This window comes from Spea bombifrons, chromosome 2, assembly GCF_027358695.1.
Source record: "Spea bombifrons isolate aSpeBom1 chromosome 2, aSpeBom1.2.pri, whole genome shotgun sequence".
Lineage (NCBI taxonomy): Eukaryota > Metazoa > Chordata > Amphibia > Anura > Pelobatidae > Spea > Spea bombifrons.
Genome location: NC_071088.1, coordinates 119,594,806 through 119,666,894, shown reverse-complemented (window position 1 = coordinate 119,666,894; position 72,089 = coordinate 119,594,806). Strand labels below are relative to the sequence as shown.

Sequence of the window (72,089 nt, the reverse complement as noted above, 5' to 3'; positions counted from 1 at the left end):
TATTACCTGAGGAAAGTTGTAATAACTGACACCATCGTCGCAGTTGTCCAGTATCACATACACAAACACAAGAACACGTTAGAGGAATAAAAACAAATAAAACCAATCATCCTGTACCAATACATTTTTCCAGATACCATAATAGTGATCCAAAATGCCTCACATATATAGGAATCGAAATTGTCAAAAAAGACTGGAGAGGGGGTGATTACGTGAAAAAAACAGGACAGAGAGAGATGAAATGGGTTTTTGACCTTAAAACTTTAAACCCCAAAGGTCTAAATCAAGATTTCGATTTATTTAATTTTTTTAGAATAGAGCATGTGTTAAAATGTAATATTTTTTATTTTTTGCTCTAATATATATATTTTTTTCCTCTTTTATAGGATTTATATTTTTGTAACTATATTTATACATTTTATACATCCATATTTATAAAAATCTTTTATAGATATATATTATGGAGAGGAATAAATGAATTCTTATGTGCTATACAGATGTATTTTTTATATTTAATATTTATTGTTTTATTATATTTATTTGTATATATGTATTTTTGTATTATTTTTTGTATTTTGTATATGTATTTATTATATACTACAGATATTTATATACATGTATTTCATTTTACCTTTATATTTATTGACCTTATATATATTTATATACTTATATATGTATGTATTATGAAATAGAGGTCCAAGGAAATTATGAGATTTCTAATTTGATATGCACTTTATGATTATTAAGTATTTATAAATTTAAATAATTATTTAAATATTTAATATGTTGGCAGATCAGAATTAATTCCATATTATATATTTTGTATAGATATACTCTTAATTGATTGTCTAATTTATTCAATTTCATATGGATTCGCTATGTGTACTACTGCTACCTGATCTAATTTAACCTGATACAATGTAACAAAAGCCAATTAACACGTCATAGAGAGATAGTTAACACTTGATACAATGTAACGAGAGCCAATTAACACGTCACAGAGAGATAATTGATACTGGATACAAAGTAACGAGAGACAATTAACATGCCACACATGAGATCGAGTACTTAGGGAGGGAGGAGAGAACAAACCAAGCCCGATTGGGTGAAACGCGTTTGAGTGTTGGATCGTCATCGCGCTATACCTGCAAGTCGTTCGCCTTGGAAAGGAACGGAGAGACTCAAACGCGCTACAGATTGTTTTTTTAAATGTAAGCATGCTGCATCTTTTTTAAATATTAAATACGCATTTATATCTCACCTCCCTGCCTTTCTATTTTTGTACTGATTCGATTCGTACTCCTGCTGTGTGGACGGCATAAACACTCGAAGAAGGGATTCGGAGAGGGCATCCTAAAACAACTTGTTCGGCGGGAACGGAGCCGTAACTCTTTACTATATAACTCAACAAGTCAGAGCAAACTTATTGCTCATCTCCATGTGAGTGAAACATCATATAGAGCATACACTTGATTCACATATATTTGCGGAATGCACTATGATTTTTTGTTTCTTCTTTGTTTCCATATATTGATACATGATTTTGACACAACGAATGGAGACTGGGAAATCAATATAAGTTGCATCCGTCCAGTCTCAAATACACTCATATCACGGTCGCCTTAGGCCGGTTGTGCCACAAGACACCACCGTCGCCTTAGGCCAGTCAAACATACACCACTACTATGGTCATCTCAGGACAGTTACGCCAACAGACACCACTGTCGCATTTGTCCATTCTCACATACACACATATTACAGTTGCTATAGGCCGGATTTGTCAAAAGACATCACCGTCGCCTTTTGCTAATCTCACATTCACCACTACCATTGTTGCCTCAGGAAAGTTGTAACAACAGACACCATCGTCACATTTGTCCAGTCTCACATACACCCATATCACGGTCGCCTTAGGCCGGATGTGCCAACAGACACCACCATTGCTTTTTGAAAGTATCACTTGCATCCAAACCATGTTTGGCTAAGGCTGGTTGTTCCAAAAGACACCACCGTCACCTTCGGTCAGTCTCGCATGCACCACTACCATGATTGTCTCAGGACAGTTATGCCAACCGACACCACCGTCGCATTCGTCCATTCTCACATATTACAGTTGCTATAGGCCGGATGTGTCAAAAGACACCACCGTCGCCTTCAGCTAGTCTCACATCCACCACTACCATAATCGCCTCAGGCCAGTTGCAACAAAAGACACCATTGTCGCATTTCTCCAGTATCACATACACCCATATGACTGTCGCCTTAAGCCTGATGGTGCCAACAGACACCACCGTCACGTTCGAATAGTCTAACATACATCCAAAACACTTTCTGTTTAGGCCGGTTGTGCCACAAGACACCACCATCGAATTAGGCCAGTCTCACATACACCACTACAATTATTGCCTCAGGAAAGTTGCAGCAACAGACGCCATTGTCGCATTTGTCCAGTATCACATACACCCATATGACTGTTGCCTTAAGCCGGATGTGCCAAAAGACACCACCGTAGCCTTCGGCCAGTCTCACATACACTACAAGAATTATTGCCTCAGGAAAGTTACAACAACAGACACCATCGTCGCATTTGTCCAGTATCACATACACCCATATCACGGTCGCCTTAGGCCGGATGTGCCAACAGACACCACCGTCGCCTTCAGCCAGTCTCACATCCACCACTACCATAATCGCCTCAGGCCGCTTGCAACAACAGACACCAATGTCGCATTTGTCCAGTATCACATACACCCATATCACGGACGCCTTAGGCCGGATGTGTCAATAGACACCACCGTCACCTTCAGCCAGTCTCACATCCATCACTACCATAATTACTTCAGGGCAGTTGATACAACCGACACCACCGTTGCATTCGTCCAGTATCACATATACCCATATCACGGACGCCTTAGGCCGGATGTGCCAACAGACACCACGGTCAGCTTCAGCCAGTCTCACATCCATCACTACCATAATCGCTTCAGGTCAGTTGATACAACAGACACCACCATTGCATTCGTCCAGTCTCATATACACCCATATCACGGTCGCCTTAGGCCGTTTGTGCCACAAGACACCACCGTCGCCTTAGGCCAGTAAAACATACACCACTACTATGATCGTCTCAGGACAGTTACCCCAACAGACACCACCGTCGCATTTGTCCATTCTCACATACACACATATTACAGTTGCTATAGGCCGGATTTGTCAAAAGACATCACCGTCGCCTTTTGCCAGTCTCACATTCACCACTACCATTATTGCCTCAGGAAAGTTGTAACAACAGACACCATCGTCGCATTTGTCCAGTATCACATACAGACATATCACAGTCGCCTTAGGCCGGATGTGCCAACAGACACCACCGTCGCATTTGTCCAGTCTCACGTACACCCATATCACGGTCGCCTTAGGCCGGATGTGCCAACAGAAACCACCACTGCTTTTTGAAAGTATCACTTGCAACCAAACCACGTTTGGCTAAGGCTGGTTGTCCCAAAAGACACCACCGTCGCCTTCGGTCAGTCTCGCATGCACCACTACCATGATTGTCTCAGGACAGTTATGCCAACAGACACCACCGTCGCATTCGTCCATTCTCACATATTACAGTTGCTATAGGCCGGATGTGTCAAAAGACACCACCGTCGCCTTCGGCCAGTCTCAAATACACTACTAGCATTATTGCCTCAGGAAAGTTGGAACAACAGACACCATTGTCGCATTTGTCCAGTATCACATACACCCATATCACGGTCGCCTTAGGCTGGATGTGCCAACAGACACCACTGTCGCCTTCAGCAAGTTTCACATCCACCACTACCATAATCGCCTCAGGCCAGTTGCAACAAAAGACACCATCGTCGCATTTCCCCAGTATCACATACACCCATTTGACTGTCGCCTTAAGCCTGATGTGCCAACAGACACCACCGTCACGTTCGATTAGTCTAACATACATCCAAAACACTTTCTGTTTAGGCCGGCTGTGCCACAAGACACCACCGTCGAATTAGGCCAGTCTCACATACACCACTACAATTAGTGCCTCAGGAAAGTTGTAATAACAGACACCATCGTCGCATTTGTTCAGTATCACATACACCCATATCACGGTCGCCTTAAGCCGGATGTGCCAACAGACACCACCGTTGCCTTCGACAAGTCTAACATACACCCAAAACACCTTCTGTTCAAGCCGGATGTGCCAACAGACACCACCGTTGCCTTCGGCCAGTCTCACATACACCACTACCATGATTGCCTCAGTCCACTTGAGCCAACAGACAACACCGTCACATTCGGCCACTCTCACATACACCACTATAATTATTACCTGAGGAAAGTTGTAATAACTGACACCATCGTCGCATTTGTCCAGTATCACATACACAAACACAAGAACACGTTAGAGGAATAAAAACAAATAAAACCAATCATCCTGTACCAATACATTTTTCCAGATACCATAATAGTGATCCAAAATGCCTCACATATATAGGAATCGAAATTGTCAAAAAAGACTGGAGAGGGGGTGATTACGTGAAAAAAATAGGACAGACAGAGATGAAATGGGTTTTTGACCTTAAAACTTTAAACCCCAAAGGTCTAAATCAAGATTTCGATTTATTTAATTTTTTAGAATAGAGCATGTGTTAAAATGTAATATTTTTTATTTTTTGCTCTAATATATATATTTTTTTCCTCTTTTATAGGATTTATATTTTTGTAACTATATTTATACATTTTATACATCCATATTTATAAAAATCTTTTATAGATATATATTATGGAGAGGAATAAATGAATTCTTATGTGCTATACAGATGTATTTTTTATATTTAATATTTATTGTTTTATTATATTTATTTGTATATATGTATTTTTGTATTATTTTTTGTATTTTGTATATGTATTTATTATATACTACAGATATTTATATACATGTATTTCATTTTACCTTTATATTTATTGACCTTATATATATTTATATACTTATATATGTATGTATTATGAAATAGAGGTCCAAGGAAATTATGAGATTTCTAATTTGATATGCACTTTATGATTATTAAGTATTTATAAATGTAAATAATTATTTAAATATTTAATATGTTGGCAGATCAGAATTAATTCCATATTATATATTTTGTATAGATATACTCTTAATTGATTGTCTAATTTATTCAATTTCATATGGATTCGCTATGTGTACTACTGCTACCTGATCTAATTTAACCTGATACAATGTAACAAAAGCCAATTAACACGTCATAGAGAGATAGTTAACACTTGATACAATGTAACGAGAGCCAATTAACACGTCACAGAGAGATAATTGATACTGGATACAAAGTAACGAGAGACAATTAACATGCCACACATGAGATCGAGTACTTAGGGAGGGAGGAGAGAACAAACCAAGCCCGATTGGGTGAAACGCGTTTGAGTGTTGGATCGTCATCGCGCTATACCTGCAAGTCGTTCGCCTTGGAAAGGAACGGAGAGACTCAGACGCGCTACAGATTGTTTTTTTAAATGTAAGCATGCTGCATCTTTTTTAAATATTAAATACGCATTTATATCTCACCTCCCTGCCTTTCTATTTTTGTACTGATTCGATTCGTGCTCCTGCTGTGTGGACGGCATAAACACTCGAAGAAGGGATTCGGAGAGGGCATCCTAAAACAACTTGTTCGGCGGGAACGGAGCCGTAACTCCTTTACTATATATCTCAACAAGTCAGAGTAAACTTATTGCTCATCTCCATGTGAGTGAAACATCATATAGAGGATTCACTTGATTCACATATATTTGCGGAATGCGCTATGATTTTTTGTTTCTTCTTTGTTTCCATATATTGATACATGATTTTGACACAACGAATGGAGACTGGGAAATCATTTTATACATCCATATTTATAAAAATCTTTTATAGATATATATTATGGAGAGGAATAAATTAATTCTTATGTGCTATACAGATGTATTTTTTTATATTTAATATTTATTGTTTTATTATATTTATTTGTATATATGTATTTTTGTATTATTTTTTGTATTTTGTATATGTATTTATTATATACTACAGATATTTATATACATGTATTTCATCTTACCTTTATATTTATTGACCTTATATATATTTATATACTTATATATGTATGTATTATGAAATAGAGGTCCAAGGAAATTATGAGATTTCTAATTTGATATGCACTTTATGATTATTAAGTATTTATAAATGTAAATAATTATTTAAATATTTAATATGTTGGCAGATCAGAATTAATTCCATATTATATATTTTGTATAGATATACTCTTAATTGATTGTCTAATTTATTCAATTTCATATGGATTCGCTATGTGTACTACTGCTACCTGATCTAATTTAACCTGATACGATGTAACAAAAGCCAATTAACACGTCATAGAGAGATAGTTAACACTTGATACAATGTAACGAGAGCCAATTAACACGTCACAGAGAGATAATTGATACTGGATACAAAGTAACGAGAGACAATTAACATGCCACACATGAGATCGAGTACTTAGGGAGGGAGGAGAGAACAAACCAAGCCCGATTGGGTGAAACGCGTTTGAGTGTTGGATCGTCATTGCGCTATACCTGCAAGTCGTTCGCCTTGGAAAGGAACGGAGAGACTCAGACGCGCTACAGATTGTTTTTTTAAATGTAAGCATGCTGTATCTTTTTTAAATATTAAATACGCATTTATATCTCACCTCCCTGCCTTTCTATTTTTGTACTGATTCGATTCGTGCTCCTGCTGTGTGGACGGCATAAACACTCGAAGAAGGGATTCGGAGAGGGCATCCTAAAACAACTTGTTCCGCGGGAACGGAGCCGTAACTCCTTTACTATATATCTCAACAAGTCAGAGCAAACTTATTGCTCATCTCCATGTGAGTGAAACATCATATAGAGGATACACTTGATTCACATATATTTGCGGAATGCACTATGATTTTTTGTTTCTTCTTTGTTTCCATATATTGATACATGATTTTGACACAACGAATGGAGACTGGGAAATCAATATAAGTTGCATTCGTCCAGTCTCAAATACACTCATATCACGGTCGCCTTAGGCCGGTTGTGCCACAAGACACCACCGTCGCCTTAGGCCAGTCAAACATACACCACTACTATGATCATCTCAGGACAGTTACGCCAACAGACACCACTGTCGCATTTGTCCATTCTCACATACACACAAATTACAGTTGCTATAGGCCGGATTTGTCAAAAGACATCACCGTCGCCTTTTGCTAATCTCACATTCACCACTACCATTGTTGCCTCAGGAAAGTTGTAACAACAGACACCATCGTCACATTTGTCCAGTCTCACATACACCCATATCACGGTCGCCTTAGGCCGGATGTGCCAACAGACACCACCATTGCTTTTTGAAAGTATCACTTGCATCCAAACCGTGTTTGGCTAAGGCTGGTTGTTCCAAAAGACACCACCGTCACCTTCGGTCAGTCTCGCATGCACCACTACCATGATTGTCTCAGGACAGTTATGCCAACCGACACCACCGTCGCATTCGTCCATTCTCACATATTACAGTTGCTATAGGCCGGATGTGTCAAAAGACACCACCGTCGCCTTCTGCCAGTCTCACATACACTACTAGCATTATTGCCTCAGGAAAGTTGCAACAACAGACACCATTGTCGCATTTGTCCAGTATCACATACACCCATATCACGGTCGCCTTAGGCCGGATCTGCAAACAGACACCACCGTCGCCTTCAGCTAGTCTCACATCCACCACTACCATAATCGCCTCAGGCCAGTTGCAACAAAAGACACCATTGTCGCATTTCTCCAGTATCACATACACCCATATGACTGTCGCCTTAAGCCTGATGGTGCCAACAGACACCACCGTCACGTTCGAATAGTCTAACATACATCCAAAACACTTTCTGTTTAGGCCGGTTGTGCCACAAGACACCACCATCGAATTAGGCCAGTCTCACATACACCACTACAATTATTGCCTCAGGAAAGTTGCAGCAACAGACGCCATTGTCGCATTTGTCCAGTATCACATACACCCATATGACTGTTGCCTTAAGCCGGATGTGCCAAAAGACACCACCGTAGCCTTCGGCCAGTCTCACATACACTACAAGAATTATTGCCTCAGGAAAGTTACAACAACAGACACCATCGTCGCATTTGTCCAGTATCACATACACCCATATCACGGTCGCCTTAGGCCGGATGTGCCAACAGACACCACCGTCGCCTTCAGCCAGTCTCACATCCACCACTACCATAATCGCCTCAGGCCGCTTGCAACAACAGACACCAATGTCGCATTTGTCCAGTATCACATACACCCATATCACGGACGCCTTAGGCCGGATGTGTCAAAAGACACCACCGTCGCCTTCTGCCAGTCTCACATACACTACTAGCATTATTGCCTCAAGAAAGTTGCAACAACAGACACCATTGTCGCATTTGTCCAGTATCACATACACCCATATCACGGTCGCCTTAGGCCGGATGTGCAAACAGACACCACCGTCGCCTTCAGCTAGTCTCACATCCACCACTACCATAATCGCCTCAGGCCAGTTGCAACAAAAGACACCATTGTCGCATTTCTCCAGTATCACATACACCCATATGACTGTCGCCTTAAGCCTGATGGTGCCAACAGACACCACCGTCACGTTCGAATAGTCTAACATACATCCAAAACACTTTCTGTTTAGGCCGGTTGTGCCACAAGACACCACCATCGAATTAGGCCAGTCTCACATACACCACTACAATTATTGCCTCAGGAAAGTTGCAGCAACAGACGCCATTGTCGCATTTGTCCAGTATCACATACACCCATATGACTGTTGCCTTAAGCCGGATGTGCCAAAAGACACCACCGTAGCCTTCGGCCAGTCTCACATACACTACAAGAATTATTGCCTCAGGAAAGTTACAACAACAGACACCATCGTCGCATTTGTCCAGTATCACATACACCCATATCACGGTCGCCTTAGGCCGGATGTGCCAACAGACACCACCGTCGCCTTCAGCCAGTCTCACATCCACCACTACCATAATCGCCTCAGGCCGCTTGCAACAACAGACACCAATGTCGCATTTGTCCAGTATCACATACACCCATATCACGGACGCCTTAGGCCGGATGTGTCAATAGACACCACCGTCACCTTCAGCCAGTCTCACATCCATCACTACCATAATTACTTCAGGGCAGTTGATACAACCGACACCACCGTTGCATTCGTCCAGTATCACATATACCCATATCACGGACGCCTTAGGCGGGATGTGCCAACAGACACCACGGCCAGCTTCAGCCAGTCTCACATCCATCACTACCATAATCGCTTCAGGTCAGTTGATACAACAGACACCACCGTTGCATTCGTCCAGTCTCAAATACACCCATATCACGGTCGCCTTAGGCCGTTTGTGCCACAAGACACCACCGTCGCCTTAGGCCAGTAAAACATACACCACTACTATGATCGTCTCAGGACAGTTACCCCAACAGACATCACCGTCGCATTTGTCCATTCTCACATACACACATATTACAGTTGCTATAGGCCGGATTTGTCAAAAGACATCACCGTCGCCTTTTGCCAGTCTCACATTCACCACTACCATTATTGCCTCAGGAAAGTTGTAACAACAGACACCATCGTCGCATTTGTCCAGTATCACATACAGACATATCACAGTCGCCTTAGGCCGGATGTGCCTCAGACACCACCGTCGCATTTGTCCAGTCTCACATACACCCATATCACGGTCGCCTTAGGCCGGATGTGCCAACAGACACCACCACTGCTTTTTGAAAGTATCACTTGCAACCAAACCACGTTTGGCTAAGGCTGGTTGTCCCAAAAGACACCACCGTCGCCTTCGGTCAGTCTCGCATGCACCACTACCATGATTGTCTCAGGACAGTTATGCCAACAGACACCACCGTCGCATTCGTCCATTCTCACATATGACAGTTGCTATAGGCCGGATGTGTCAAAAGACACCACCGTCGCCTTCGGCCAGTCTCAAATACACTACTAGCATTATTGCCTCAGGAAAGTTGGAACAACAGACACCATTGTCGCATTTGTCCAGTATCACATACACCCATATCACGGTCGCCTTAGGCCGGATGTGCCAACAGACACCACTGTCGCCTTCAGCAAGTTTCACATCCACCACTACCATAATCGCCTCAGGCCAGTTGCAACAAAAGAAACCATCGTCGCATTTCTCCAGTATCACATACACCCATATGACTGTCGCCTTAAGCCTGATGTGCCAACAGACACCACCGTCACGTTCGATTAGTCTAACATACATCCAAAACACTTTCTGTTTAGGCCGGCTCTGCCACAAGACACCACCGTCGAATTAGGCCAGTCTCACATACACCACTACAATTAGTGCCTCAGGAAAGTTGTAATAACAGACACCATCGTCGCATTTGTCCAGTATCACATACACCCATATCACGGTCGCCTTAAGCCGGATGTGCCAAAAGACACCACCGTTGCCTTCGACAAGTCTAACATACACCCAAAACACGTTCTGTTCAAGCCGGATGTGCCAACAGACAACACCGTCACATTCGGCCACTCTCACATACACCACTATAATTATTACCTGAGGAAAGTTGTAATAACTGACACCATCGTCGCATTTGTCCAGTATCACATACACAAACACAAGAACACGTTAGAGGAATAAAAACAAATAAAACCAATCATCCTGTACCAATACATTTTTCCAGATACCATAATAGTGATCCAAAATGCCTCACATATATAGGAATCGAAATTGTCAAAAAAGACTGGAGAGGGGGTGATTACGTGAAAAAAATAGGACAGACAGAGATGAAATGGGTTTTTGACCTTAAAACTTCAAACCCCAAAGGTCTAAATCAAGATTTCGATTTATTTAATTTTTTAGAATAGAGCATGTGTTAAAATGTAATATTTTTTATTTTTTGCTCAAATATATATATTTTTTCCCTCTTTTATAGGATTTATATTTTTGTAACTATATTTATACATTTATACATCCATATTTATAAAAATCTTTTATAGATATATATTATGGAGAGGAATAAATGAATTCTTATGTGCTATACAGATGTATTTTTTATATTTAATATTTATTGTTTTATTATATTTATTTGTATATATGTATTTTTGTATTATTTTTTGTATTTTGTATATGTATTTATTATATACTACAGATATTTATATACATGTATTTCATTTTACCTTTATATTTATTGACCTTATATATATTTATATACTTATATATGTATGTATTATGAAATAGAGGTCCAAGGAAATTATGAGATTTCTAATTTGATATGCACTTTATGATTATTAAGTATTTATAAATTTAAATAATTATTTAAATATTTAATATGTTGGCAGATCAGAATTAATTCCATATTATATATTTTGTATAGATATACTCTTAATTGATTGTCTAATTTATTCTATTTCATATGGATTCGCTATGTGTACTACTGCTACCTGATCTAATTTAACCTGATACAAAGTAACAAAAGCCAATTAACACGTCATAGAGAGATAGTTAACACTTGATACAATGTAACGAGAGCCAATTAACACGTCACAGAGAGATAATTGATACTGGATACAAAGTAACGAGAGACAATTAACATGCCACACATGAGATCGAGTACTTAGGGAGGGAGGAGAGAACAAACCAAGCCCGATTGGGTGAAACTCGTTTGAGTGTTGGATCGTCATCGCGCTATACCTGCAAGTCGTTCGCCTTGGAAAGGAACGGAGAGACTCAGACGCGCTACAGATTGTTTTTTTAAATGTAAGCATGCTGCATCTTTTTTAAATATTAAATACGCATTTATATCTCACCTCCCTGCCTTTCTATTTTTGTACTGATTCGATTCGTGCTCCTGCTGTGTGGACGGCATAAACACTCGAAGAAGGGATTCGGAGAGGGCATCCTAAAACAACTTGTTCGGCGGGAACAGAGCCGTAACTCCTTTACTATATATCTCAACAAGTCAGAGCAAACTTATTGCTCATCTCCATGTGAGTGAAACATCATATAGAGGATACACTTGATTCACATATATTTGCGGAATGCACTATGATTTTTTGTTTCTTCTTTGTTTCCATATATTGATACATGATTTTGACACAACGAATGGAGACTGGGAAATCAATATAAGTTGCATTCGTCCAGTCTCAAATACACTCATGTCACGGTCGCCTTAGGCCGGTTGTGCCACAAGACACCACCGTCGCCTTAGGCCAGTCAAACATACACCACTACTATGATCATCTCAGGACAGTTACGCCAACAGACACCACTGTCGCATTTGTCCATTCTCACATACACACAAATTACAGTTGCTATAGGACGGTGAAAAGACATCACCGTCGCCTTTTGCTAATCTCACATTCACCACTACCATTGTTGCCTCAGGAAAGTTGTAACAACAGACACCATCGTCACATTTGTCCAGTCTCACATACACCCATATCACGGTCGCCTTAGGCCGGATGTGCCAACAGACACCACCATTGCTTTTTGAAAGTATCACTTGCATCCAAACCGTGTTTGGCTAAGGCTGGTTGTTCCAAAAGACACCACCGTCACCTTCGGTCAGTCTCGCATGCACCACTACCATGATTGTCTCAGGACAGTTATGCCAACCGACACCACCGTCGCATTCGTCCATTCTCACATATTACAGTTGCTATAGGCCGGATGTGTCAATTTACACCCATATGACTGTTGCCTTAAGCCGGATGTGCCAAAAGACACCACCGTAGCCTTCGGCCAGTCTCACATACACTACAAGAATTATTGCCTCAGGAAAGTTACAACAACAGACACCATCGTCGCATTTGTCCAGTATCACATACACCCATATCACGGTCGCCTTAGGCCGGATGTGCCAACAGACACCACCGTCGCCTTCAGCCAGTCTCACATCCACCACTACCATAATCGCCTCAGGCCGCTTGCAACAACAGACACCACCGTCGCATTTGTCCAGTCTCACATACACCCATATCACGGTGGCCTTAGGCCGGATGTGCCAACAGACACCACCACTGCTTTTTGAAAGTATCACTTGCAACCAAACCACGTTTGGCTAAGGCTGGTTGTTCCAAAAGACACCACCGTCACCTTCGGTCAGTCTCGCATGCACCACTACCATGATTGTCTCAGGACAGTTATGCCAACCGACACCACTGTCGCATTCGTCCATTCTCACATATTACAGTTGCTATAGGCCGGATGTGTCAAAAGACACCACCGTCGCCTTCTGCCAGTCTCACATACACTACTAGCATTATTGCCTCAGGAAAGTTGCAACAACAGACACCATTGTCGCATTTGTCCAGTATCACATACACCCATATCACGGTCGCCTTAGGCCGGATGTGCAAACAGACACCACCGTCGCCTTCAGCTAGTCTCACATCCACCACTACCATAATCGCCTCAGGCCAGTTGCAACAAAAGACACCATTGTCGCATTTCTCCAGTATCACATACACCCATATGACTGTCGCCTTAAGCCTGATGGTGCCAACAGACACCACGGTCACGTTCGAATAGTCTAACATACATCCAAAACACTTTCTGTTTAGGCCGGTTGTGCCACAAGACACCACCATCGAATTAGGCCAGTCTCACATACACCACTACAATTATTGACTCAGGAAAGTTGCAGCAACAGACGCCATTGTCGCATTTGTCCAGTATCACATACACCCATATGACTGTTGCCTTAAGCCGGATGTGCCAAAAGACACCCCCGTAGCCTTCGGCCAGTCTCACATACACTACAAGAATTATTGCCTCAGGAAAGTTACAACAACAGACACCATCGTCGCATTTGTCCAGTATCACATACACCCATATCACGGTCGCCTTAGGCCGGATGTGCCAACAGACACCACCGTCGCCTTCAGCCAGTCTCACATCCACCACTACCATAATCGCCTCAGGCCGCTTGCAACAACAGACACCACCGTCGCATTTGTCCAGTCTCACATACACCCATATCACGGTCGCCTTAGGCCGGATGTGCCAACAGACACCACCACTGCTTTTTGAAAGTATCACTTGCAACCAAACCACGTTTGGCTAAGGCTGGTTGTCCCAAAAGACACCACCGTCGCCTTCGGTCAGTCTCGCATGCACCACTACCATGATTGTCTCAGGACAGTTATGCCAACAGACACCACCGTCGCATTCGTCCATTCTCACATATTACAGTTGCTATAGGCCGGATGTGTCAAAAGACACCACCGTCGCCTTCGGCCAGTCTCAAATACACTACTAGCATTATTGCCTCAGGAAAGTTGGAACAACAGACACCATTGTCGCATTTGTCCAGTATCACATACACCCATATCACGGTCGCCTTAGGCCGGATGTGCCAACAGACACCACTGTCGCCTTCAGCAAGTTTCACATCCACCACTACCATAATCGCCTCAGGCCAGTTGCAACAAAAGACACCATCGTCGCATTTCCCCAGTATCACATACACCCATATTACTGTCGCCTTAAGCCTGATGTGCCAACAGACACCACCGTCACGTTCGATTAGTCTAACATACATCCAAAACACTTTCTGTTTAGGCCGGCTGTGCCACAAGACACCACCGTCGAATTAGGCCAGTCTCACATACACCACTACAATTAGTGCCTCAGGAAAGTTGTAATAACAGACACCATCGTCGCATTTGTCCAGTATCACATACACCCATATCACGGTCGCCTTAAGCCGGATGTGCCAAAAGACACCACCATTGCCTTCGACAAGTCTAACATACACCCAAAACACGTTCTGTTCAAGCCGGATGTGCCAACAGACACCACCGTTGCCTTCGGCCAGTCTCACATACACCACTACCATGATTGCCTCCGTCCACTTGCGCCAACAGACAACACCGTCACATTCGGCCACTCTCACATACACCACTATAATTATTACCTGAGGAAAGTTGTGATAACTGACACCATCGTCGCATTTGTCCAGTATCACATACACAAACACAAGAACACGTTAGAGGAATAAAAACAAATAAAACCAATCATCCTGTACCAATACATTTTTCCAGATACCATAATAGTGATCCAAAATGCCTCACATATATAGGAATCGAAATTGTCAAAAAAGACTGGAGAGGGGGTGATTACGTGAAAAAAATAGGACAGACAGAGATGAAATGGGTTTTTGACCTTAAAACTTTAAACCCCAAAGGTCTAAATCAAGATTTCGATTTATTTAATTTTTTAGAATAGAGCATGTGTTAAAATGTAATATTTTTTATTTTTTGCTCTAATATATATATTTTTTTCTTCTTTTATAGGATTTATATTTTTGTAACTATATTTATACATTTTATACATCCATATTTATAAAAATCTTTTATAGATATATATTATGGAGAGGAATAAATTAATTCTTATGTGCTATACAGATGTATTTTTTATATTTAATATTTATTGTTTTATTATATTTATTTGTATATATGTATTTTTGTATTATTTTTTGTATTTTGTATATGTATTTATTATATACTACAGATATTTATATACATGTATTTCATTTTACCTTTATATTTATTGACCTTATATATATTTATATACTTATATATGTATGTATTATGAAATAGAGGTCCAAGGAAATTATGAGATTTCTAATTTGATATGCACTTTATGATTATTAAGTATTTATAAATTTAAATAATTATTTAAATATTTAATATGTTGGCAGATCAGAATTAATTCCATATTATATATTTTGTATAGATATACTCTTAATTGATTGTCTAATTTATTCTATTTCATATGGATTCGCTATGTGTACTACTGCTACCTGATCTAATTTAACCTGATACAATGTAACAAAAGCCAATTAACACGTCATAGGGAGATAGTTAACACTTGATACAATGTAACGAGAGCCAATTAACACGTCACAGAGAGATAATTGATACTGGATACAAAGTAACGAGAGACAATTAACATGCCACACATGAGATCGAGTACTTAGGGAGGGAGGAGAGAACAAACCAAGCCCGATTGGGTGAAACGCGTTTGAGTGTTGGATCATCGCGCTATACCTGCAAGTCGTTCGCCTTGGAAAGGAAAGCAGAGACTCAGACGCGCTACAGATTGTTATTTTAAATGTAAGCATGCTGCATCTTTTTTAAATATTAAATACGCATTTATATCTCACCTCCCTGCCTTTCTATTTTTGTACTGATTCGATTCGTGCTCCTGCTGTGTGGACGGCATAAACACTCGAAGAAGGGATTCGGAGAGGGCATCCTAAAACAACTTGTTCGGCGGGAACGGAGCCGTAACTCCTTTACTATATATCTCAACAAGTCAGAGCAAACTTATTGCTCATCTCCATGTGAGTGAAACATCATATAGAGGATACACTTGATTCACATATATTTGCGGAATGCACTATGATTTTTTGTTTCTTCTTTGTTTCCATATATTGATACATGATTTTGACACAACGAATGGAGACTGGGAAATCAATATAAGTTGCATTCGTCCAGTCTCAAATACACTCATATCACGGTCGCCTTAGGCCGGTTGTGCCACAAGACACCACCGTCGCCTTAGGCCAGTCAAACATACACCACTACTATGATCATCTCAGGACAGTTACGCCAACAGACACCACCGTCGCATTTGTCCATTCTCACATACACACATATTACAGTTGCTATAGGCCGGATTTGTCAAAAGACATCACCGTCGCCTTTTGCTAATCTCACATTCACCACTACCATTGTTGCCTCAGGAAAGTTGTAACAACAGACACCATCGTCGCATTTGTCCAGTCTCACATACACCCATATCACGGTCGCCTTAGGCCGGATGTGCCAACAGACACCACCATTGCTTTTTGAAAGTATCACTTGCATCCAAACCATGTTTGGCTAAGGCTGGTTGTTCCAAAAGACACCACCGTCACCTTCGGTCAGTCTCGCATGCACCACTACCATGATTGTCTCAGGACGGTTATGCCAACCGACACCACCGTCGCATTCGTCCAGTCTCACATACACTACAAGAATTATTGCCTCAGGAAAGTTACAACAACAGATACCATCGTCGCATTTGTCCAGTATCACATACACCCATATCACGGTCGCCTTAGGCCGGATGTGCCAACAGACACCACCGTCGCCTTCAGCCAGTCTCACATCCACCACTACCATAATCGCCTCAGGCCGCTTGCAACAACAGACACCAATGTCGCATTTGTCCAGTATCACATACACCCATATCACGGACGCCTTAGGCCGAATGTGTCAATAGACACCACCGTCACCTTCAGCCAGTCTCACATCCATCACTACCGTAATTACTTCAGGGCAGTTGATACAACCGACACCATCGTTGCATTCGTCCAGTATCACATATACCCATATCACGGACGCCTTAGGCCGGATGTGCCAACAGACACCACCGTTGCCTTCAGCCAGTCTCACATCCATCACTACCATAATCGCTTCAGGCCAGTTGATACAACAGACACCACCGTCGCATTTGTCCATTCTCACATACACACATACTACAGTTGCTATAGGCCGGATGTGTCAAACGACACCACCGTCGCCTTCTGCCAGTCTCACATCCACCACTACCATTATTGCCCCAGGAAAGTTGTAACAACAGACATCATAGTCGCATTTGTCCAGTATCACATGCAGACATATCTCGGTCGCCTTAGGTCGGATGTGCCAGACACCACCGTCATCTTCGGCCAGTCTCACATGCACCACTACCATGATTGTCTCAGGACAGTTATGCCAACAGACACCACCGTCGCATTCATCCATTCTTACATATTACAGTTGCTATAGTCCGGATGTGTCAAAAGATACCACCGTCGCCTTTGGCCAGTCTCAGATCCACCACTACCATTATCGCCTCAGGAAAGTTTCAACAACAGACACCATTGTTGCATTTGTCCAGTATCACATACACCCATATCACAGTCACCTTAGGCCAGATGTGCCAACAGACACCACCGTCGCATTCAGTCAGTCTCAAATCCACCACTACCATAATCGCCTCAGGCCGGTTGCAACAACAGACACCATTGTCGCATTTGTCCAGTATCACATACACCCATATCACCGACGCCTTAGGCTGGATGTGCCAACAGACACCACCGTCGCCTTCAGCCAGTCTCACATGCATCACTACCATAATCGCTTCAGGCCAGTTAATACAACAGACACCACCGTTGCATTTGTCCAGTTTCACATACACCCAGGGCTCCAAAGTAAAGAAGCAGAGGCTCAGCACTCAAATGATAAGGTGAGTTTATTTCACGCAGGCAACGTTTAGACACACAGGTCTTTCTCAAGCCTTAGAGACATTAGTGCACACACTCAAGTATTTATGCAAAAACAAGTGATTAAGGGGTCGGACACACCGGATCCTACATAACAAGGATCCTACATAGCAAGGATTTTTGCCACCCTAGGCAAAACATAATTTTTTTCCGCCCCCTGGCTCCACCCCCACAAGCCTCTTGCCATTTTGCCACACTCACATATACCCCAACTCTTTTAATGTTTGTTATGCTGGGCCGCCCCCAACGAAATCTCAGCAGACAGCAGCTTAGCATGAGCCTCCTCCTCCCACCAACATCTATGCGCAGGGCAGGAGCGCAGGGCAGGAGCGTAATTACAATAGGGGTCCTCCTAACTGGCTGACTCACTCCCGGGTGCTTACAGAATGGGCGTGTCCAATGGCCGTGCCTCAGCTCTTCATCCCACCCCTTTTAAGATGTGGGACGAAAAGTGCTGAGGCACGGCCATTGGGCGGCGCGGTGTGTGCACGTCGGCCCCTTCAACCTCATTAGGCGCAGGTGGCGGAAGGAGGCGGCCCGGGTGTCGCTTTCAATCCCGCTCACAGCCGTTCAGCGGCTGTTTTGAATGTTGGTCTGTCAGCCAACTGGCCCACGGTATCTCGGTGGGCCAGTTCGGCCCTGGCCTCAGGCTGCATGGCTGCCGGCGCCCCCTCCAAGTAGGCGTCCTAGGTGGGCGCCTACTTTGCCTATAGGTGGCGCCAGCTCTGCATACACCCATATCACGGTCGCCTTTGGCTGGATGTGCCAACAGATACCATTGTCGCCTTCAGGAAGTCTCACTTACACGCAAACCATGTTCAGTTCAGGCCGGTTGTGCCAAAATACACTACCGTCACCTCCTGCTATCCACGGATCAGTCAGACCACCATTCGTAGTAAAACAAGAACTCCTTTTATTTCAAACACACAGAATTTATATAGATCCTTAATTCAATGTGCACCGAACACAACCCCCAATCCCATCAGACCACATGCCATCACAAATCCCATCAGTACACAGGCAATGTATCAGGTGAAGGGATTAAGGAATACAATGGTTTTCCCCCACCTGTGTTATCCCCACTGTAGCGAGGGTGCCGTCTGGGACAACAGGGCTGTGCTGGCTGATTAAGAGCTCCAGCCAGGTTGCAAGATTGTTCCTTTGAACGTTGGAGCTGCAGCCACATTCAGTCTCTTTGCTGATTATACAATAAAACACAATATAAAATATTACCGGGTCACAGTATACAGAACTGGATACAGAAGCGCTCCATGACCAGGCTAAACTTCACATAAACATATGGAACTGTTAACCTGGCCCTGTCACACTCACATACACCACTACCATGATTGCCTCAAGCTAGTTGCACCAACAGACACCACTGTCGCCATTAGCCATACTCATATACACCCATATCACGGTCGCCTTAGGCCGGATGTACCAACAGTCACCACTGTCGCCTTCGGCCAGTTTTAAATACACCCATATCACGGTCACTTTTGGCCGGAAGTGCCAACAGACACTAACGTCGCCTTCGGCAAGTCTTACATACGCCCAAACCATGTTCGGTTCAGTCTCGCATCCACCACTACCATGATAGCCTCAGGCCAGTTGCTTCAACAGACACCACCGTCACCTTAGGCCAGTCTCACGAACACCCATATGATGGTCACTTTGGGCTAAATGCGTCAACAGACACCACCGTTGCCTTCGGCTAGTCTTACAGCCACCACTATCATGATCGCCTCAGGCCAGCAGCGCCAACAGACACCACCGTCGCCTTTGGCCAGACTCACATACACCCACACCACGGTTATCTCAGGCCGGTTTCGTAGACTCTATAACAGAGTTTAGAGCTCCAAGATTTACACTACTGCTCTGCTTACCAGTAGGGCTGCAACAACTAATCGATAATAAACGATAATGAAATTCCTTGGCAATTGCTCTGAAACATAACCTTTGTTTTATAATATTTTTCATTCAGTGTGACTCACAGCAGTCTCTGCCTGCAGTCACTCTGACAATTGGCCCTACCCCTTCTTTCTCCCAGTCCCCCCCCCCTGCAGTCACACTGATTGGCCCGCCCATTTCCTTTAGCATCCACATGGATCTAACTGAGTATAAAATTAATTTTTGGGTTGCTAAAAGTTAGGGGAGGTGGGGGTTAATTTAGGGGCAGTTATGATTAATGGGATGTTTAGGGTGAATTTAGGGGCAGTTATGATTAATGGGGTATTTAGGGTTAATTTAGGGGCCGTTATAGTTGATGGGGTGCTTAGGGTTAATTTAAGTGCAGTTATGGGTAATAAGGTGTTTAGGGTTAATTTAGGGGCAGTTATGGTTAATTTAGGAGCAGTTATGGTTAATGGGGAGTTTAGGGTTAATTTAGGGGCAGTTATGGTTAATGGGATGTTTAGTGTTAATTTAGGGGCAGTTATGGTTGATGTGGTGTTTTTGGTTAATTTAGGGGCAGTTATGGTTAATGGGATCTTCAGGGTTAATTTAAGGGCAGTTATGGTTGATGGGGTAGTTAGGATTAATTTAGGGGCAGTTATGGTAATGGGGTCTTTAGGGTTAATTTAATGCTGAGGATTTAGAGCTAATTCAATTAATTTAAGGTGCAGTTAGAGGTAAAGGGCGTATCTGGGGCTGAAAGGCATATCAGGGTGTATAGGGCATATAGGGTATATAAGGCATATGTGGGGAGGCGGAGTGGCATATCTAGGGGTATGTGGCATATCTGGGAGGCAGTGTGGCAAGCCTGGGCTCAAATGTGCATAACTTGGGGGGCAGGTTGGGAAATAAAAACAAGAAATGCATTTTTATGCTGCCGTTTGTTTTTAACATCCTGTTTGTTTACTAAATTATTTTAAATAAATGAAAAACATTTATTTTTTATCCGATTAATCAAAAAAATAATCGGCCAACTAATCAATTATGAAAATAATCGTTAGCTGCAGCACTGCTTACCAGACCATATTAATATAGCCACACATATAGTTACATAGGCTGAAAAAAAGACATGCATCCATCAAGTTCAGCCTTTCCCATATCAGTTAATTACTGTTGATCCAAAAGAAGGCAAAAAACCCAGTTTGTGGCTCTTTCCAATTTTGCAACAAACTATGGGAAAAAATTCCTTCTTGACCCCAGAATGGCAGTCAGATCTCTCCTTGGATCAAGAAGCTATTTCCCCATAATTTTAAAATTATATCCCTGAATATTATGTTTTTGCAAGTATTCATCCAGTTGCTGTTTAAATGTCTGTAGACTCTTATAAAACTACCTCTGCAGGCAGAGAATTCCATAATGCTATCATATCCCCTCTAAGGCGCCGTTTTTCTAAACTAAACAGATTTAAACTGATTAACCTTTCTTCATAACTAAAGTGTTCCTTTAATTAATTTGGTAGCCTGTCGCTGCACCTTTTCCATATAATATCCTTCTTTAGAATAGGTGCCCAAAATTACACAGCATATTCAAGGTGTGGTCTTACCATTGATTTATACAAAGGCAAAATTATATTTTTATCCCGCAAATTAATGCCCCTTTTCATACATGACAATACCTTACTTGCATTAACAACGGCTGACTTATACATTAAATATTATACATTATATATACTGGTATATATATATATACACAGTATCTCACAAAAGTGAGTACACCCCTCATGGCAAAGAACTCATGGCAAAGAACTCTCTGAGGATTTATCAAAAATAATTGTCACTCTACATAAAGATGGCCTAGGCTATAAGAAGGTTGCCAAGACCCTGAAACTGAGCTGCAGCACAGTGGCAAGACCATATAGCGGTTTCACAAGACAGGTTCCACTCAGAACAGGCCTCGCCATGGTGGACCAAAGAAGTTTAGTGCACGTGCTCAGGGTCATATCCAGATAGGAGTGATTGCTAACAGCAATCACACTCCTATCATGCCCAGGTTCTACCATGTACTGGTTGCCTGGGCATGACAGGAGTGTATTTGCTGCTAGCAATTTATATATATATATATATATATATACACACACATTATTGCTAACAGCAATCACACTCCTATTATGCCCAGGGAGCCAGCACGTGCAGAGCCGGCCTTAAGTGTTCTGGCACCCTGTGCGGACTACTCCTCTGGCAGCCCCCCATCCCAAAAAAAAGAAAGGAAAAAAAATCTCCCCCTCTCCCTATCATTACTTACCTTGTTGCTGGAGTCCTGCGGTGGGAGCGGGAGGCGTCCGTCTTCCCGCTCTGCGCACTTCACAGCTGAGCGCCAGAATAATTCCTGCACTCAGCATGAAACACCGGCACCGCGACGGAGTCACGCCGAACAGTTGCTGAAAACTTCACAAGCGCCCCTGCCCGGGACTTAAATTAAAACACCGTTTTTTTTTTCCTCTTCGTTCTTCCTCTTGGCTCTTCTTCTTCTTTGTCCTGTCCTTCCGGTGCAATGACCGTGGAAGGCGGTGGGTGCGGCTTCAGTGTTGTGCGCCGGTATATGACATCAAATCCCGACGCACAGCAGGATCAGACGTCTGCATTAACAGACCTCCCTCTCCCTTGATTGACTTTAAGGCGGTTAGAGGGAGATCCTTGATCTCCCCAACCGAGCCTCCTCCTCCTGCATTACTGTCTGTTTCTGGACGGGTGGTGGCTTGGTTGCACCCCCTGATGTGCGGCACCCAGGGTGATCCACCCACCCCCGCTAGGTACACTAATGATTACTGGAACCATGTGGTCCGATGAGACCAAGATAAACTTATTTGGTCCAGATGGTGTCAAAATAATTTACACAGTTATACAGGCTGTACACTCACTACTTTACATTGTAGCAGAGTGACATTTCTTCAGTGTTTTCTTCAGTGTCACATGAAAAGATATAATAAAATATTTACAAAAATGTGAGGAGTGTACTCACTTTTGTGGGACACTGTGTATATATATAAAACATGTTGAAAAAGTGAAAAAAGCACTATATCTATATATATATATATATATACACACAAATGCACATTTCTAATAAATGAATTTTTACAGTGTGTAATTTAATAATACCGTATTGGCTCGAATATAGGCCGCACGTTTTTCCCCCACTTTAAGTCTTTAAAGTGGGGGTGCGGCCTATATTCGGGGTCTAGCGCCCAACGCCCGGGACATGCAGTCCCGGGCGCCGGGCAGGCAGCGGGGTTAGGATACAGATCCCCCGCAGCGGTGCAGGGGACCTGCATCCTACTCCCCGATATGCTCAGACAGCCTCCCCTGCCAGCACTTCCCACGGTGGGGGAGGGGTGGGTGCCGGCACGGGAGGTTGTCTAAGCGCATCGTGCGGACCGTCCGCACGATGCGTTTTACCTCTGCCCACCCCCGACTTACCGGAGCAGACTCCTGGGTGTCTTGCGGGGCCGGCGGGGGACATCTACGCAATACGCGTATGCAACTTCCGGTACTCTGCTCCGGTAAGTCGAGGAGGGGGGGCAGAGGAGGACAGTGGCAGCATATCTCGGGGGGGGGACAGAGTGGCAGCATGTTTTTTTTGGTGCTTTTTTAAGGAAAAAAACTTTTTCTTTAAAAAAGCACCAAACTTTTAGGGTGCGGCCTATATACGGGGACGGCCTTTATCCGAGCCAATACGGTAAATGCACTTATTTGTACAAAGAAAAATAAAGTACATAACAGTGCAGCAAATCCCCCCTTGTGCCATAAAACACTTTAAATCACCAATAAAAGATAATAAGCTTTAATCATCAAGTGAACACACCATCAAGAATTATAAATAGACAAGCCACTTATCTTAGTTTCTTTCAATGACCTCAAGAAAAGATAACCATTAACCATTAGCGTCTATACTGCTTATAGGGGATTGCACTATTGGCAGGACGTATGGGTTAAAAACAGTATGAAAAGTGGTAGTGCTTCACAAGAGCTTTGGTTCTTGTTAATGCTCTCCAACTAACATTAAAGATACACAATATTAATTGCAGCTGGATATGGCTATGGTCTGAATGGTAAAAAAAAAGAATTTCAAAGGTTGGGTACATCTTAACCACATTGACATTGAATTTGTATTCTGTTAAAAGCACTGACACAAACCTTTTGGCAATGGTTAACTTTTGCAACAAAAGCAACCTAATTCTTAATTCTTAACAATACTAAAATGTGTACCACTTTCTCTGTTAGTTTTACTGAAACTACACGCACCTGCATGGCTGACAGTCTCCACTGCTGTTATCCCTTTAAAACAGAAAGTTCCCATGAAGAAAATAAAATGTCAGACCTGTATTTGTTTGAGACCACCAATTCTTCATCCTATGGAAGAAGCGACCTTCACATATACCAACTGGAAACCCGATATACTTCCAGGTAACAAGCAATATCTATATCTCCATCCATGCGCATCTGAGGGAGCTGAGTGTGCAGAGAAGATTTTCAGACTGCAAGTATCTTATTGTTGCATCGCACTGTCAACAACAGTGCCTATGACATCATTCACTGTTCCCAGCATCTGAAAATGACGGATAACACCGCTATTTGAATCAAGCTACATTCCTTATCTATTCCGGACAGAGATAATTTACTGACAGCGTTAGAAATTCTGCTTGAATAATAAGATGGGGAGTCCATGCACTTTATCAGAGTGCGAGAGTTTAGAAAATCAAGGCTTGAAACAAATACCTATAAGATGTTCCTGATGGCCGATAATTTGTTATACTGCTTGGTTGCTACTGAGATGAATAATAGTTTGAATAAAGCATGGGCCAATTCACCATCATGTTTATTTTTAGAGGGTGTGTGGCCTCATCTATAATAGTTTGTTTGGTATGGTTGCATTTAGGCACAAGGAAAACACATCACTGGCTCGTATAATGAACACAATTGTGTATTTGGCCCATAATAGGAGTGTATGTAAGTTAGCAAAACTTTTACACACCTTAAAATAACATGTTTCAAGAAACAGACATTTAAATATAAAATAGGTTACATGGAAGGACTCCTAACAGGGCTCACGGGAGTGGGACGGGCCAGGATTTTGGGTTACACTACTATTCTACTTACTAGACCATATTTATGGCCGTATATCCATGCATTAAGCAAGTTACCTGACGGGGGTGGGGGGGTATAAATAAATAAATATATATATATAAATTGTATAATTCAGCTCATCTGAATATAAAAATCACCCAAAAAAAAATCACACAATTCAAGACATGCGTATTCCTTCCAAAATTATTTGTGAGGACTTGGCGTCTGGGATGAATCGTATAAATAAAACCAGTTGCACACAGGGCCAGCGCTACATACAGGCAAGTTAGGGGCCGGCCTAGAGCGTATTCAGCCTGGGAACGCCTCCTCCGTTACAGGCTAGCCCGCCCACTACTGGAGGAGAAGAGCCGGTTGGGAAGATCATTTATCTCCCTCTTACTTGCGGCGTCCCAGCAGCAGAGCCGACCCGTCCAGGGGACACGGGCAGCGCTATGTCGCCCCAAAGTCTTTGGAGGATCCGCCAGAGATAAAGAGGTAAGTCCCGACATCCGGACTTACCGATTTAATTTTCTGGAGGAGGCGGAGTCGCGCAGCGTCATTGCGTCACCCCCAAAAGAGGGGCAGTTTGCGGCTGCTGAGGCAACGCGGTGAGTGAAGTGTGTGACCTGCTTGAGTGTATGTGTCTTAGTTTGTTAGTGTGTCTGAGCGGGCATGTTAGTGTGTTTGTTTGTGCTTAGGTATATTGTTATGAGGTTGTGGATATGTAAGTGTGCGAACATGTGTCTTCGGATATGTACGTATGTTTGGGTGTCTGGGTATGTTATTGTATGTGGGTATTTTAATGAACATGTGTTTTTTGGGTATGTTATTGTATGTGGGTAATTTAACGAACATGTGTTTCTGGGTATATTATTGTATGTGTGTCTGGGTGTGTTAGTGAGTGAACATGCTTCTTCTTTGGGTGTGTGTGGATGTCAGTGTATAAACGTGTTTATTGGGTATGTTAGCGTTTGTGACTGGATATGTCGGCGTGTGAACATGTGTCATTGGGTATGTTATTGTTTATGTATTTTAATCAAAGTATGTGTGCCTGAGTGGGTATGTTTGTGTGCATGGGCATGTTTGTCTGTCTTGGTATGCTTGGGTATATTAGTATATGTGCGGCTATATTAGTGCATGTGCGGCTATATTAGTGCATGTGTCTTTGGGTATGTATGTGTGTGTCTGGGTATTTTAGTCTGTGAACATTGTCTTGGTATGTCAGTATGTAACCGGGTATTTTAGTGTCTGAACATTCTGTTTTAGTGTGTGTCTGCGTGTTTTAGTGTGTGAACAGTGCCTGGGTATGTTAGCATGTGTGTCTGGGTATTTTAGTGTGTGAACATGACTTTGTGTATGCTAAAGTGTGCATCTGGGTATGTAGGCATGTCGTCATATGTCGGAGTATGAATGTGAGTGTATCGAGAGGAAGTAAGAAGACAGAAGGCAAGAGAAGAAGCGCCGGTGTGGGAAATGTGGGGTCTCAGAAAATTAAAAAGCAGTGAGTATATAACATGGGAGGAAATGTGTTAGTTGAACAAATCACCGGGAAGTCAAGGAGCTGTGGGACAGGGAAAAGAGGCAGATACGTATGAGAGATTCTGCAGAATCCTTCCACTCGCTTTAAAGGACATGCAGTGGTCAGTAGAAATGCTTTAACTCGGCATGTGGGCTCGAGTAACCTTAAATGCAGGATTGTATCTTTTTCTTTGGGCATCTAAGAATTCGAATCCCCCTCCCCCCCCGGAAAAAGCGTATTTTGGTGTTATGTCTGTTGGAGATTTTTCTCTTTGCATTAAACTATATATGATACCTCCCTATATGCCACTCTATCCCCATATAAGCCATATATACCTTATACCTTCCTATATGCCACTCTGCCCCCAGATATGCCTTATACCTCCCTATATGCCATTCTGCCCCCCAGATATGCCTCATACCTCCCTATATGCCGCTCTGCCCCCAAATATGCCTTATACCTATATGCCAGTGTGCCCCCAGATATGCTACTCCGCACCCCCAGATATGTCTTATACCTTCTTATATGCCACGCTGCCCCCTGGTATGCCATAGTGCCCCTAAATATACCTTATGCCCCCCATCCCGCACTCACTGGTGTCTAGTGGGGGCAGCAGACAACCTCACTTCAACTGGGGCTTCTATGATGGAGCACTGGCGTCACATGACCTTCCGGTGCTCAGTCATAGAAGCTCCAGCAAAATTCATGGGCTGCCCCTACTAGACACCAAGGAGTCTGGCGCATGGGGAGTAAGTCGGGGGGGGGGGAGTGGCATATAGGGGATATAAGGCATATCTTGGGGGACAGAGTACCATATTGGGGGGGGCAGAGTGGCATATGAGGGGTTATAAGGCATATTATCCAGGGGTGCACAGTGGCTTATAAGGGGTATAAGGCATATCGGGGAGGGGGGAAGAGTGGCATATAGGGGGTATAAGGCATATTGGGGGGGGGAAGAGTGGCATATCTGGGGATATAAGGCATATCGGGGGTATAAGGCATAGTTGGGGTGGCAGAATGGCATATAGGGGTTATAAGACATATCTGGGGGGTCAGAGTGGAATATCTGGGGATATAAGGCATATCAGAGGGCACAGTGGCATATCGGGGGGAAAGGTTACATAAATAAATGCAAAAATGTAATAACTCAATTGAAAAGGACTATATGGCCAAAAGTATGTGAACACCCCTTCTAACTATTGAATTTAGGTATTTCAGCCACACCTATTGCTAACAGGTGACATCTCAATAGACAAAAATTGGAAGTAGAAAGGGTCATACTGAAGAGCTCAGTGACACAACACTGTCATGAGATGCCACCTTTGCCAAAAGTCAGCTTGTGAAATTTCTTGCTAGATCTGACTCAATCCATTGTATGCACTATTATTGAGGTTTCAAGGAGTAACAGCTCGGCCACAGAGCGGTAGAGCATACACACTTATAAAGTAGGGCTGCCAAGCTTTGAAATGCATCACTAAATACAAATAGCAAGAATATTAATATCATGGGATGTGGATGGCAGTCTCTTCTGTATCAGGTAAGGGCTTTTTTATTCCGTTTCAAATGAATTCATATTTAAGTACTCACAGAGTACTTACATATACGTTGTTCTTTAGATGAGGTGTCACAAACATGAAACTTTTTAGAATTTTTATTTTAAATAATTGCTCCTTGGATTTTATATGCTTGAAAGTTTATTGAAGAAAGTCAATGTGGTAAAGCAAAATAATACATAATAAGAATATATAAGGATAGCCTTTTAGACTAACTTTAGTGCTAGTTTTAATTTGTAATTTTGCTTTACAATAATACTTGGCCTTCCCAACTCACGCTAAAATAGTTATTTCTTTAAAAAGTAGAATTTAACTTCCATTTTGTTATTATTTTCTAATTGAGTACATTTTAAAAGCAGCAACATACTAAACAAATATTACTTACAAATATTGACATGACCATCTGAAGACAATCTGAAAGAAAATATAAAATGTTATTTATGAAGTAACCAGATATGCGACGTATGCAGTTAGTTGTAGATGAGTTTAACAGGTCTGTGAGAAATATATAGCAACACCAGAATGTCAGGACGCCTCACCTGCACTCTTCTCCTTCCAGCATCTTCCTGTAGGTGGCGATCTCAATATCCAGAGCCAGTTTCACGTTCATCAGCTCCTGGTATTCTCTCAGTTGGCGAGCCATGTCCTGCTTGGCCTTCTGCAGAGCAGCTTCCAGTTCAGAAAGTTTGTTTTTGGCATCTCTGACAGCAGTTTCTCCACATTCCTGTGCCTCATTTATAGCGGCTTCCACAGCACCACGCTGAGAAAAAAAATGTTTAAAAAAATGCTTTGTTTCGTAAAGTTTTTATAGCTTAAGTTACAGTGAGGTATATTGCACCATGTTGAGCAAGTATACGGGTTTGTGAGGTGCACTCAAAATAAATATGACAAAAAGACAGTATGCACATAGCATCAAATCTATAGCAGATCTCACCTCCATGTTTAGTTTTTATTACTGCTTGACCAAACAGCAGAAACTTCCTCCTTTCACACAGGAATTAAATGATTGGAATAATGATTCACAATGATTCACACAGGAATGAATGATTGGATTCTACTTACATCAAGACTTTTAGATGTTCAGTAATATCATGGAAAATTATTTGTTGTATCACAAAAGATTCTAAGGGACCTTTTATTACTAGCAGTAAAAAGGAATTCTATATCGTAAGTAATGAATGACTATTGCCTTTGGATAGTTTACCTGAGCTTTTACATTGTCAATTTCTCCCTTGAGCCTTTGAATTTGTCAGTTTAATTCACATATTTGATCTCTGCTGCTTCCCATTTCTTCCTACAGCCATGCTGAGCTTCTCAAACTGCAAATGCACACACATGTACAAATATGCAAATGCTTTAATGTTTTTACTTACGTACATAAAGACCTCTTTTATCTATTCGGATTTCAGCGAAACAGACTCACCCGTGACTGGTACGTGGCTTCTGCTTCAGCTCTGCTCCTGTTAGCGATCGCCTCATATTGAGCTCTGACCTCGGCAAGGATTTAATTCAGGTCCAGATCACGGCTGTTATCCATGGACACAACCACTGAGGTGTCTGAGATCTGAGCCTGAAGCTGGGCAATTTCCTACATAAGTAAAAAAAAAAATGTGTGAACAGCAGACATCAATTGTATTTCTGTAATAAGTAATGCAAAACATGAATCATATTGTAGAACTGTCCTAAATTCCTTATTGAATGTATAAATTATGTTTTCAGTAATGACTGTAAAAAAAATCTTATGAGCATTAAAAATATTTGTATCTTAATGAAAAGCGAAAGAGATAAAAATCTACTTACTGCATCAAACAAAGTTCTCAGGAAGTTGGTCTCATCAGTCAGGGATTCAGCCTTAGATTGTAGTTCGGCTTTGTTCATGAAAGCTGCATCTACACCCTAAATGGAAGGACGAGGAATATTTATATATAGTTATTGATTTGGAATTACATTATGAAAAATTATTATAAAAATGTTCTTGGTGTAAAATGTAGTTTGCTTAGCTTTTCAAGGCAATTAGTCCCACATTTAGCTCACTTGTTCTTCTATATGTTTCTTTACACTCTTTAATTTAAATGTCAGGTGCTCTCTCAATAATTTTTTAGTATGAAGGACTTACTGACATTTTAAAGACCATTTGCACAAAGATGCCTTTTGGTTTTGTTTTAAGCAGCTCCTTTAACCCCTTAAGGACAATAGGGGTTATTACTCGTAGTATATTGTGGGACAATGGCTATTTTAACATTTTTCGGTGTTCCTGTTTAGCTGTGATTTTCTTCTTTCTCATTTCGTGCTCCCACACATATTATATATTGTTTTTTTCAGGACAAACAGGGCTTTCTTTAGATACCATTAATTTTATCATATCATCTAATTTACTATAAAAAAAAATGATAAAATATGAGGATTTTTTTGTTAAAAAATTACTTTTTCTCACTTTTTAAACAAAAAAACTTTTACTCATCTGCAAAAACGAATGAAAAAACCTGCTAAATAGATTCTACTATTTGTCCTGAGTTTAGAAATACCCAATGTTTTTATGTTTTTTTGCTTTTTTCTGCACGTTATGGGGCAATAAGTACAGGTAGCGTTTTGCTATTTCAAAACCTTTTTTTCCAAATCTGGTAATTCTTCCCCCCATGTGCCATTTCGGGTATCTTTGAAGCCGGCCAATGCAATTTACCCCATCAAGTCATATATTTTTAAAAACTAGACACCCCAAGGTATTTCACATGCTGGTAATTTAACCCTTTCAATGCACTAATTTTACCACCAGCCTTTGTGAAACTTTATGGTAGTGCATTTTTTTGTATTTTTTTCACACACGTTGTACTTCAGGTATAAATTTATCGCTCCTGGTATATGTCCCTGTCAAACAACACCCCAATATGTGTTCAGTAGCATCTCCTGAGCGCAGTGATACCCCACATGCATGGGTTTGTTGGGTTATTTGGGAGGTAAAAGGCCGCCTTTGTGAGGTGTGTATTTTCCTGCCATACAGTGGCAGTACAATCGGGTAAAGCCTTCTTCCCGGACAAGAAGACCGCTACAGCAAAGAAAGGGTTAATAGAGCGAAGCCCTCCCCCTTTACCCATAAAGCCAGGCTTACCCGGAACGAGTCAGTTTTTCTTCTTGTCCCATACAGGGACGGACGGCTACAGCAGGGGATTTTTTTCCCCGAAGGATTCCTCTATGGTGAGGCGCACGGGTTGCTGCCTGGGGGTCGTTATCCTCCGATTGCTCCCCGGGTGGTGAGCAGAGCGAGGTCTCCTCCGTAGCATTGGTGTTACGGAGGAGTTCTGTTGGAGCAGCTTTATTTCCGGCTGTGCGCAGTGAGTGGAACGCACGCCCGGGTGGCGTTGCGTTCCACTGAAGATCCGATCGCGCTACTGCGCATGCGCGTATCGGATCTTCTGGAGGGCGCCAAATTCAAACCTTTAAAAGGTTTTGCAGTTCCTGTCTGTTCTGCAGGGCAGTTTTCAGCACAGGATACCGTGTCACCAGCCCCCCCACACGGTTCAGAGGATTTGGAGGTAAGATTTCTTTATCTTTCCCTTCATTTGTCTCTGCCTCCAGAAGACTATAAAAAAAAAAAAAAAAAACACCCTTTCCTGTTTAAGGGTTATTTTTCTTCACTCACTAATTTTTTGTTGTGTCTTGCCAGATGTCTAGTCCGGTTTCTCCAGGAGATAAAGATAAGAAACCTGCTCCCACTCCAAGGAAGGCCACTTTTAAGGCAAAGCATGCAGCTTGCTCTGAGTGTGCTACCCCTCTTCCTGACGGATGCAGGAAAAAGTTATGTAATGCCTGCTCGGCGGAGCAACTTTCTAAGGAAAAGCAGAAAGACTTGCAATCCTTCCTGGGATGGTTCCAGGAAAACCTTGCGCAGACCTTTGAGGCTTTTCAGGTTTCAGCAGCTCAAGCCCAGTCAAAGGTTCCGAGTAGGCCCTCCCGCAAGCGCAAAAGATCTCGGTCATCTTCCAGATCAGAGCTTTCATCTGGTGAAATTTCTCAGTCCTCAAGCTCTACAACTTCGAGTTCAGAGGAGGAGTCCGTTTTTCCTACCCAAGACCTTAGGAAGTTCACCAAAGAGGTGACTCGTCTGGTATCGGACGAAGAGGTCACCAAGATTAAGGGCTTCCCTGTTCTTCCCAAGCTAACGCTGCTTATGGAAAGGGAATGGAAATACCCAGGGAAGAGGGTTTTTCTCTCCAAGCATTTCAAACATCTTTTCAAGCTCCAGAGTGATGAGCGTTGGGATGAGCCCCCTAAAGTGGACGTTCAAATAGCGCAATTGTCAAAAAAGACTACTATACCAATTGGAGGAGTCTCTGGGCTAAAAGACTCCATGGACAGGAGGATTGAAACTTCCTGCAGGCGTATTTTCCAGGCATCAGGTGCCCAATCTAAAGCAGCTGTGGTCAGTGCAGCGGTCTCCAGGGCTCAAAGCTATTGGTTACAGGCCTTAGAAGAGTGCTTGCCAGATGATCAAGACTCAGAAATTTCTCAACTTCTTAAGAATTTGAGATTGTCCAATAGCCTTCTGACAGATTCCTCTCAGGAGATGGTGAAGACTTCAGCCCGCAATATGGGCTTATCCTCTGTGGCCCGCAGAGCGTTATGGTTACGATCCTGGTCGGCGGACACAGCCTCTAAGGCGGCTCTTTGCGATTTACCCTTTGAGAAGAATAAATTGTTTGGTGCTCCGTTGGATGACTTAATTAAACAAATGTCTGAGACTAAGAGGGCTCTTCCTCAGGATAACCGTTCCAGATGGAATAGACGGTACCCATTTAAAACCTCCAGGCCCTTTCAGGCTTCTTCCAGAGCGCAGAATTTTCGAAGTTCCTTTGGAGACAAGAAGTTCCAGGATCGTCCTAAGAAGCAAGATAAGAGGAAATTCTGACAGAGTAGGGGGAAGGCTGCAGCAGTTCGCTCATGTTTGGGAACAGACTACGCACAGCAAGTGGATTCGGGATCTAATTTCCGAGGGATACAAGATCAAGTTTTCATCACTCCCCAGAAGTCAGTTTCTGATTTCCTCGTACCCTTCCCACTTAAAGAACGTGGCACTGCATTCAGCTTGCCTGTCTCTCCTGTCAAAGGGAGTAATAGAGAGGGTTCAGGCTCCTCTTCATTTTCAAGGAGTTTATTCCAGGCTTTTCCTAGTCCCAAAACCGGACGGATCATTTCGTCCCGTTTTGGATCTAAAGAGAGTGAACAGATGCATACCGTATCGCCATTTCCGGATGGAGAATTTATCTTCGGTCGCCCAGTTGCTCCAGCAGGGAGACGTCATGGCAACGTTAGACCTGAAGGACACGTACCTTCACGTCCCGATTGCTCAGTCCTCCAGAAAATTTCTGAGATTTGCAATCCAAATTCGTGGGGTCGTTCATCATTTTCAATTCAAGGCTCTCCCGTTCGGTCTTTCCTCAGCCCCAAGGATCTTCACAAAGATTTTGTGTCCGTTGACTGCATCGCTTCGGGAAATGGGGATTTATATAGTTCCCTACCTCGACGACTGGCTCCTCAAGGCCGAGTCCCCATGGAAACTTCGGGCAGACCTTTCCACCACAGTACGGTTTCTGGAGAAGCACGGCTGGATTATAAACCTCAAGAAATCCAACCTCATTCCTTCCACCAGTATCCAGTTCCTTGGCTTAGGAGTGGATTCGATATCTCAAAGATTTTTTCTCCCATCATCAAAGATCAAGAAGATCAAAAAGGAGATCAGGTCCCTTCAGTTGAGCCCAACTTGTACTGTCAGGAAAGCCATGAGCATCCTTGGTCTCCTTACGGCATCCATCCCGGCGGTCAAGTGGGCAAAAGCCCAACTGCGGCCCCTGCAATGGGATATATTACGGAATTGGTCGAGACGAGAGGAAGACCTAGACCTAGATGTTACGATCTCAAGTCAAGTCTTATCCCACCTTACCTGGTGGAGGACGCCTTCGAACCTTTCCAGAGGCCTTTCTTTTCGTTCCCCCAGATGGGTGGTACTTACCACGGATGCTTCCGGCATAGGATGGGGCGCCCATTTAAATTGTCTATTCCGGCAAGGCGTATGGTCTCTAAGAGATTCGCGTCGTTCTTCCAATTTTCGGGAATTAAAGGTGGTTCTTCTTGCCCTCGTAGCCTTCAGGACCCTGCTGGAAGGTCGTGCAGTAAGGATTCAATCAGACAACGCCACGACGGTTGCATACATAAACAGGCAAGGGGGTACTCGGGTAAGGAGCCTTCAGATTCTCTGCTCTGTTCTGATGAGTTGGGCCCAGCAGCATCTGGCAGACATATCGGCCACACACATAAGGGGATGCGACAATTCCATTGCGGACGATCTCAGCCGTCTAAGATGGTCGCAGGCGGAGTGGTCTTTAACCGAGGGGACATTCGCCTCCCTGGTTTCGAGATTTGGCCTCCCGGAAATAGATCTGATGGCGTCCAGAAACAACAGGAAAGTTACAGTTTTCGCCTCTCTCAACAGGCGGGATTCTCCGGATTTCCTGGACGGTCTGTCCATGAAGTGGGATTTCCGTCTGGCTTATGTTTTTCCTCCAGTCGCATTGATTCCCCGCGTCCTCCAGAAGATACGGGCAGACGGAGCACGGGTCCTCGCCGTCATCCCTTACTGGCCAAACCGCAGCTGGTTTTCCCTCCTGAAACATCTAAGCCTTTCGTGTTGGGAACTACCCCTCTCGGATCACTTGCTGGACGATGGGGCTCTGCATCTGGACCAGCTACAGATGTTCAAATTGACGGCTTGGCTACTGCAAGGATGATTCTGCGGGGTCAAGGTGTTGAGGAAGATTTATCTGACTTGCTGTTAAAATCTGTTAGAGGCTCGACGTCAAAAATTTATTTTCGGGTTTGGAAGAAGTTTCTTCTCTGGTATGCCTCAAAAGACCTTTCGGTTTTTCCTCCTACTATCAACTCCATTTTGCTGTTTTTAAAGGATGGGTTTTCCGCGGGCCTCAGTGTCTCTACCCTTAAGGGTCAGGTTTCGGCCCTTAGTCATTTTTTTCTGATAGACCTGGCTTCGCAGTTACTGGTCAGACGTTTTTTTAAGGCCATCACCATTCAACGTCCGCCACGGAGGGCTCACTTTCCAGCGTGGGATCTGACGGTGGTTCTTCGCGCACTCTGCTCACCTCCGTTTGAACCCTTGGAGGAAGTGTCATTGAAGATCTTATCGTTCAAGACTGTGTTTTTGGTGGCCATTACGTCTGCCAAGCGTGTGGGAGAAATACAAGCCCTTTCTTCGTCTGAGCAGTTTACCATCTTCCATCAGGATAAAGTGGTTCTCCACCTTCAACCTTCGTTTTTGCCTAAGGTCTTATCCAAATCTGCTATTAGTCAACCTCTGGTTCTTCCATCGTTTTTTCCATCTCCCTCCTCTCCGGAAGAATCTACTTGGCACATGTTGGATGTCAAGAGAGCCCTTGAATTGTATATTTCTAGGACTGCCTCTGTCCGTTCCACTGACCAATTGTTCATTTCTTGGTCTGGTCGGTCGGCAGGGAAGGCTGCCTCAAAAGCTTCCCTAGCAAGGTGGATCACAGGAACTATTCGTATGGGCTATCAAGTCTCTGACGTTCCTCTGTTGTCTCCTATCACGGCCCACTCCACCAGGGCTGTGTCTGCTTCATGGGCTGAGAAGGCTTCTGCTTCACCGGAAGATATTTGCAAAGCAGCTACGTGGTCATCGTTCAATACCTTTGTTCGTCACTACCGGCTAGATGTCTTCTCATCCTCTGCAGCGGATTTCGGGCGTAAGGTGCTCCAGGCGGTTGTTACCTAGGAGTTGGTTTCCCTCCCGTTCTTTAGGGATCTTGGTACATCCCGATTGTACTGCCACTGTATGGCAGGAAAAATGGAAATTTTTTACTCACCGTAAATTCCTTTTTCCTTAATACAGTGGCAGTACGGATTTCCCTCCCTTAATAAATTATTTTTTGCATTCAGTTTTGGTGTTCTTGTTATTTACTGACTCGTTCCGGGTAAGCCTGGCTTTATGGGTAAAGGGGGAGGGCTTCGCTCTATTAACCCTTTCTTTGCTGTAGCGGTCTTCTTGTCCGGGAAGAAGGCTTTACCCGATTGTACTGCCACTGTATTAAGGAAAAAGGAATTTACGGTGAGTAAAAAATTTCCATTTTTTTGGCCATTTAGACATCTGATCCTACTGCCCCCATGTCCCATATTTGGGACACCTTTGAACTCGGCCAATTCAATTTATCCCATCCACTCATGCATTTTTTAATACGAGACACCCTATGGGCATTTGTAATGCCAATATTTTAATTCTTTCCATGCTGGAATTTTTGTAAAGATAAAGAATTTTAGGACTTGCTTATTAATTTTTTTTTTTTTTTTTTTTTTTGGTGACAGTGGGGATTTTTATATGTTACCATATTATTATTTTTTTTTTAATTTTTTTTTTTTTTTTTTTTTTTTTTTACTAATCACTCATTAGTGAGCTGGGCTCCATTGACCTTGCATGGTTGGATGCAGTACCTGCATTCAACCTGCAGGAGGAGCTCGAGAGTTCACAAGAGGGTCTGGATAGACCCTCTATGAACTCATTTCTATTGTTGATGCCATCCTGTGAATGACGGCAACGTCATTTACAGGATGGCACTTGTGGTTGCTCTTCGGAGCAATCACAAGGTGATCGGGGTATCGAGGCATGTCAGTAACACCATTTATGCTTAGGAAGCGATTCAGATCGCTTCCTAAGCTGTTTTAGCCGGGCGCCGCCGCGATCTTTCATGATCGGTGCGGCGGCGGCCATTTTTCTTCCGGGGAGGGCTGCCAAGGGCTGCCCTCCCCGGATCCACGGTCAGCCTCACTTGGGAGGCTTCCGTGGACGCTGCAAAGCCGCCGATTGCGGCAAAAACGCCGCGATCGCGGCGATGCAGCTATTTAACGGCAGCCCGTACATGTACGGGCATTGTCGTTAACCCGTTGCACGGCAACCCCGTACATGTACGTGGATTGTCGTTAAGGGGTTAAGACTTGGGGTTACTACCATAACATTTTGGTGTCCCTTGATGAGTCCAGGATCTCGGTTTACTATACATGTCAGCACTCTGATGAAGTGGTTGTTTTCCTGACAATTCCCATTTTAATCAAGTGGCTTTTGCTTTTTTTTTCTGCCATTAATACTTTTATAGAAATAAGCATCAAATTCTCATTATCAAAGCTAAACCACATTAATTATTAGGTGCTTTCAATAAAAAACAACAACATTAATGTGTTTCACTGACAATCCACCACAGGATAAAAAGATCCATAAATTATCTAAAAAGCCATCTATTCAAAAAATATTTTACATACTTATACCTTAATATATTTAATTTGGTTATTTGTGAGCATTAACAGCTGTGGGCTGTTAATCACAATTTTGAATAAAACAAGCATCTATATTCATGGTCAGTCATAAAATATGTGAACTTGATGTGTACATCACTCTGAACTACACATACACCCATTTACTCCCTTCACGCAGCTGAAGCGTACTATGGTCTCCATCTGTATGGTCTCCACAGATAAAATGGCAGGTAATGCCACCTGCCATTTGGTCATTGCTGGTTATTAACATCTCCATCTAGTACATTCTCAGCTGTTCTTAACTTTCATTGTTTTGGTAGTGTCTGCAGGGCCTCTATCAGGGTGGTACGCCTGGCGCTGATGTACCGGGACCGACCAGGCAGGAAATAATCAAGGTACCCAGCGGGTTCATGTAGCATGAGGTATGACGGAGAGAGGGTGGTGGGTGTGTGTGCGTGTATTTATAGTGCCGGTATAAGTCGGTGTGTATATTTTATATATTTATGTGTAGTGTTAGAAGTTGTATATGCATGCATCTATAGTGTTAGAGTCAGTGTGTGTGTTAGTGTATGTTGTTGGATAGTGTGTGCATGTGTATGAGCGTGGTGTTAGTGTTTATGAGCATATGGTGTTGTGTGTGTTACTGTAAGGCATTAGCGTGAGTGTCCATGTCAGCTTATTGTGTTAGATTGTGTGTGCATTTTATGGTGTTAGCATGTGTGTGCATGAGTGTATGTTCTTACTGCATGTGTGTGTTACTGTATGCTAACACTAACCTTAGGCTCGCCTTTTGTCTCATAAGGTGTGCATACGGGAGGATTATAAGGTAAGACATTATAAGACATTAATACTGAGCTGATTTTTCATGTCAAACCTAATGAAGTCTTCCTTGTACAATGAAATCCTTTCCTCCATAGACTTTCATTAGTTAGGCTGGATGAATAAGACTAAGACATTGTCCTTTTAACTACGCGACACTCAGTGTTTTTTTGTTTTTTTTTTTTAAAAATCTTTGTGCAAGTGAAGGGGTTTCATGTCAACAGGGGGGATTCAAGGTGAAATTTGCAAAATTCAAGTTGGCTTTAGTAAATTTGCAAGTTGCACTTTTGCCCAACTACTGCAAATTTGTTGCTGCAAACTCTCATTTGTAGTCAACTTGCATGCACTCACAGTTTAGTAAAGAGACCTCTGCTTATTTACAGTGCTGTTCCACTTAGACAAAGCATTAATTGTACTCACTAATATACAAATAACTTCAGCAGATTCTTTTAATGGTCTAATTACATAGAAACACTACAGAAACATTTAACAAGTTATCTTTTTATGGTAACAACCTATCAGTACCTGCATTTGTTTTTCCAACTAAAATGATCAGTGATTCCGATTGTGCATTAAGCATTTTATGTTGCACTCCCCCCATAAGCATGACCTGTGAAAGTCAAGATTTCTAATCTAGATTGGAAAGAAAGTGGTCGTGAGCAAAGTAAAATATACGTTTAAAAATATATATTAATGAGACAAAATTTTAGTCAACAATATATTCCTGGAAAGATCTAGAAACTTAGCAGTGCTGGAAATGATGTTTTCAATGCAGTTACGACTTTGAAACCCTAAGTTCCTAAGTCGTTATAATACTAAAATGGCAGTGGTTTTATTATACTGTGAATGTTTACTTTGAGTAATTTAGGGCAGCAAGCAAGTTGAATATGATCGATTATATAGACTCTAGTGATTTGTACTAAAAGATACATTTTCAATGTATATAGTGCATTGGTTATGTCTTCAATTTAGTTCTAATAATAAGTTGACTCAGGTAAAGATTGACTTTCATTGTCGGCTTCTGTTTTTGAAAGGAACCATATTTCGTCTTTGTAACTTCTTCATCTAATACACCACACACATCTCTCCTACTGCTCATGTCAATGTCTTCTGTCATACCGGGTCTTTTGATGTGACAAACCCAGCCAAGTGCTGGTCTTACATATGGGTCTTCACTCCTGCCTTAGGTTTTAAGTAAATTGCTTTCAACTTCTTGGCTTCCTTAACTAAACCATGAACTGTCTCTGCAATTTGTAGCTTGCCCACCTCTTGCTCTTAAATCCGTCTTAAACATTATAGACTATAAATCAAACATTAAATGTTTGTCAGAGGGAATAACCCCTATGCATCTTAGGCCAATGCCTAGGTTTATCACAATGTTGGGGGTTCTGCTATGAACAGTGCAAGCAAAAAAGGACAATTTGTTTTCATCATGTACTTAATTATTCTTTAAAGCATGCCTATTTAAGTACACTTTGTAGAACCCATTGGAATCAAGCATCATGGAAATAAATCGTGATATTTCATAATATAAGTGTGATGTTGAACCTCTTAACCCCTTAAGGACAATGGGTGGTCCCAAAATCCATTGAAAACAATGCATTTTCAGCCCGTACATGTACGGGCTTTGTCATTAAGGGGTTAAAATGGATGTTCTTACTGGTATTTACTTGCTCATAGAAGCAAACAATGCAGTCACCTTTACACTATGGAATTAGCTGTTGATGTATAAACAAATGTAATGTAATCTTGGGTGCCAAGATATATGGAAACTGATTTCTACAGAGTAAAAAAAATAAGCATAAATGCAGCAGAATAAACATTTGTCTAGAAGCCTGAGGGGCTGGCCGTTTTTTTTACATGGATACGTTTTAATCAGTCTGTAATTCCTTCAAAAAACGAGAAAACATGTTTTTCGTGAGATATACTTGAAAGAATGCTTTGCTTATTTTATTGAGAAGTTACAAAATTCATATATGTATATGAGTGACAAGCACTTTTACAATGCAAGCAAGAGCTTTAGAACACAAGTAATTATATATACTGTATAGAATGTAAGTAACGAAACTAAAGATTAAATATGCATGATTATTGTTTAATTATTGCTCGCTGGCAGTGCTTTCACTATAGTGTAATAGTGTATATAAGCACTTCAGCAGTGGTGTCCATGGCCAGAGCTGTGCTTGCTTTTGGAGACGTGGCTGAAACCCGAGCTGAATCCCCCCTTATGATGGTGGCCAGCACTTGATCCATGGGACATCCCTCCTGAGTGGTGTTTTCCTCCAGTGCTAGAATGCACCACAGCTAGAAAATGAAAAGATCAGTTAATTTACTAATATGAGTCACTTGGTAATTATGCAGTGGTAAGTTGCTTACTGCCTCTAAAATGTAATTAAAATATATGTAAGCTTAACATACATTAACTTGTGCAAAAGTTCAATATGTTTCAATATGTTTGCTGTTTAGATTAAATGTACCAATAGATTATAAGATCGCAAGAACATGGCCCTCTTCTCATTCTGTAGCAATATGCTATTTTTGTTCAATTTATTAATTAATTAATTATTCATTTTGCATATTGTTCATTTTAATGTTATTGTTAATTATGTATTCTCCCCTCATTACAATAATGCTACATGTATCTCCTGGAGCTCTGTAAGTAAAATGTAAAAATAATAATGTCAATTCCAGTGTTCAAATTGTTATATCGAACAATTTATTCTATTGCAGATGGTTTTATATATTGCAGGGCTATATTACCCACCATTTAACCTAATAGATTAAAGAGCAGGATATTGGTAGTTTTTGGCAATGGGGATGTACACCAATGGCTTAAACATGGTCAGAAATGGGATATTGGCTCACTCTTTTCCACTAATGATGCTATATAAGTAAGTTTGCTGAATGCAATCCTTGTTTTGTTGTTAGATTAACAATGGCAAGTATTATTTAGCAATAATAACAGTAGGCATTTATCAGCCCCTTTAGTTTAAAATGAATTGCCTATGTGAATCCCTTTAGTGAATCTCATGTATAAAGTGGCTTATGTTTCAAATAAAAATATTAAACAAGATGTTACTTACAGATATTAACAGGACCATCTGAAGCCAATCTGAAAGAAAACACAAAATAAGATCCACCTTATATTTATTTTTTGTTAGATGCGAGTAAGTATATATATATATATATATATATGGATTAAGCCGTATTAGACACGATGTACCAATAGATTATAAAATCACAAGAACATGGTCCTCTTCTTATTCTGTAGCAATATGTTATTTTTGTTCAACTTATTAATTAATTATTCATTTTGCATATTGTTAATTATGTATTCTCTTAAGTATTATGTTAGTCCAATAAAAAAGGTATTTTTTGACATTATATATAATGTTTATATATACAGGCTCGGACTGGCCTTCTGGGATACCCGATATATGCTCCATAGGCACCCGATCTGGCACATGCAATTTTCAAAAGTTTGAGGTCACTTAGAAATGAAATGTGAAAGAAAAGACAATTTCATCCATTAAGATAATGTCAAATGGACCAGAAATACAGTGTAGTTACATTCACCTGCACTCTTCTCCTTCCAGCATCTTCCTGTAGGTGGCGATCTCAATATCCAGAGCCAGTTTCACGTTCATCAGCTCCTGGTATTCTCTCAGTTGGCGAGCCATGTCCTGCTTGGCCTTCTGCAGAGCAGCTTCCAGCTCAGAAAGTTTGTTCTTGGCATCTCTGACAGCGGCTTCTCCACGTTCCTCAGCCTCAGTTATAGCAGCTTCCAGTGCAGAGCGCTGAGAAAACATTAAATAAGGCATGTTTTAGTTTTTGAGATGCTTGCACATTGCATATACCTAAAACAAAATTTCAGATATATACACTTAAGTTATATGTTATAATAATTGACAATATTATTTGTGTTATATATAAAAATTTTGTGAAAAAGGCATTTTTTTTACCTGAGCTTTCACGTTGTCAATTTCTGCCTTTAGTCTTTGAATTGTTCGGTTTAATTCACAGATCTCATCTCTACTGCTCTGCAGATCATTTCCATTTCTTCCTGCAGCCAAGCGAAGCTCCTCAAACTGCAAATGAATACACAGAAATATGTTATCATAATTCTATTCTTAAATAAATATTCTTTCTCTGATGTGATTTAAGTTAAGATATATTCACCCGTGACTGGTACATGGCTTCTGCCTCAGCTCTACTCCTGTTAGCGATCTCCTCGTATTGAGCTCTGACCTCAGCAATGATTCCATCCAGGTCCAGATCACGGCTGTTATCCATGGAGACAACCACTGAGGTGTCTGAGATCTGAGCCTGAAGCTGGGCAATTTCCTGTAGAAATATTACAAAAAGGAGAGATATGAAATGCCTTCTCAAGTAATTAATAACCATTCATAGGGTAGAACTGCCCTACAAAATACAAACAGTATAATATAAACAGAAACACAAAACAATAATAATTATGATAATAGTATAATAATACAATAATAGTATAATAATGCTACAAACTTAAATAAGAACATGAAACTCAAGTATGTACATTCTAGTTTGTTTTCAGTAATTTTGAAAGCAGAACAATTTTGTTATTAAAATGTATTTTTAACAAGAAAAAAAAAAGAAAATCTATTTACTGCATCAAAGAGAGTTCTCAGGAAGTTGATCTCATCAGTCAGGGAATCAGCCTTTGCTTGTAACTCAGTTTTGTTCATAAAAGCAGCATCTACGTCCTGAAAATGAGAGAACGCGTGGTAAGAGAACAATAATAATTTGACATTAGTTAACATTGCTTGTTTATTTTATAAATTTTCTATTCAACATGTATATAAATTATTTTACTCTTACCCTCTTTAGTCCAACAAACTCATTTTCAGCAGCTGTTCTTCTGTTGACCTCTTCTTCATATCTGTTATGTTAAAAAAAAATTGGAAGAATACATTTTTAATTAGTATATGAATTTCATTTATTTTGACAATATAATTTATTTATTTTGAGTCATGTGGGACTTCCAGATCCAGACAGACAAGCAGGTAGTGGGCAACCAACCCGACATCATGGTGGTAGACAAGGACCAGAAGACAGCAGTGGTGATAGACGTAGCGGTGCCAAGTGACAGCAGCATTAGGAAGAAGGAGTATGAGAAGCTGTATAAGTACCAGGGCCTGAAAGAAGATCTAGAGAAGATGTGGAGAGTGAAAGCCAAAATGGTCCCAGTGGTCAGAGGAGCACTTCTAAGCTGAGAGAGTGGCTATAGCAAATTCCAAGAATGACTCCAGAAGAGTGTAGTGCTATGGAACAGCTAAGATACTGCGGAGAACCCTCAAACTCCCAGTCCTCTGGTAAGAGATATATCTGTGCTGTGTTAGAACCTAATAATGTTCTAAATGTTTTTACCGCAACTGTACTTCACAGAATCAATGAATGAATGAAGAAACCTCTACCTTCTCCTTATTTCCTCTACATTTTGCTCCATGCTGTTCCTTTCTGCTTCCAGGTGAGTTTTCTCACATTGGAGACTCTCCAGCTGCCTCCTGAGGTTACTGATAAAAGCCTCAAACAGGGGCTCAATCTGACACCTGGCAGTTTTCTGGTCTTGCAGAAGAGCCCACTTAGTCTCCAGCATCTTGTTCTGCTGCTCCAAAAACCTTACCTGAAATTGAATACATAGTACATACACAGTACATGCTTTAATAGAGTGGTCTCAGAGTATTCAGAGATTTCTGTAGGAAATCTTATATTAACACTGTGTCATTATCAAAAAGTTTTGTTTTTTAGTTGCCTATTTCTTTTGGTATAAAATTACTTCTGTTAAGCCTAAAATCAACTGATACTTATGCAAAAGATTATATTTGTAAATTACCATATAACTAATAAAAAAACAATCATTGTGCTTTGAAATTTTCTAAACATGAAAAAGAATCAAATTTGCCTTCCTTGCTTTTTGCATGACCTTGTTTCTATGTTTTTGCACAGTAGTGCTCGTGAGAATTAAGCAAATGTTCCATCTTGTTCTTGTAGTGTATAGTTTCTTAATAATCCTTTAAATGACAGCCATGCATATTGAAAATATTGGTCAAATATATATATATTTCAAAGGTTGTCCTCATTTTGCTGATGCCACATGGGCTTTGAGGTAAGTACAAACATTTAATTTTGCTGACATGTACATTATGAACAAGGCAGTCCAGATCATTTTTTATTTAAGTATGTTATGCATAATGAATTATGGAAATAATTGACAACATTTTAAATATTTTACTATGTGTGATATATATATATAATGCGACAAACCAAGCACAGGGAAACTACCTCTTCCCCAACAGTCTCTCTGATTATCAAGCTAAAGGGGGTTTAATACCCAGCAACTGTGCCTGATGCAGGCCCCATGGGACTCCCGGACCGGATCCTGCAGACCTTTAACCTTTTGGAAAAGCCGGCATGGATTTTCCACTGAACAGGGGAATGGAGCATTGGAGCACCCTGCTCTCCAATTGCTTCACCCCAAGAACCCATATTTACAGCATCACAATATTTATATAAAAATGTATATATATAAAAAAATTTGATCTTAGAGCTGTTATAACATACCAAATTATATATATATATATATATATATATATATATATATATATATATATATATATATATATATATATATATATATATATATAGTAAATTATGCAATAAAATAACCTTACCTTGTCAATGAAGGAGGCAAATTTGTCATTGAGTCCCCTGATTTGGTTTTTCTCTTCAGTTCTCACTCGCTGGATGCTTGGGTCAATCTCCAAGTTGAGAGGTGCCAGAAGACCTTGGTTCACAGTTACTGAGGTGATACCTCCTGAGCATCCTCCAAATCCAGAGCCCATTCCACCAACACCATGTCCAGATCCATGTCCACTTTTTCCTGAATGGAAGCTTCCAAATGAGATCTTATGTCCCTTGGATCCAATACTGTGGGCGCTTCTGCTGCTGAAACAATGCTGTGTCTTGTGTCCATGAGCTGCAGGTTTGGAGTGGTGGGAGAAGGTGCTGTGTGCACTGACATGTTTAGGTAAAGCTACTGAACAGGAGCTGAAGTGCTTGTGTCCAGAGGTGCTAAGGCTGGAGTGATGAGACATGATGTTTCTCTCAGAGGAAAAGGTAGGAAGGTGAGGAGATTAGTTACAGTGTGCAAGGGAGATGTATATCCGCCAGAAACAAACCTGCTGCTTTTATACTTTGTGAGGGTGTTAACTCACCCAAAAATAATGTTACTGGCTCTTATGATCATTGTTTGATCAGATTATGACTCTCTAAAATAAAACATTTACATACCTACATCATCAAAGACATAAACTTTAGTGTTGGCTTCCTTGAGTATAAAACTATTTTACAGGCTTTTTAATTTGTTTTTAGCTTGTTTTGGAAATGGTCATATTTTAGAAGGTCTGTAGCCGTTCAATAAAATGCAGGCATTCCCAAAGTTATTGTTTAACTTAAATTATTAAACATTTCATTTGCCTTTATTTGCATTAATAAAGTGCTGGGAATTCATATGCTTATGAATGCTTCATATGTTGCTTTATCATATGTGAGTGACCTTTGTGGAAGTATTTACTAGCTACTTATTTTATATACATAGAAGTTGCGCTATATTATGTTGTTTCTCTTTTTCGTTTTAGGATTGATTTGTATTAATATAAGTATATCACATTATTTTTGCACAATCACTGGTTGGTATTTGATTATTTGGTATTTTATTCCGTTTACAGTGAACAGGCGTAATCACTGTTTAGGGTTTGTAGCACTCAAAATATATAGTGAAACTTTATACGATTAGAGTAAAGTTCTTTTTTTTTTAGGGAATGTTCTATCACTAATGTAATATCCCCTATTTCCTAGATTGGTAAGATATTACCTAAACTGTTTCTTCCATTCTTTAAATAAAAAATAAAGCTATTTTTACTACACTGCAATAGAGTTTGCAGGATTCTATGATTTGTCCTATGATGGGGGGATGAGCATAACCACTTAGCAACAGTTAGTGGGAATGCGTCAGCCTCCCTGAGTAAGAGAGGAAACACTTGTGCTGTGTTCAAGTGTAGTAACAGCGTCTCTTAGCCAATCAGGTCATCGGGACGGCTGATTTTAAAATGGAAAACTACAGATGGTTAATTAATCCCGACCAGTGTGGACGTAACTTAGAATAATATGCACAAAGGAAAAAATAATGACCGGCTTTATCAGATAACACAGACTATAAGTCCAGAAAAGGTCCAGAGCGTAATCAACGATCCTAAAACAAGATGGCAAACATATAGTCAGCTATAACCACTCATAAACATTGTATCAGATTGAGATGAACTTTATGTACTAGGATTTACAAGGCAAAAAATAAATTTTTTAGGTCAAAAGAAAACATCAGTCCTAGTTTCCGAATTTTCTATTTGTGATGGTGCGTGGATTGCTGATTCTGTTCCAGGAAACACTTGTAATCGGAAAATGGGCTTATTCAAAAGAAAAACTTAACAAAGAACATAAGGAAATAATAATGTGAACACGTAAGAAAAACCACCACAAGCAACCATCCAATTCTTAGGATTGTTGGGATGTTAGGTGCTTATGATCATCCTAAAACTTTAATTTGTCAGTCCAGTAGGCATAACCACCTAGCAACAGCTAGTGAGTAGAAAAGCACACACCTGGTGCTGGTCCTTAAAACTGCATTCAACCTCTGACAGCCTCTAGTTAATTCTTACAAATGTTTTACTGGAAGACCACCACACAGCCTTCAAAATAAGGCTTTTTGCTGCTGTTTTAGAAGCACATTAACTGCAGGAGTTTGACTTGGAGATCATCAGTCCCTTGAAAGCAATCTGCTGTCCACCCTGTCGGGGGTTTTGACTCCCATGATTGGGGGTTGAATCAGGGGATACCAAGATCTGGATACTTTGTGCACTTTGTCAGAATAGATGGAGGAGGAAAAGCAAGTGGGGTGGAAACATCCATCTACTGAAAGGATGTTGCATCCTTCTCCAAGTCCCTATGGTATGGTCAAAGTGTTAGCGGGATAGTGAATCTACCAGTTTGTTTCCTTCTCCAGGAACATGTTCTACAAACACTCGCCACATGTTTGCTAAAACCTAGGACCATAGATCTAACATTTCCATGCACAGAACCTTTAATTTTGTGCCGCCACTGTGATTCACTGTATGTATGCTACTGCTGTTTTATTGTCCAATTGAACGCGTACCAACAGTTCTATGGAGCAACTAGACTGTGGAGAAATAATTTTATTACTCTCGACTCCAAAACGTTTATGTGACGTAGACTTTCCTGATTTGACCAGATACCTCATAGAACGTTTTAACCTGAAAACAAGCTCCAACTGAGATTTAAGGCGTCCTATGTATTTGTCATAGCAAGGTGTTGCTGTAATGAGGACGAGGCAAAGGAATCACTGTCAACAGGACAGCATCAAACTCTTCTTTTTTGGGGGAGAATTGCCTTTGAAACCCACTGGCAACGACAAGAGTTGTTTGCCTGAGAACATCAGACTCAATGTGCATAATATAGAGTATTGTAGGGATAGCTCTATCATTTTCCCTATAATCCTTGCCAGATTCCTCATTACCAACTGCATTACCTGAGAGAACTGCACAGCTGATCCTGTAATATGTCCCATCTAAAGCATCAAAAGGAATCCAAGGTCTTGGAAAAGAGCTATCAGATACGCTCTCCTCTGAGATATAGAAACTGAGTTCAGTAACAGGATATTGTCTAGATAGTAGACATAGGAAACCTTTTTGTCCGACATAAGCTTTCACAGTTTTCAAAATTCTGGAAAAGGTATATTGTGCATTGAAGAGGCCACCATGACCACCCACTGGTAGATTTGACCTTTCCAGTGGAACCTCAGAAAATGTGTTTTTTGGAAACAAAATTGAATGGAAAGTAGCTTTCAAATCTGATTAGGTGCAGTAAAAATTATTCTGTACTAGGTCTGGAAGGTCTGAGTGACCTTTCCACCTGAACCTTTTCCTCTAGAGAAAGGTTTTTATAGCCTGACATTTAGAACTGGCACGAGGAGTTCCCTGGGGTACAAGGGACTTATCTATGCTGTAATGTATGGATCTGCCAACTCTATTTTTCCCTGTGATCCAAAACTGGATTTACCTGTCACAAGAGGGTATATCTCGGAAAAGGGAAATTCAAGAGGAGAAATTGTAGACCTATTTGCAGTACCCACTTGTCTGTAGTAATATTCACTCAATGTAGTGTTGCGTGAAGAGAAATACTTGTGTGTGGCTAGGCATTCTCTTCCCATATGTGCCATCTCTGTTATATGAAACATGAATAGCACTTGCCAATAATCAAATAAACTTTAGCAGTGCTGTTATTATAGTTTCCCTTATATATTTTATTTTCACATAAAAACAACACAGAAACTTTTAAAAAGTATTTTTGTTTCTATGTTAATTTATTCAGGGCCCCTCTATAACTAACATGCAAACTCACGCAACACTATTTTTTAACACTATACACTAACACATTCTTTCTTCAGCTCCTCTTCTCTTCTTCAGGGTGCCACTAACTCTAGATTCACCCCTGACGCTCCAGCACCATACTGTTAGGGGTCAGGAACCAGATGGCGCAAAACATAAAGTGCAACACCTTGGGGAGGTGTAGCTGGTTTAGGGGACCTGTGTAAAGTAAAGGGCATACCCCACCAAAGATGGCAGTTTTGGCAATGGGTGTAGCTAAAAACACCTAAACTCAATAATTATGAGGAGTGTCCACATACTTTTGATTGTGAATTGTGAAATGGTATACATAGAATGTAGCAAATTGTACACACCGTCACTTACACATAAAATACATTTAATATTATATATCACATACACACTGATTCATACACATAACATACATTTTATATTATACTGTATGATGTGATATATGATATACTGTACATATTCTCTCCTTCACTCAGACTTCTCATTCCGGGACAATGCATTGTCCTCGATTAATACTGCAATCCGGGACATGTGGTCCCCCTAGCTGAGGGGGATACAAATGTATCTTATTTGTGGATAATATCCTTCTATCAGTGTTGTCCCTTCTCACCTCTCTGCTAAATCTATATAGAAAAATCTCAGATTTTTCCAGGCTGTCTTTGTTTAAGATCAATAGCAATATGTGGGAGAAGATAGAGGGGCGCCGAGCGGTCGCTCATAAAGTTTTCAGCAACCGCTCGGCGCCAGAATATGATGTCATATTATGGTGCTCAGCAGCAGTGAAGCAGGGTGCACCACGACAGACTGCAGAGCAGGGAGACAGAGGCCTCGCGCTCTCACCGCAGGACTTCTGGAAGGTAAGTGAACTACTTGTTCTAATTTGTGAGAATGCATTAATGAATATGTGTAAATGATTTGTGCTAGTGAGAGAATAAGCGATTATGTGAATTAATTATGTGAATGAAAGTGTGAATTAGTGTGTGTGTATTATGGAAAGGCAAAGATGGCACGAGCAGGGTGCTTGACAATAAGTGTTTTATACAATGATGTGGGATCATTGGAGCCAATTTATTCCACTGCTTCTGAGAACTCGCATGGCAGCAGGCAGGAAACCGGTGCTGCAGCAATGGGGTTCAGAAGCCGCCGCCGCCGCCAAAATTGGGTTTTCTTAAAAATAAGATGACATATCTGATGAGGATGGATTTGCTGGACATAAGTTTTGATAACAAGAAAGCCCAAACTTTGTATTCAAAATACATTTCAACACACAGATTGGTAATGTCAGATGCTTATAACAAACAACCACCAGTTAGGTTCCCGGGGCAGGGGTACACATGACATAAGGCTTACAGGTACACTCTCTCTCTGGAGCCCAGAATTGTACTACATAATCAAGGTGAGGTTTCACCATTCACATGTTAAGAGGCAACATGGTATCCTCCTCCTATGACACAATCACCTTTTTATACATGTCAATATCTTATTAGCGTTTGCAGCTGATGACTGGCATTGCACACTTTTTTCAAGCCCGTTGTCTACAATTATTCCAAAATACTTCTCCTCAGTAGTTCTTTGATCCCGTTCCAAATACGGGCACCATATGTGCCTTACGCCAGTCTATTGGCACTATACCTGAACTGAAAGAGTCCCTAAAGGTAAGCCACATTGGTTTTATTTTATTTTTTCTTGTATCCAAAAGGTATAGATTGATGTGTGCAATTTTGTATCGTGTGCTTCTATTGTCTTTGGTGTTCTGTCCAGAAAACAATCCATTCCAGTATATGTGTTCAATAGATGCCCTTAGCCTGTCAAAGTTGGCGCTTATACAATTAATTGTTTTGGTAGAGTAGTTACCAATTACCTTTTTTAGAATTAATCTCAAATGAAACCATATCCCAAGCGTTCTCGTACTTAGATGTTTTAGATAAGCTCCTCATTGTTAGTTATTTCCAGATCCCATACATCATAGAAACAAACTATGCATCCATCTTAGCTGTTGAGATATAGAGTCCACTGTTCTAGCACTCTAAATAGGACAGAATGCAGCAGAATATACCTTTATCTGTGGCACAGAGAGCCTTGGGTAAATTCTATATTGTTCAGTGGTTCAGTGGTTTCCACGAACAAGCTCTAGTTTTAATCAACCTGTTAGCTATTAAAAAAAGTAGAAACCGTGTTTGAGTGAAGAGTGGTTTATTGAGAAGTTACAGAAGCATATATTTTATATAAGCAACAAGCACTTTTACAATACTTGCAAGGGAATGATATAAGTGAGTTTTAGTACAGATACAATTATAGATTTTTTTTGGAGGGATTAAAATAATGAAACCAAACATTAAGCAAGTGCTTTCACTACAGTGTATATTTACGGATTTTAGCAGTGGTGTCCATGGCCAGAGCTGTGCTTGCTTTTGGAAACGTGGCTGAAACTTGAGCTGAATCCTCCCTTATGATGGTGGCCAGCACTTGATCCATGGGACGCGCCTCCTGAGTGGTGTTTTCCTCCAGTGCTAGAATGCACCACAGCTAGAAAATGAAAAGATCAGATAACTTTTCTAATACATGTCACTTTGTAGTTTGTTCATCTTATTGTTAATGTTGTATATTGTACTTTTAATGTAATTGTTATTTTTGCATTCTTCCCTTGTAATAGTGCTACAGAATCTGTTGTGCACTTTATAAATAAAATGTAATTTTAACAATGGAACTTATCATTAAGCAATAATAACATGTCATTTTCATCCAAACTTGTAGGCAGTAAATGTGGGAAAGGGATGGACACAAAAATGGACATTCTATATGGAATATGCACCACTAATTTCTGCTATTGTAGCCATATAGTCAATGGCTTTGTCTGTTCAATATTGAATCCAACCCTTGACTTCTTGTGAAATTAACAATATTATTTTGCAAAAATAATAACCATAGTCCCATGGTTTCAAACTAAATGTCTTCTTAGGTCCTTGATTTATAAAGTGGCTTATATTTAAATTAAAGTATTACTTACAGATATTAACAGATCCATCTGAAGCCAATCTGAAAGAAAACACAAAATAATAATGATAAACGTCATATTCTATATTTTGTAAGGTGGGAGGATGTAAATAATATATAGTAAGTTATTACATATTTAAATATACATATTTATACTGTCAGTAGAATGTTACACTCACCTGCACTCTTCTCCTTCCAGCATCTTCCTGTAGGTGGCGATCTCAATATCCAGAGCCAGTTTCACGTTCATCAGCTCCTGGTATTCTCTCAGTTGGCGAGCCATGTCCTGCTTGGCCTTCTGCAGAGCAGCTTCCAGCTCAGACAGTTTGTTCTTGGCATCTCTGACAGCGGCTTCTCCACGTTCCTCAGCCTCAGTTATAGCGGCTTCCAGTGCAGCTCGCTGTGGAAATATTGTAAAAGACAAACTGTTTCAGCTTTTTAAATGCTTGCGTATTAATTGCATGTATATAAAAAAGGCATTTCACAAATATTTATTTGTCATTTTATATGTATTTTTTATAATGTAATATACAATACTCATAACCCCAAACTGAACAAAACAATAAAGAAAATAGAACAAATAATAATTTCCAAAAATTGAAACAATAAGGATATACTTTGATGTCTTACTTTGTTTTTTTAAACATTAGCCACTCAAATAACAAATTTATATCTCTAAAATAGATAGATTATGTGGTCTACTTCTGCAAGTCGCTGTAATTTTTACCTGAGCTTTCACGTTATCAATCTCTGCTTTTAGTCTTTGAATTGTTCGGTTTAATTCACAGATCTCATCTCTGCTGCTCTGCAGATCATTCCCATTTCTTCCTACAGCCATGCGAAGCTCCTCAAACTGTAAATGGACATATACAAATATATCTTTAATTTAATAAGTAAAGTTGTATTGTTTATCTGCTGTGATTTCATTGAGATATATTCACCCGTGACTGGTACATAGCTTCTGCTTCAGCTCTGCTCCTGTTGGCAACCTCCTCATATTGAGCTCTGACCTCAGCAATGATTCCATCCAGGTCCAGATCACGGCTGTTATCCATGGAGACAACCACAGAGGTGTCTGAGATCTGAGCCTGGAGCTGGGCAATTTCCTGTACAAATATGAAAAAAAGAAGGATTGGAAATGCCGAATGCTGGAATTTAAAATAATTAACAATGAATCATATAGAAAAATGTTATTGGGCTCTCAAAATGTCACATTAATTCATAATTGCCTTATTGATAGTATAAATTAATAATGTTACCAGTCTAAATAAGATCATGACAATCAAGTATGTGCATAGTAATCTTGTTTTCAGTAATGGTTGTAGAAAAATCTTATTGGCATTTAAAATAATTTCTAATGAAGTCAAATAGATCAAGTTCTACTTACTGCATCAAAGAGAGTTCTCAGGAAGTTGATTTCATCAGTCAGGGAATCAGCCTTTGCTTGTAACTCAGCTTTGTTCATGAAAGCAGCATCTACATCCTGACGGAGAGAACACACCGTAATAGAACAATAATAGTGTTACATTAATACATTATATATATATATATATATATATATATATATACACACACAGATATATATAATTATATATAATCACTTTACCCTTACCCTCTTAAGTCCAACAAACTCATTCTCAGCAGCTGTGCGTCTGTTGAGCTCTTCTTCATATCTGTCATATTAAAAGTTAAAGATATATTTATTAAAATATTTCATGTGGGACACTTTTCAGGGCTGGACTGTGTGTTTGTTTGTTCTTCTACTAAAAACATTAACTTGCTAACAATGGCATATATATCACACTGTGTTTTGCGTGTGAATCAAAATAAACCCAAAACAGAAAATTCATGAATAAAGAAACCCTTACCTTCTCCTTATTTCCTCTACATTTTGTTCCATACTGTTCCTCTCTGCTTCCAGACGAGATTTCTCACATCCAAGACTCTCCAGCTGTCTCTGGAGGTTATTGATGAAAGCCTCAAACAGAGGTTCAATCTGACTCCTGGCAGTTTTCTGGTCTTGGAGAAGAGCCCACTTAGTCTCCAACATCTTGTTCTGCTGCTCCAGGAACCTTACCTAAGTTAGGAATTTAAAAAAAATCTATGTATAATAGTACTAAACAGAATGTCAAGAACGCCACTTACCTCAGCAGCAGGGACCTGCCAGACCGCCGCAGCCCACGGTATCCCACAAGGTCCAGAGGACCCCCTCACTCGGGGCCTCAAGACAGAAGGGTCTCACGTCGTTCTGCAGCGGCCAGAGGAAGGCATTTAGTCTCCCTCCTCTGAGCAGCCCAGCTGGCACTAGCGTTGCTTCTTTATTACGCTACATTTGGGACTGATTATGCGTTCCAGTACTCTCGTCGTTCGTATAGTTTATCTTTTATTTCGTTTCTGAGGTCTAATGTATACCGTAAATAACCTATTGCGTTATAAAATATCCATTGCAGGATTTGGCCTTCATTTTTAGCAGTATAAATAGTGGTTTAAAAGTGCTGTCACATTCTACTCAAGAATGATTGACTTTGTTTTTTTAGGAAAGCTTATATTAACCCTGGTACAAAATGACTATGGCATCTTTAAGAACACAATCAACCGATATCCATACAAAGGATGACATTTGCAAATCACCATAAAATAAATTAAAAGAAAATATTACACTTTAACAGCAAACTCTAAAACATTTATTTTACAGGGAGGGCTGTGTGTTCCGTATAATGCGTACATTAAAGCAGTGACAAAATCTAAAAGCTTTAATTGTGTCTTTAGCAGGGCCAAGAAATTCTGCTAGAGTTGGCCAATAATAAAGCACAGTGTTATTGTTATAATTTGCCATGTTGTGAAAGAGTCTATAGTTATACAAATTAATCTAGTTAAACTGGATCTTTAATCAAATACAGTAAAAATAACCCCATGGAAATACTGTAAATTATGGAATAAAATGAACTTGCCTTGTCAATGAAAGAAACAAATTTGTCATTGAGACCTCTAATTTGGTTTCTTTCTTCAGTTCTTACTCGCTGGATACTTGGGTCAATCTCCAAGTTCAGAGGTACCAAAAGACCTTCATTTATAGTAACTGGTGTGATACCTCCAGAGCATCCCCTAAACCCAGAGCCGATTGCACCAATACCATGTCCAGATCCATGTCCACTTTTTCCTGAGTGGAGGCTTCCCAATGAGATCTTATGCCCCTTGGATCCGATACTGTGGGCGCTTCTGCTGCTGAAGCAATGCAGTGTCTTGTGTCCATGAGCTTCAGGTTTGGAGTGGTGGGAGAAGGTGCTGTGTGCACTGACATGTTTAGGTAAAGCTACTGAACAGGAGCTGAAGTGCTTGTGTCCAGAGGTACTGAAGCTGGAGTGATGAGACATGATGCTTCTTCTTGGAGAGAACTGATGAGATCAGTAACAGTCTGTTCAGGATATTCACATCTTCTAGACACAAACCTGCTACTTTTATACTTCATAGAGGCGTTAACTCACCCAAAAATAATGCTACTGGTTCTTATGATCATCCTTTGGTCAGACTCTCTTACATAAAACATTTACATACTTACATCATCAAAGTCAAAGCGTTTACTGTTGTTTTCCATGTGTATAAGTATTTTACAGGCTTTCTGGGCCATTTCCCATGAGCTATCTCAGCTACTGTAACAGTTAAAGTGCTACTAAACAAGAAATAATTTGTCCTTGGCTTATTTGGGAAGTTGTCACATTTCAGAAGGACTATAGTTGTTTTATTATAGTTGTTTTATTATAGGCAGACATTCCCAAAATGAAACATTTAACACAAATTATTAAACATTTCACTTTCATTTAAACTATTTTATTAGCATTAGTACAGAGTGGGGAAGGTTTCAAGAGACAGTAGTACAAGTAAGAGTCGAAGGTCCTAGGTATTTACCGGTCTTAGGGAAACTTTATAAATGTAGCGTAAAATTATTTTTCTTACTGCATTATCGTTATTTTTTTCTTGTATAATATTGCCTTGGATTCCATTTCAAGAAGGTTCCATCTTCCCTTTGTCTTTTGTTATTTACAGTTATAGCTGGTATTTTAATGAAGAAATAGTTGTAAATATCATTACACAAATATTTTACATATACACATACTATACTGATTTAAGGCCAAAAAAACCACTCTCTATCACAAAAAATTTGGTTTATTGGTGCAAAATGTAATAGAATTACGTTTGGATAACACTAACCTACATTTAAGTATACAGCACTGTATTTTATGCTGAAAAAATATTTTTTTCAACTGCATTTTTTTTACTGAGAATATCTCATACCCAGAAACCTGGGACTTTTTCAGCATTTTTAAATTAATTCGTTAACCACGATTCTCATTTTTAAGTTTTCTTGGACCCTCACGGATATTTCATTAGGTTAGCTTTCATAACTTGAAATTTTCAACTTTTATTTTGTGAGGCCTATGTCTCATTTGGGACTGTTTGGCAGCCTACTAGCTGAAAAATTCTCCTGCAAAGCATATGTTTTTAGAGAGAAGACAACCTAGGGTATTTCACTGGACACTTGTCACAAATCTCTGGCAAAAGGGGGCTTAATATTCATTTGTGTTGCTTCTTTACCAACCTTTCCATGTTAGCACTGTTTTCACAGATTACTTGCAACTACAGAAAAACACACCACACCTTATTCAGCTGCATCTCCAGATTACAGAAATACCCGACTTCCATAGGTTTTTCATGGGTTTTGGAAGTTGCCCATTGTCTTTTCCAAACCTGAAATTTTCCAATTTTGTTTCGTGAGGCCTGTATCTCATTTGGGACTGTCAAGCATCCCACCAGCACAAAATACCGGAGGCAAGACCAGATATTTTACTAGGCATTTGCATACCTGGGAACTCTCCGGGTTTGCCCCGCCCCCCTGCCCATTTTCCCTTTAAATGGGGGTGTTTCCCACTGACATCAGCAGGAACGCCCCCGACGTCAGGGGGAACTCCCACCAACATCACTGGACTGCAGTGGGCAGTCTATGTCTGTCTTTACTGATACATGGACAGTAAACCAGCAGGTAGTGGTGTGCATGAAAGCGCACACCACTATTCACTTCATGATGTTCTATGCCGTCTATATAGGTTTTTGATCATATTTTTTTAAAGACTTCATGAATGTTTTAACGGGTTTGTCAGGAATGTCAGATTTTGTTTTCTTTACATTATATTTATTTAGATCCAGCATGCTTTCAATTGACAATTGAATATGCTGCTCCTCAGCCTTCTTAGTAACTAGTAGACTTAGGCTCTGGCCAACTCTTTGTGTACGCCTTTGTGTTCGTGGGAAAAAAAAAATTCGTATTACACGAATATTCGCCCGTTCCTGTGTTTGTTCCAGACGAGCCCCCTGCTGGCGACCAATAGAGTCGCTCGTACAGGCTTGTACAAAATCCTGGTGCTGAAACTTGGCCGGGGTAGACCCCCGCTCCAAGAGTTAAATGTCCGGATGAATGACCAATAGAGTTAAATATCCATAAGAGCGACTCTTTTGGTTGATACCAGACGAGGCCCCTGCAGGCGACCAATAGAGTCGCTCTTATGGACCTTAACTCCTGACGGCGAACCTATGGATTTCCGCTCCCATTAATCCTGCAACGCTGCATAGATAAGGTAGGCTAGATGGGGAAGAGACCAGGGAGATTAGTAAAGGAAGACGAAGATTCTTCGTGTTGTGTGTCTCCGTGTTCGTATATGTTTTGCCGCCGTCATGTCTGTTTCTTCGGTATTCGGGCTGAACAACGAAAACGCACCATTCGTTTTTCTGTTAGCCCAAATATGAATGCACAAGTCCAGGTCCAGGGAATGCACAGTGGGTCCAGGGAAACCTGTTTCATTTTAATTGTATTATTTATTTTACTTTTGTAATATTTGTGCAGGAATGGGGGTGGACGCATGTCACCTTATAACCCTGTGAAGAACCCCCTGAAGAACAAAGCAAGGTTCATAAATCTGTGAGGTGTTTGCTTCTTTCACCTCACATTAATGTGACCCTCATGTAGTCAAGTATATGTGTGCATTTATTAACCAACTCAAATGCTCTAACAGTTTTTGAATCAGGCCCGCATTGGCCACCTGACACAGCAGGCAAATTCATACCAATACTGCCACACCATTGGCTGACTAGATTGTGCAGTGTACGGCCACTGGATGGATAAGCACAGCCATACTCTAAAAGAATATACAAACATAATGTGGAGCCTCATTTTTGTCATTTGGCAGCCACTGGTTAGGTCAACATCAGTCTAGCCCTGAATAGATCTGTAATTACATTCTTTTTTAAAGGTTTAATCACATAAAAACAACACCTTTAAGAAGTTTTTTTTCTGTTTCTATGGTACGAACGTATCAGTGCTTGCATTTGTATTCCCAAGTAAATCAATGAGACTAGATTTTACTAGACTGATAGTGTATATTTTTCTTGGGACGAGTTTGGACATTTAATTGTGTTATATACTTCTAGTCTAGCATTTTATTCAGAAAGTGTTACATTTAACAGAATAGATTGAACAGCACCTTTAGAGCAGCATGGAAATTAAATGGGATACTTACATAGACTATAGCAAATTGTACCAATAGTAAATTGTGTAATATATATGGAGCATATGTACCTTATGTTTTGGCTTCAATTTGGTTAACATAAAATTACCTTTTTGTATTAATTTGGTAAGTCTTCTGTCACTCAAACAGTTCTTTATGTATGAATGACAGTCCACCGTAAAGATAGACATATCTAGCCAAGTTGTGGTACTTACTATGGGCCATCATATCTGTCTTAAGTTTTATTTTGTAAGGAATTTACCTTCAGCTTTTTGGCTTATTTGGCCAATCCATAAACCAGCACGATGAATTATAAAATGGAATAAACACAAGGTACCTGATGACAATGCCTAGGTCCCTGGCAATGTTGGGGTAACGGGGTGATGCACTGTTCAAGTGCAGGAAAAAAGAGCAATTCAGAACAGCCCATAGGGAAAGAATTGGACGAAGGGGCCCCATGAATGAAGTGCCGGACGAGGTACCTCGTTGAATGCCTAGTGTTAAGAGTTAAGGCATGACTTGGCAAAATTTTTGCACCTAAGGTGTTAAGCCTTTGAGGCACGTGCAAGACCAGAAGGGAGGGGGTAATTGCCCTCCCTGAGGGGATATATAAAGGGGGGATTTATGCTATAGGGTCAGTATTTTAAAAAATATTTTCCCGCCCATCCCTCCCTGATTTTTGCATTAGCTGGGGGCTCAGGTTTTTTAAGCTGGTACGGTGCAGGAGTTAACCATCTAGGTGTGGTTACTTGTGGTGCACAGAGGTGTAAGTGCAGGACACTCCAGGGGCATCTGCCCCTGTGAATCGTATGGTCGTGTGACTGCCGCGCTGGGGGACGCCGGCAGTTCCAGCAGGGATACAGGTGGATACGCCCATACCAGCAGGTTACTTCATGGTTATGATTGGTTATCATTGCTGTTGTTATTTGATGGTGAAATGTTTATATACTGGGCCAAAATATGTTTGGCTAATAAACGGCTAAAAAGTTATCAATGATGTAAACATTTAATAAAGGTTGATAATTAATAATTAATAAAGTTTTTGAAATAAAGAATTGTCTCTTGTTTTATTTAGAAGGGGGGGCGAAACTGGACGCTACTTCATTCATGACTTAAGTGTCCATGCTGCATTCATTAATTTTAAGGAAGTATGTTTCAGTTCTCTCATTAGCACCCAATGGAATCAAGCATCAACACATGGAGTGTATTGGTATTCAATATTAGAAGATTGATGTTAAAAGCAAGGTTCTTATATATTAATTCTGCAATTTATTGGTTCATCACCTTCTTGATCATAGAAACAAGCTGTGCAGCCATGTTGAGTATTAATGTAAATGGACTATGTTTTCAGCAGATTGAAATTTAGTTTAACTAGGAAAGCGTGCAACAGAAAAAACCTTTGTCTATGGCACCCCTGATTCTGGGTAAAATCTTTATTGGATCAGTGATTTGTCATGGAAGAACTCAACGGGACTAAATGTTTTAAACTTGGATAAGCTTTTGGTATTATCAACCTTCTTTTCCATAAAAAATAGAAAACATATTTTTGCTGAGATGCATTTGCATGAACAGTGATTTATTGAGAAGTTACAATTACATGAGTTTTAGAATAGAAGTGATTTTAGATTTTTGGGGGATTTCAGTAATGAAACAAACATGCAGAATTGTAATTAAACTATGGTATGCTAGCAGTGTGTTCTCTGCAGTGTATTTAAGGACTTCAGCAGTGGTGTCCATGGCCAGAGCTGTGCTTGCTTTTGGAGACGTGGCTGAAATTTGAGCTGAATCCCCCCTTATGATGGTGGCCAGCACTTGATCCATGCGACATTCCTCCTGAGTGGTGTTTTCCTCCAGTGCTAGAATGTACCACAGCTAGAAAATAAAAAGATCAGTTAATTTTATTAATACAAATGACTGAAAATGGGCAAAGTAGATTGAGGAAATGCACCCCCCCATTTCCAACAGAAATTATGATTTAGGAATAATAACAGTAGGTGTTTTTGGTCCCATAGTTTGAAATGAAATGTTTTTTCCAAAGCCTTTAATCTTGTTAACAAAGTGGCTTATATGTAAAATAAAACTATTATGCAAAATGTTACTTACATATATTAACAGATCCATCTGAAGCCAATCTGAAACAAAACACAAAATAATTACAACATTAAACTGTACATTCTATTTTTTGGTAGGTGGGAGTAAGTAAGGAATGTATAGTAAGTCATTGTATGTGTAAATATATAAAACTATTTTTACTGTCAGTAGAATGTTACACTCACCTGCACTCTTCTCCTTCCAGCATCTTCCTGTAGGTAGCGATCTCAATATCCAGAGCCAGTTTCACATTCATCAGCTCCTGGTATTCTCTCAGTTGGCGAGCCATGTCTTGCTTGGCCTTCTGCAGAGCAGCTTCCAGCTCAGACAGTTTGTTCTTGGCATCTCTGACAGCGGCTTCTCCACGTTCTTCAGCCTCGTTTATAGCAGATTCCAGGGCAGAGCGCTGAGGAAATATTGTAGAAGACAAACTTCTGTTTCAGCTTTTGAAATGTTTGCATGTGAAGAGAACATATTGCTTGTGTACAAAAAAGGCAGTTCAAAGATATAGATTTCATCTAGAAGTTCATCTATTTTTTTTACCTGAGCTTTTACGTTATCAATCTCTGCTTTTAGTCTTTGAATTATTCTGTTTAATTCACAGATCTCATCTCTGCTGCTCTGCAGATCATTCCCATTTCTTCCTGCAGCCATGCGAAGCTCCTCAAACTGTAAATGGACACACAGAAATATGTAATTCCACCCAACAAACTAAGGTAAAGGCTTTTTGTTTACCGTATCATTGCTACGATATCATTAAAAAAAGACTCACCCGTGACTGGTACATGGCTTCTGCTTCAGCTCTACTCCTGTTAGCAATTTCCTCATATTGAGCTCTGACTTCAGAAATGATTCCATCCAGGTCCAGATCACGGCTGTTATCCATGGAGACAACCACTGAGGTATCTGAGATCTGAGCCTGAAGCTGGGCAATTTCCTGTAGAAATGTGAAAAAAACAAAAAAAAGGGAGGATTAGAAATGCTTAGCTACATCGAACGTTGACATTTTTTGCAAAGAAATTTACAATGAATCGTATTGTAGAATTGTCATAAATTGCTGATTGAATGTATACATTCTGTTTTCAGTAACAATGGTAGAAAAATCTTATGAGCATTAAAAATATTTTTTATTAATTCTTAATGAAAATTGAAAGAGATTAAAATCTACTTACTGCATCAAAGAGAGTTCTTAGGAAGTTGATTTCATCAGTCAGGGAATCAGCCTTTGCTTGGAGCTCAGCTTTGTTCATAAAAGCAGCATCTACGTCCTTAAAGAGATCGAGAACATAAAATAAGATAACATTTATATTATATATATATATATATATATATATATATATGCATTTCAGTCATTATTTTCCACCTTACCCTCTTAAGTCCAACAAACTCATTCTCGGCAGCCGTGCGTCTGTTGACCTCTTCTTCATATCTGTGACATTAATAATAAAATAGGAATAAGAAGCATTTAATTGGTTTATTAATTGGATTTCTTATGAAGATATGTATATTAAAATATTTAATATATCTTAATATCTTCAATTTCTATACTGTGTTGTGCACAACAACCCAATTCTGAATTCAAGTTTGTATCATAATACTACATCAGAGAATTGATTAATGTAGGAACTCCTACCTTCTCCTTGTTTCCTCTACATTTTGTTCCATACTGTTCCTTTCTGCTTCCAGACGAGTTTTCTCACATTGGAGACCCTCCAGCTGCCTTCTGAGGTTACTGATAAAAGCCTCAAACAGAGGCTCAATCTGACACCTGGCAGTTTTCTGGTCTTGCAGAAGAGCCCACTTAGTTTCCAGCATCTTGTTCTGCTGCTCCAAAAATCTTACCTAAGTTAAGACAAAATATATATTGATGGGACCACATTTTAATATCAAACATTTAAAGTTTCTATTCCATTTAGACAAAACATTAAAATGTTACACAAATAATTACTTCAGGGGAGCAAAATAGGTAGAACAGTACTATCGTATATATGCTTTATGCCATGGAATTCACTTTTGGTTTTAGTGCTATAAATAGTGATTTAGATTAAGCATATTCTAGAGAATATCTTAACAGTAGATTATGTTTGGCCATTTGTAATGCACAGTGCAGTGTTATGAAATGTTTCATTTTAAGGTAGTGTAGGAAATTACTTTTGATCTACTTAGGATGTATCAGTAAACAAATATAGTAACAAGCAAAAAAACAGTAGCTTTGATATCTCTCCTTTATAGTTCATGAGTATCTGCTTAATGTGTTAATTGCTATTATTTTCTACACACTTAGCTATAAAGCATAGTGCAATCTTTGAAATGTTTCATCTTATGGCAATGTACCACACAGTGAAAAAACATTTAGTTAGGCGATAGTAAAAGCAATTCAGTGAACATGTTGTAAATTATGGAATACAATAAGCTTACCTTGTCAATAAAAGAAGCAAATTTGTCATTAAGTCCTCTAATTTGGTTCCTTTCTTCAGTTCTCACTCTTTGGATGCTTGGATCAATCTCCAGGTTGAGAGGTGCTAGGAGACCTTGGTTCACAGTTACTGATGTGATACCTCCAGAGCATCCCCCAAATCCAGAGCCAATACCACCAACACCATGTCCAGATCCATGTCCATTTTTCCCTGAATGGAAACTTCCCAATGAGATCTTATGCCCCTTGGATCCAATACTGTGGGCACTTCTGCTGCTGAAGCAATGCTGTGTCTTGTGTCCATGAGCTGCAGGTTTGGAGTGGTGGGAGAAGGTGCTGTGTGCACTGACATGTTTAGGTAAAGCTACTGAACAGGAGCTGAAGTGCTTGTGTCCAGAGGTACTGAAGCTGGAGTGATGAGACATGATGCTTCTTCTTCTTAGAGAAAGATGATGAGATCAGTAACAGTCTGCTCAAGAGTTTCACATCTTCTAGACACAAACCTGTCACTTTTATACTTCATGGGAACATTAACTACCCCAGCAGTAATGTCATTGGTTCTTATGATCATTCTTTGGTCAGATTATGACTTTCTAAAATAAAACATTTACATACATATATCATCAAAGTCAAAGCATTTACTGTTGGCTTCCTTGGGTATAAAACGTTTTAATGGGCTTTCTTTGCTATTTATCATAAGTTCTCTCAGCTTCTGTATTGGTTTAATGATGCTTTTTTATTTGTCATCTTTAGTAATTTTTTTACTAATATATCACATTAGTAAATTATAGGAAAGATTTCTAGTGACAGTAGTACAAGTAAGACTCAAAAAGCCTAGATATTTACTTACTACATATTAAAGCTAAAAAGAGCTTTATTGGTCCATATTTTCATTGGACCATCTAACATTTTTTTGGTGTAATGTGATTTTACTTGGTGAATTAATAATTATTGTCTTAAACGGTTAAGCTCTACTTCCATTCTTTTAATTAAAGACAACATACATTTTTTTTTACCTTTTTATATGATATACGAGCGCACACCACTATTTACTTCATGATGTTCTATGCCCTCAATATAGGTTTTTGGTCATATTTTGTTTTTAAGATGGCATAGAACTTCATGAAGATTTTAACGAGTTTGTCAGGAATGTCAGATTTATTTTTCTTTACATTATACAACATTTATTTAGCTCTGACCATGTTTCCAGTTTACCAAAATAATTTGCCATTTGGCTTCTTCCTCCAGAACATCAACCCTGTTGCAAATTTTTGTGTCGTCAGCAAATAGACATACCTTTCCATCAAGACCATCTGCAATATCACTAATAAAAATATTAAAGAGAATGGGTCCAAGTACAGATCCCTGAGGTATCCCACTGGTAACAAGACCTTGTTCTGAATATACGCCATTGACTACAACCGTCTGTTGTCTGTCACTCAGCCACTCCTTAATCCATTCAACAACATTGGGATCTAAACCCAGAGATTGCAGTTTATTTATAAATCTTCTATGTGGGACAGTGTCAAAGGCCTTACTGAAATCCAGATACACAATGCCCACTGCACCACCTTGATCAATTACTTTAGTCACCCAATCAAAAAAATCAATAAGATTTGTTTGGCAAGATCTTCCTGAGGAAAACCCATGTTGTTTTTGATCTTGAAACCCATGTGACTTCAGATGTTCAACAATCCTTTCCTTTAACATTGTTTCCATTAATTTCCCCACTACAGATGTAAGACTAACTGGCCTGTAGTTGCCCGACTCCTCCCTACTGCCTCTTTTGTGAATGGGCACAACATTCGCTAGTTTCCAATCCCCAGGGACAACTCCCGTTACCACTGATTCGTTAAATAAATCAGTTAGCACTTTTGCTAGAAAACCCCCAAGCTCTTTTAAAAACTTGGGGTGTATCCCATCAGGCCCCATCGACTTATTTGTCTTTACCTTAGACAACTAAAGTAGAACCTTTCTTTGCTTCTTTCTGCCTAATTTTATAGATCTGTCTATCTTCCTCACTTTGGGTATTTTTGTATCTACTAAAGGTTAACTTCTTGTCTTTTTTAAATAATCACATTTCTCCTGGACTCCATTTAAATTGCCCCAGTCTGATAGTGACTCCTCTACACATATTCTTATTTTAGAAAAGTCAGCTTTTCTAAAATCTAAAACTTTTATTTTTGTGTGGGGTCACTGTACGTATATAAAACCACACAGACTGATGTTCACTAGATCAAACTTTCACCTACAGAAATATCTGTTAACAAATCTCCATTTGTGAACACTAAATCCAATATGGCCTCCTTACGAGTTGATTCCTCAACTACTTGTTTTAAAGATAATCCCAGTAGGGAGTTTTCAGGGTTGACATGATACTTAAGGGAGTGGCTATATGCAAGGGTGCGGGGGCATCAATTCACAAAGGAGTGTTTGCTTGGGGCATCACATAAATCAATACTAAAGGGGGGCTGGGTGGTGAGATAAATATACAATGTGAGGCTGGCAGCATTAATACACAAGGGGGCAGCTGGGGCCATTACATAAATCAATACTAAAGGCTGGCAGGGTGGGGGCATAAATACACATAGTACTGGCTTGGTGAAATACTCAAGGGGCAAAAAAACAAAAGGGTCTGTCAATGACAAAGCAGTGTGGAAAAAACTTTTTTTTATTGTTGACACCCTGGATGTGGGTCTCAGTGCGGCAGAGCCTGTCCTGGTGTGTGTTTGGGTGTCTGTATGACAGAACCCGTCCTGGTGTGTGTGTGTTTGGGTGTCGGTATGACAGAACCCGTCCTGGTGTGTGTGTGTGTTTGGTCATCTGTTTCCTGTTTAATTTTTACTTGTCCAGAGATAAAACTCCTTCCTGAATTTGTAGTCACTTTAGAGCACAAAAAGTTTTAGGCCGAGAAATCAGTGTGTTACTTAGTCTATTTCAATCTGCATATTTTATTAAAAAGGATTAGTCGCACTAAATTGTGACTTCAGGCGTCCCGTGTGTGTACTGATTTACTCCCAATCCCATCAAAGAAGATTCTATCCTATATTATCTGCCTAGCACTGATGTCATCTTTATCTAGTACACATGTATGCCGAGATTCTGTCTATTTTATTTATTTCCATAAAGAGGCCCAAAATCCTCAGCACCAGGCCCATAATGCTCTTAATGCCCTGTCGATGGTAACAAGTTATTAGTGTCTGCATTTGTATTCCCAACAGAATCAATGAAACTAGATTTTACTAGATTAATAGTGTACATTGTTCTTGGGACATGTTTGGACATTTAATTGTGTTAGGGATATACTTCTGGTCTAGCATTTAGTGCCAGTATTTCGCTGTTAATGTTAAATTTGTGTCATTTAGGGCAGCATGGAAATTAAATAGGATACTTACATAGACTGTAACAAATTGTACTAATAGACAACTTTTGCAATACATATGGTGCATATATACCCTATGTTTTGGCTTCAATTTGGTTAACATAAAATTATTTTTTTTGTATTCATTAGGTAACTCTTAGCTTTTGGTTTTGAAACTAACAATATTTTCATTTTGTCTGTCACTAATATAATAAAGACATCTCTACTGTCACACATTCTTTTGTCTTTTGTCGCTCAAACAGGTCTTTATGCGTGAATGATAGACCATCATAAAGCTAGGCATATCTAGCAAAGTTTTGGTACTTACCATAGGCCATCATATCTGTCTTAAGTTTTATTTTGTACTTTACCAGCATGATGAATATAATATAAACTTACATACAATAAATATTTATCAAGTAGAATAACCACTAGGCACCTAAGGACACTGCCTAGGTCCCTTGCAATGTTGGGGTGCTGCAATGGTTCCAGTGCAGGAAAAAAAGAACAATTCTCACAAGTGTCCATGCTGCATTCATTAATGTTAAGGAACCTCTGTTTCAGTTTTCTTATTAGCACCCAATGGAATCAAGCATCAAGACATGGCGTGTATTGATATTTAATATTAGAAGATTGATGTTAAAAGCCTCTTAAAAGCAAGGTTCTTGCATATTAATTCTGCAATTGAGTAGTAATATAAATGGACTCTGTTTTCAGCAGGTTAAAATTTAGTTTAACTAGGAAAGTGTGCAACAGAATAAACCTTTGTCTATGGCACCAGTGATTCTGGGTAAAATCTTTATTGGCTCAGTGGTTTGTCATGGGAGAACTCAATGGGACTAAAAGTTTTAAACTTGGATAACCTTTTTGTATTATCAAACTTATTTGCCATAAAAAAAATAGAAACCATATTTTTGCATTTGCATGAACAGGGATTTATTGAGAGGTTACAATTACATGAGTTTTAGAATAGAAGTGTTTTAGATTTTGAGGGGATTTAGGTAATGAAACAAATATGCAGAATTGTAATTTAACTATGGTATGCTAGCAGTGTGTTCTCTGCAGTGTATATAAGGACTTCAGCAGTGGTGTCCATGGCCAGAGCTGTGCTTGCTTTTGGAGACGTGGCTGAAATTTGAGCTGAATCCCCCCTTATGATGGTGACCAGCACTTGATCCATGGGACGCGCCTCCTGAGTGGTGTTTTCCTCCAGTGCTAGAATGCACCACAGCTAGAAAATGAAAAGATCAGTTAATTTTATTAATACAAATGACTAAAAATGGGCAAAGTAAATTGAGGAAATGCACCCCCTCATTTCCAACACAATTTATGATTTAGGAATAATAACAGTTGGCGTTTTCGGTTCCATAGATTGAAATTAAATGTTTTTCCAAAGCCTTTAATCTTGTTTACAAAGTGGCTTATATGTAAAATAAAACTATTATGGAAAATGTCACTTACATATATTAACAGATCCATCTGAAGCCAATCTGAAAGAAAACACAAAATAATTACATTAAACTGTACATTCTATTTTTTGGTAGGTGGGAGTAAGTAAGGAATGTATAGTAAGTCATTGTATGTGTAAGTATATAAAACTATTTTTACCTGCACTCTTCTCCTTCCAGCATCTTCCTGTAGGTCGCGATCTCAATATCCAGAGCAAGTTTCACGTTCATCAGCTCCTGGTATTCTCTCAGTTGGCGAGCCATGTCCTGCTTGGCCTTCTGTAGAGCAGCTTCCAGCTCAGAGAGTTTGTTCTTGGCATCTCTGACAGCGGCTTCTCCGCGTTCTTCAGCCTCGTTTATAGCAGATTCCAGGGCAGAGCGCTGAGGAAATATTGTAGAAGACAAACTTCTGTTTCAGCTTTTGAAATGTTTGCGTGTCAAGAGAAAATATCGCTTGTGTACAAAAAAGCATTTCAGACATATTGATATGAGTTCAGCTATTTTTTTTTACCTGAGCTTTTACGTTATCAATCTCAGCTTTTAGTCTTTGAATTGTTCGGTTTAATTCACAGATCTCATCTCTGCTGCTCTGCAGATCATTGCCAGTTCTTCCTGCAGCCATGCGGAGCTCCTCAAACTGTAAATGGACACATAGAAATATGTAATTCCACCCAACAAACTAATGTAAAGGCTTTTTGTTTACCTTATCATTGCTATGATTTCATTAAAACAGACTTACCCTTGACTGGTACATGGCTTCTGCTTCAGCTCTGCTCCTGTTAGCGATCTCCTCGTATTGAGCTCTGACTTCAGAAATGATTCCATTCAGGTCCAGATCACGGCTGTTATCCATGGAGACAACCACTGAGGTATCTGAGATCTGAGCCTGAAGCTGGGCAATTTCCTGTACAAATACGAAAAACAAAAGCAAAAAGGGAGGATTAGAAATGCTTAGCTACATAAAACGTTGACATTTTTTGCAAAGAAATTAACAATGAATCGTATTGTAGAATCGTCATAAATTGCTTATTGAATGTATACATTAAAATCTACTTACTGCATCAAAGAGAGTTCTTAGGAAGCTGATTTCATCAGTCAGAGAATCAGCCTTTGCTTGGAGCTCAGCTTTGTTCATAAAAGCAGCATCTACGTCCTTAAAGAGATCGAGAAAATAAAATAAGATAACATTTATATTATATATATATTTATATATTTATGTGATTATTTTCCTCTTACCCTCTTAAGTCCAACAAACTCATTCTCAGCAGCTGTGCGTCTGTTGACCTCTTCTTCATATCTGTGACATTAAAAATAAAATAGGAGTAGGAAGCATTTAATTAGTTTATGAATTGAATCTCGTATGAAGATATGTATATTAAAATATTTAATATATCTTAATATCTTTAATTTCTATACTGTGTTGTGCAGAACAACCAAATTCTGAATTCAAGTTTTTATCATAATACTACATCAGAGAATTGATTAATGTAGGAACTCCTACCTTCTCCTTGTTTCCTCTACATTTTGTTCCATACTGTTCCTTTCTGCTTCCAGACGAGCTTTCTCACATTGGAGACCCTCCAGCTGCCTCCTGAGGTTACTGATAAAAGCCTCAAACAGAGGCTCAATCTGACACCTGGCAGTTTTCTGGTCTTGCAGAAGAGCCCACTTAGTCTCCAGCATCTTGTTCTGCTGCTCCAAAAATCTTACCTAAGTTAAAACAAAATATATATTTATAGGACCACATTTTAATATCAAACAGTTAAAGGTGCTATTCTATTTAGACAAAACATTAAAATGTTACACAAAAAATAATTACTTCAGGGGAGCAAAATACATACAACAGTACTATCGTATTTATGCTTTATGCCATGTTTTTTTTTGTTTTAGTGCTATAAAGCATAGTGCAATCTTTGAAATGTTTCATCGTATGGCAATGTACCACAGAGTTAAAAAAACATTTAGTCAGGCGATAGTAAAAGTAATTCAAAGAACATGTTGTAAATTATGGAATACAATAAGCTTACCTTGTCAATAAAAGAAGCAAATTTGTCATTAAGTCCTCTAATTTGGTTCCTTTCTTCAGTTCTCACTCTTTGGATGCTTGGATCAATCTCCAGGTTGAGAGGTGCTAGGAGACCTTGGTTCACAGTTACTGATGTGATACCTCCAGAGCATCCCCCAAATCCAGAGCCAATACCACCAACACCATGTCCAGATCCATGTCCATTTTTCCCTGAATGGAAACTTCCCAATGAGATCTTATGCCCCTTGGATCCCATACTGTGGGCACTTCTGCTGCTGAAGCAATGCTGTGTCTTGTGTCCATGAGCTGCAGGTTTGGAGTGGTGGGAGAAGGTGCTGTGTGCACTGACATGTTTAGGTAAAGCTACTGAACAGGAGCTGAAGTGCTTGTGTCCAGAGGTACTGAAGCTGGAGTGGTGAGACATGATGCTTCTTCTTCTTAGAGAAAGATGATGAGATCAGTAACAGTCTGCTCAAGAGTTTCACATCTTCTAGACACAAACCTGCCACTTTTATACTTCATGGGAACATAAACTCCCCCAACAGTAATGTTGTTGGTTCTTATGATCATTCTTTGGTCAGATTATCATAAAACATTTACATACATATATCATCAAAGTCAAAGCATTTACTGTTGGCTTCCTTGGGTATAAAACATTTTAATGGGCTTTCTTTGCCATTTATCGTGAGTTCTCTCAGCTTCTGTATTGGTTTAATGATGCTTTTTTATTTGTCATCTTTAGTAATTTTGTTACTAATATGTCACATTAGTAAATTATAGGAAAGATTTCTAGTGACAGTAGTACAAGTAAGACTCAAAAAGCCTAGATATTTACTCACTACATATTAAAGCTAAAAATCAATAGTTTTATTTTTTTTTCATTGGGCCATCTAACTTTTTTTCATGTAATGTTATTTTACTTGGTGAATTAATAAATGTTGTCTTAAACAGTTAAGCTCTACTTCCATTCTTTTAATTAAAAACAACATACATTTTTTTTTTACCTTTTTATATGATATAAGAGCAGATTTAGTTTTCTTTACATTATACAACATTTATTTAGCTCCAGGATGGTATCAACAGAAAATTGATATGCTGCTCCTCAGCCCTCTTAGTAAATAGTTAATTTTATAATATATTTGATGTTTTTAATATTTGTGCAGGGATAAGGGTGCACGCAAGTAACCTTATAACCCCCTGGAGAACAAAGCAAGGTTTATCAATCTGTCAGTTGTTTGCTTCTTTCACCTCACATTAATGTGACCCTCCTGTAGCCAAGTATATATGCACATTTTTAACCAACTCAAATGCTCTTACAGTTTTTGAATAAGGCCCGCATTGGCCACCTGACAAATGCAGGCAGATGCCAAATGCATACCAATACTGCCACACCATTGGCTGACTGGATCATGCAGTGTACGGCCACTGGATGAATAAGCACAGCTATACTGTGAAAGAATATACAAACATAATGTGGAGCCTCATTTTTGTCATTTGGTAGCCACTGGTTTAGTCAACCTCAGTCTAGCGCAGAATAGATCTGTAACACACAAACTTTTAAGAAGCTTTTTTCGTGTTTCTAAGGTCATGGCCGGATTAACAAAGGAGTTAATGGTGCTGCAGCTCCATGCCCGTAGCTGAAACTAGGCCCAGTCAGGGCTGGGCTGACCCACCGGGAAATTTCCCTGTGGGCTGGCCATGCACTGAAGTGGCCTATGCAGCCTCATGACCACCAGGGCCATCTTAAGTGTGGGGGAAATATTTGAGTTTAGGATGCCATAAGGAGGCTATTTGAGGCTAGGAAGCCACAGGCAGGCTGCTTGGGGGCAAAGATGGCAAATCCTATGCAATCAGGGTGCCAGGGTTGACATGGTATTTAAGGGAGTGGCAATATACAAGGGTGTGGGGGCATCAATTCATAAAGGAGTGCTTGCTTGGTGCATCACGTAAATCAGTACTAAAGGGGGGGCTGGGTGGTGAGATAAATATACAATGTG

The 72,089-nt window shown here is 40.1% G+C and overlaps 3 protein-coding genes and 1 pseudogene across 3 annotated transcripts; all 4 read right to left on the bottom strand.

Moving 5' to 3' along the window:
* Positions 1-28,925: 28,925 nt before the first annotated feature.
* Positions 28,926-30,426, bottom strand: LOC128473822 (keratin, type II cytoskeletal cochleal-like; annotated as a pseudogene).
* Positions 30,427-40,735: 10,309 nt separating this feature from the next.
* On the bottom strand, positions 40,736-45,854 carry LOC128474017 (keratin, type II cytoskeletal cochleal-like). Its single transcript, XM_053456257.1, has 9 exons — positions 45,402-45,854; positions 44,145-44,353; positions 43,549-43,609; positions 43,338-43,433; positions 42,874-43,038; positions 42,657-42,782; positions 42,271-42,491; positions 41,778-41,806; positions 40,736-40,998 (listed from the first exon to the last, which is right to left on the bottom strand). The coding sequence occupies exons 1-9, from the start codon at positions 45,822-45,824 to the stop codon at positions 40,847-40,849; spliced, it is 1,482 nt and encodes a 493-aa protein (XP_053312232.1). The 5' UTR covers positions 45,825-45,854; the 3' UTR covers positions 40,736-40,846.
* Positions 45,855-60,305: 14,451 nt separating this feature from the next.
* LOC128474016 (keratin, type II cytoskeletal cochleal-like) lies at positions 60,306-63,719 on the bottom strand. The gene is made up of 9 exons (XM_053456256.1): positions 63,260-63,719; positions 62,475-62,683; positions 62,210-62,270; positions 62,014-62,109; positions 61,614-61,778; positions 61,385-61,510; positions 61,027-61,247; positions 60,854-60,882; positions 60,306-60,622 (listed from the first exon to the last, which is right to left on the bottom strand). The coding sequence occupies exons 1-9, from the start codon at positions 63,680-63,682 to the stop codon at positions 60,471-60,473; spliced, it is 1,482 nt and encodes a 493-aa protein (XP_053312231.1). The 5' UTR covers positions 63,683-63,719; the 3' UTR covers positions 60,306-60,470.
* Positions 63,720-67,529: 3,810 nt separating this feature from the next.
* Positions 67,530-70,558, bottom strand: LOC128474013 (keratin, type II cytoskeletal cochleal-like). Its single transcript, XM_053456252.1, has 9 exons — positions 70,094-70,558; positions 69,568-69,776; positions 69,303-69,363; positions 69,124-69,219; positions 68,806-68,970; positions 68,578-68,703; positions 68,227-68,447; positions 68,080-68,108; positions 67,530-67,849 (listed from the first exon to the last, which is right to left on the bottom strand). The coding sequence occupies exons 1-9, from the start codon at positions 70,514-70,516 to the stop codon at positions 67,698-67,700; spliced, it is 1,482 nt and encodes a 493-aa protein (XP_053312227.1). The 5' UTR covers positions 70,517-70,558; the 3' UTR covers positions 67,530-67,697.
* Positions 70,559-72,089: the final 1,531 nt, after the last annotated feature.

Bases quoted from the DNA above. Each gene is read 5' to 3' on its own strand.
- LOC128474017 (XM_053456257.1), bottom strand. From the start codon at position 45,824: ATGTCTCATCACTCCAGCCTTAGCACCTCTGGACACAAGCACTTCAGC. The intron at 43,610-44,144 runs GTAGAGGTTTCT...TTAACATAACAG, and splicing joins GTAGAGGAAATAAGGAGAAG to ATATGAAGAAGAGGTCAACA. The intron at 43,039-43,337 runs GTAAATAGATTT...ATATTTCTACAG, and splicing joins TGAGAACTCTCTTTGATGCA to GAAATTGCCCAGCTTCAGGC.
- LOC128474016 (XM_053456256.1), bottom strand. From the start codon at position 63,682: ATGTCTCATCACTCCAGCTTCAGTACCTCTGGACACAAGCACTTCAGC. The intron at 62,110-62,209 runs GTAAGGTGGAAA...GATCTCTTTAAG, and splicing joins AGTTTGTTGGACTTAAGAGG to GACGTAGATGCTGCTTTTAT. The intron at 60,623-60,853 runs GTAAGTAACATT...TTTATTTTCTAG, and splicing joins AGATGGATCTGTTAATATAT to CTGTGGTACATTCTAGCACT.
- LOC128474013 (XM_053456252.1), bottom strand. From the start codon at position 70,516: ATGTCTCACCACTCCAGCTTCAGTACCTCTGGACACAAGCACTTCAGC. The intron at 69,364-69,567 runs GTAGGAGTTCCT...TTAATGTCACAG, and splicing joins GTAGAGGAAACAAGGAGAAG to ATATGAAGAAGAGGTCAACA. The intron at 68,109-68,226 runs GTAAAAATAGTT...GTTTTCTTTCAG, and splicing joins CTGGAAGGAGAAGAGTGCAG to ATTGGCTTCAGATGGATCTG.